Below are 72,089 nucleotides of genomic sequence, written 5' to 3'. Positions count from 1 at the left end.
ATCATGTTTGTTTGCCGCAGTTCCTCTAGCTTTCTCCCTGGAAAATAGGAATGTGCAGAGCTGGTGTCTCATGTGGAACCAATTAGTGTTTCCACGGTACAAAATTAAATGTTCCCTGATAAAAACATTCAAAACAATTAAATCCATCGATAATATCCAGAAAACACAAACACAGAGGCTGTAGCAATATCTGGGATATAGTAAGCCAAAACACAACCGGATATTTTTGGTTTCATCCAGTCGCATCTGCACCAAATGGGGTGGAATTCGAATGCAATGGACCCAGAAAATAACAATAAAAATGGTTTTAGATAAAAGCAAAGTCTTTTCTTTAGGCAAGTGCATAAAATGTCATCTATACAAACAGAAATATCATGTTTGTTTGCCGAAGTTCCTCTAGCTTTCTCCTGAGAAAATACGAATGTGTAGAGCTGGTGACTCCATGTGAAACCAATTAGTGTTTCTATTGTACAAAATTAAATGTTCGCTGATAAAAACATTGAAAACCATAAAATCCATCGAAAATATCCAGAAAACACAAACACAGAAACTGTAGCAATATCTGGGATGTAGTAAGCCAAAATACAACCGTATATTTCTGCTTGTATCCAGTCATATCCAGACAAAGTTGGGTGCAATTCGTATGCAATGCCCCAGAAAATCACAGTAAAAATGGTTTCAGTGTAAAGCAAAGTCTTTTCGTTAGGCAACTGCATAAAATGTCTTATGTACAAACAGAAATATCACGTTTGTTTGCCACAGTTCCTCTAGCGTTCTCCCTGGAAAATATGAATGTGTAGACTGGTGTCTCCATGTGGAACCAATTAGTGTTTCTACGGTACAAAATTAAATGTTCCCTGATAAAAACATTCAAAACAATAAAGTCCGTCGATAATATCCAGAAAACACAAACACAGAGGCTTTCACAATATCTGGGATTGAGTTAGGCAAGCACAATCGGATATTTCTGGTTTCATCCAGTCATAACCGGACAAAGTGGGGTGGAATTCGTATGCAATGGACTGGGAAAATCAGAGGAAAAATGGTTTTGAAGAAAAGCAGTCTTTTCCTTCGGCCAAGTGTAAAATGTCATGTATACAAACAGAAATATCATGTTTGTCTCCTGCAGTTCCTCTAGCTTTCTCCCGAGAACATACGAATGTGTAGACTGGTGTCTCCATTTGGAACCAATTAGTGTTTCTACGGTACAAAATTAAATGTTCCCTGATAAAAACATTCAAAACAATTAAATCCATTGATAATATCCAGAAAACACAAACACAGAAGCTGTAGCAATATCTGGGATATAGTAAGCCAAAACACAACCGGATATTTTTGGTTTCATCCAGTCGAATCCACACAAAATGCGGTGGAATTCAAATGCAATGGACCAAGAAAATCACAATAAAAATGGTTTTAGAGAAAAGCAAAGTCTTTTCTTTAGGCAAGTGCATAAAATGTCATCTATACAAACAGAAATATCATGTTTGTTTACCGCAGTTCCTCTAGCTTTCTCCCTAGAAAATACAAAAGTGTAGAGCTGGTGACTCCATGTGAAACCAATTAGGGTTTCTATTGTACAAAATTAAATGTTCGCTGATAAAAACATTGAATACCATAAAATCCATCGAAAATATCCAGCAAAACAAACACAGAAACTGTAGCAATATCTGGGATGTAGTAAGCCAAAATACAGCCGGATATTGCTGGTTGCATGCAGTCATCAGGAAAATGTGGGGTGAAATTCGTATGTAATGGACCCAGAAAATCACAGTAAAGATGGTTTTGGACAAAAGCAAAGTCTTTTCTTTAGGCAAGTGCATAAAATATCATCTATACAAACAGAAATGTCATGTTTGTTTGCCGCAGTTCCTCTAGCTTTCTCCCTAGAAAATACGAATGTGTAGAGCTGGTGTCTCCATGTGGAACCAATTAGTGTTTCCCAGCACAAAATTGAATATCCTCTGATAAAAACATTGAAAACAATAAAGTCCATTGATAATATCCAGAAAACACAAACACAGAGGCTCTAGCAATATCTGGAATTGAGTTAGCCAAAGCACAATGGATATTTCTGGTTTCATCCAGTCATATCCGGACAAAGTGGTGTGGAATTCATATGCAATCGACCGAGAAAATCACAGTAAAAATGGTTTTGGAGAAAAGCAAAGTCTTTTCATTGGGCAAGTGCATAAAATGTCATCTATACAAACAGAAATATCATGTTTGTTTGCCGCAGTTCCTCTAGCTTTCTCCCTAAAAAATAAGAATGTGTAGACAGGTGTCTCCATGTGGAACCAATTAGTGTTTCCCAGCACAAAATTAAATGTTCCCTGATAAAAACATTGAAAACAATAAAGTTCGTGGATAATATCAGAAATAAACAAACACAGACTGTAGCAATATCTGGGATTGAGTTACCCAAAACAAAACTGGATATTTCTATTTCCTTCAAGTCATATCCGGACAAAGTGGTATGGAATTTGTATGCAATGGACCAAGAAAATAACAGTAAAAATGGTTTTGGAGAAAAGCAAAGTCTTTTTGTTAGGCAAGTGCATAAAATGTCTTCTATTGAAACAGAAATATCATGCTTGTTTGCCGCAGTTCCTCTAGCTTTCTCCCTAGAAAATACGAATGTGTAGAGCTGTTGTCTTCTTGTGGAACCAATTAGTGTTTCCCAGCAGAAAATTAAATGTTCCCTGATAAAAAACATTCAAAACAATAAAGTGCATTCATAATATCCGTGGCCACTGCCTCGTCTCACTAGGCTAATCCTCGGCCTAGCGGCACTGGCACACGGGGTTCTAGTCCCGGTCGGGGCACCGATCTTGTCCCGGTTGCCCCTCTTCCAGGCCAGCTCTCTGCTGTGGCCAGGGAGTGCAGTGGAGGATGGCCCAAGTTAATGGGCCCTGCACCCCATGGGAGAACAGGGTAAGCACCTGGCTAGTGCCATCAGATCAGCGCGGTGAGCCGGCTGAAAAGCACTATGGCAGCGGCCATTGGAGGGTGAACCAATGGCAAAAGGAAGACCTTTTGCTCTGTTTATACTCACTGTTCACTCTGCCTGTCAAAAAAATAAAAAAATTTAAAAATTAAAAAAAAAGATAATATTTGGAAAACACAAACACAGAGGCTGTAGTAATAACTGGGATTGAGTTAGCCAAAACACTACCGGATATTTCTGTTTTCATCCAGGTATATCCGGATAACGTGGTATGGAACTGGTATGAAATGAACCGAGATAATCACAGGAAAAATGGTTTTGGAGGAAGGCAAAGTCTTTTCCTTCGGCCAGTGCATAAAATGTCATCTATAGAAACAGAAATATCATGTTTGTTTGCCGCAGTTCCTCTAGCTTTCTTCCTAGAAAATACGAATGTGTAGAGCTGGTGTCTCCATGTGGAGTGAATGAGTGTTTCCAAGCACAAAATTAAATGTTCCCTGATAAAAAATATTCAAAACAATAAAGTCCATTGATAATATCCAGAATACACAAACACACAGGCTGTAGCAATATCTGGAATTCAGTTAGCCAAAACACAACCAGATATTTCTGTTTTCATCCAGGTATATCCGGACAAAGTGGTGTGGAATTCATATGCAATGGACTAAGAAAATCTCTGTAAAAATGGTTTTGGAGAAAAGCAAAGTCTTTTCCTTCGGCCAGTGCATATAATGTCATCAATACAATGAGAAATGTCAGGTTTGTTTGCCGCAGTTCCTCTAGCTTTCTCCCTAGAAAATACAAAAGTGTAGAGCTGGTGTCTCCATGTACAACCAATTAGTGTAACCCAGCACAAAATTAAAAGTTCCCTGATAAAAAGCATTCAAAACAGTAAAGTCCGTTGATAATGTCCAGAAAACGCAAACACGGAGGCTCTAAAAATATCTGCACAAAATGTGTGGAATTCGTATGCAATGGACCGAGAAAATCACAGTTAAAATGGTTTTGGAGAAAAAAAAATCTATTCGTTAGGCAAGTTCATAAAATGTCATCTATACAAACAGAAATACCACGTTTGTTTGCCACAGTTCCTCCAGCTTTCTCCCTAGAAAATGTGAATGTGTATAGCTGGTGTCTCCATTTGGAACCAATTAGTGTTTCCCAGCACAAAATTAAATGTTCCCTGATGAAAAACATTCAAAACAATAAAGTCCACTGATAATATCCGGAAAACACAAACACAGAGCCTGTAGCAATATCTGGGGTTGAGTTAGCCAAAACACAACCGGATATTTCTGGTTTCCTCCAATCATATCCAGAATAAGTGGTATGGAATTAGTATGCAATGGACTGAGGAAATCACATTAAAAATTGTTCTGCAGAAAAGCATAATTTTTCGTTAGGCAAGTGCATAAAATGTCATGTATACAAACAGAAATATCATGTTTGTTTGCCGCATTTCCTCTAGCTTTCTCCCTAGAAAATACGAATGTGTAGAGCTGGTGTCTCCATGTGGAATCAATTAGTGTATCCAAGCACAACATTAAATGTTCCCTGGTAAAAAATATTCAAAACAATAAAGTCCGTTGATAATATCCGGAAATCACAAACACAGAGGCTGTAGCAATATCTGGGATTGAGTTAGCCAAAACACAACCGGATATTTCTGGTTTCAACCAGTTATTTCTAGGCAAATTGGGGTAGAATTCGTATGCAATGGACCAAAAAAATCACAGTAAAAATGGTTTTGTAGAAAAGCAAACTCTTTTTTTAGGCAAGTGTATAAATTGTCATCTATTCAAACAGTCATATCATGTTTGTTTGCCGCAGTTCCTCTTGCTTTCTCCCTAGAAAATACGAATGTATAGAGCTGCTGTCTCCATGTGGAGTCAACTAGTGTTTCCAGCAGAAAATTAAATGTTCCCTGAGAAAAAACATTCAAAACCATAAAGTCCGTTAATAATATCCAGAAAACACAAACACAGTGGCTGTAGCAATATCTGGGATTGAGTTAGCCAAAACACAACCGGATATTTCTGGTCGCATGCAGTCATATCCGGACAAAGTAGTGTGGAATTCGTATGCAATGGACCGAGAAAATCACAGTAAAAATGCTTTTGAAAAAAAGCAAAGACTTTTCGTTAGGCAAGTACATAAAATGTCATGTATACAAACAGTAATATCATGTTTCTTTGCCACAGTTCCTCTAGCTTTCTCCCTAGAAAATACGAAAGTGTAGAGCTTGTTTCTCCATGGTGAATTATTTAGTGTTTCAATGGAACAAAATTAAATGTTACCCAAAACACAACAAGATATTTCTGGTTTCATGCAGACATATCCGGACAAAGTGCTGTGGAATTCGTATGCAATGGACCGAAAAAATCACCGTGAAAATGGTTTTGCAGAAAAGCAAAGTCATTTCGTTAGGCAAGTGCATAAAATGTCATCTATTCAAACAGAAATATCATGTATGTTTGCCGCAGTTCCTCTAGCTTTATCCCTAGAAAATATGAATGTGTAGAGTCGTGTCTCCATGTGAAACCAATTAGTGTTTCTATGATACAAAATTCAGTATTCCCTGATAAAAACATTCAAAAACAATGAAGCCCGTTGATAATATACAGAAAACACAAACAAACAGGATGTAGCAATATTTGGGATTGAGTTAGCCAAAACACAACAAGATATTTGTGGTTTCATCCAGGCATATCCGGACAAAGTATGTGGAATTCGTATGAAATGGATCGAGAAAAACTCTGTAAAAACGGTTTTGGAAAAAAGCAAAGTCTTTTCCTTCGGCCAGAGAATAAAATGTCATCTATACAAACAGAAATATCATGTTTGTTTGCCGCAGTTCCTCTAGCTTTCTCCCTAGAAAATACGAATGTGTAGAGCTGGTGTCTTCTTGTGGAACCAATTAGTGTTTCTACGGGACAAAATTAAATGTTCCCTGATAAAAAATTTCAAAACAATAAATTCCATTGATAATATCCAGGAAACACAAACACAGAGGCTGTAGAAATATCTGGGATTGAGTTAGCCAAAACACAACCAGATATTTCTGGTTTCATCCAGGCATTTCCTGTCAAAGTGGTGTGGAATTCTTATGCAATGGAAGGAGAAAATCACAGTAAAAATGGTTTTGGAGAAAAGCAAAGTCTTTTCCTTAGGCAAGTGCATAAAATGTCATGTATACAAACAGAAATATCATGTTAGTTTGCCACAGTTAATCTAGCTTTCTCACTAGAAAATACGAATGTGTAGAGCTGGTCTCTCCATGTGGAACCTATTACTGCTTCCCAGAACAAAATTAAATGTTCCCTGATAAAAACATTCAAAACAATAAAGTCCATCGGTAATATCCAGGAAACAGAAACAGAGGCTTTCAAAATATTTCGGATTGAGTTAGCCAAAACACAACTTGGTATTTCTGTTTTCATCCAGTCATATTCGGAAAAGTGGTGTGGAATTCATATGCAATGGACCGATAAAATCACAGTAAAAATGGTTTTGGAGAAAAGCAAAGTCTTTTCTTTAGGCAAGTGCATAAAATGGCATATATAGAAACAGAAACATATTGTTTGTTTGCCGCGGTTCCTCTAGCTTTCTCCCTAGAAAATAGGAATGTGTATAGATGGTGTCCCCATGTGGAACTAATTAGTGTTTACACGGTACAAAATTAAATGTTCCCTGATAAAATCATTCAAAATAATAAAGTCCATCGATAATATCCAGAAAACACAAACACAGAGTTTGTAGCAATATCTGGAATTGAGTTAGCCTAAACACAACCGGATATTTCTGGTTCCATCCAGTCATATCCGGAAAAAGTGGTGTGGAATTTGTATGCAATGGACCAAGAAAATCAGAGAAAAAATTGTTTTCAAGAAAAGCAAAGTCTTTTCCTTAGGCAAGTGCATAAAAAGTCATCTATACAAACAGAAATATCAGGTTTGTTTGCCGCAGTAACTCTAACTTTCTGCCTAGAAAATACGAATGTGTAGAGCTGGTGTCTCCAGGTTGAACCAATTAGTGTGTCCCAGCACAAAATTAACTTTTCCTGGATAAAAACACTCAAAAGAATAAAGTCCATCGATAATATCCAGAAAACAGTAACACAGAGGCTTTCACAATATTACAGATTGATTTAGCCAAAAAAGAACTGGATATTGCTGGATTCATCCAGTCATATCCAGACAAAGTAGTGTGGAATTCGTATGGAATGGACCAAGAAAATCAAAGTAAAAATGGTTTTGGAGAAAAGCAAAGTCCTTTGTTTAGGCAAGTGCATAAAATGTTATCTATACGAACAGAAATATCATGTCTGTTTGCCACAGTTCGTCTAGCTTTCTCCCTATAAAATATGAATGTTTAGAGCTGGTGTTCCCATTAAGAAACAATTAGAGTTTCAAGGGTACAAAATTAAATGTTCCCTGAAAAAAGCATTGAAAACAGTAAGACCATCGATAATATCCAGAAAACACAACACAGAGGCTATAGCAATATTTCCCATTGAATTAGCCAGAACAGAACCGGTTATTTCTGCTTTAATCCAGTCATATCTGGACAAAGTGGTTTGTAATTCACATGTAGTGGACTGAGCCAATCAGAGTAAAAATGGTTTTGGAGAAAAGCAAAGTCTTTTCGTTAGGAAGGTGCATCAAACTTCTTCTATACAAACAGAAATATCATGTTTGTTTTCCGCCGGTCTTCTAGCTTTCTCCCTAGAAAATATGAATGTGTAGAGCTCGTGTCTCCATGTGAAACCAATGAGTGTTACCCAGCACTAAATTAAATGTTCCCTGAGAAGAACATTCAAAACAATAAATTCCATTGATAATATCCAGAAAACACAAACACTGAGGCTGTAGCCATATCTGGGATATAGTTAGCCAAAACAGAACTGGATATTTCTGTTTTCATCCAGGCATATCCGGACAAAGTGGTGTGGAATTCGGATGCAATGGTCCTAGAAAATCACAGTAAACATGGTTTTGGAGAAAAGCAAAGTCTTTTCATTAGCCAAGTGCATAAAATGTCATCTATATAAACAGAAATATCATGTTTGTTTGCTGCAGTTCCTTAGCAGTCTCCCCAGAAAATACGAATGTGTAGAGCTGGTGTCTCCATGTGGAACCAACTAGTGTTCCCCAGCAAAAAATTAAATGTTCCCTGATAAAAGACATGAAAAACCATAAAGTCCATTGATAATATCCGGAAAACACAAACACAGAGGCTGTAGCAATATCTGGCATTGAGTTAGCCAAAACACAACCGGATATTTCTGGTTTCATCCAGTCATATCCTGACAAAGTAGTGTGGAATTCGTATGTATGGACTGAGAAAATCACAGGAAAAATTGTTTTGCAAAAACAAAGTCTTTTCCTTAGGCAAGTGTATAAAATGTCATCTATACAAACAGAAATATCATGTTTGCCGCAGTTCCTGTAGCTTCCACCCTAGAAAATATGAATGTGTAGACTGATGTCTCCATGAGGAACCAATTATTATTTCTACTGTAGAAAATTAAATGTTCCATGATAAAAACATTCAAAAAAATAAAGTCCATCGATACTATCCAGAAAACACAAACACAGAGGCTGTAGCAATATCTGGGATTGAGTTAGCCAAAGCACAACTGGATATTTCTGATATCACCCAGTCATATCCGTACAAAGTAGTGTGGAATTCGTATGCAATGGACGGAGAAAATCACAGTAAAAATGGTATTGGAGAAAAGCAAAGTCTGTTCCTTTGGCCAGTGCATAAAATGTCATCTATAAAAACAGAAATATCATGTTTGTTTGCCGCAGTTCCTTTAGCTTTCTCCCTAGAACATACAAATGTGTAGACTGGTGTCTCCATGTGGAACCAAATAGTGTTTCTACGGTACAAAAGTAAATGCTCCCTGATAAAAACATTCAAAACAATAAAGTCCATCCATAATATCCAGAAAACACAAACACAGAGGCTGCAGCCATAGCTGGGATTGAGTTAGCCAAAACAAAACCGGATATTTCTGGTGTCATCCAGTCATATCCGGACAAAGTGGTGTGGAATTCGTATGCAATGGACCGAGAAAATCACAGTAAAATGGTTTGGAGAGAAGCGAAGTCTTTTCGTTAGGCAAGTGCATAAAATGTCATGTATACAAACAGAAATATCATGTTTGTTTGCCACAGTTCCTCCAGCTTTCTCCCTAGAATATACGATTGTTTAGACTGGTGTCTCCATGTTGAAACTATTAGTGTTACTATTGTACAAAATTAAATGTTCCCTGATAAAAACTTTCAAAACAATAAATTCCATCAATAATATCCAGAAATCACAAACACAGAGGCTTTCTCAATATTTTGGATTGAGATAGCCAAAACAAAACGGGATATTTCTGTTATCATCCAGGCATATCCGGACAAAGTGGTGTGGAATTCGTATGCAATAGACGAAGAAAATCAGAGTACAAATAGTTTTGGAGAAAAGCAAAGTCTTTTCGTTTGGGAATGTGCATAAAATGTCATCTATACAAACAAAAATATCATGTTTGTTTGCCGCAGTTCCTCTAGCTTTCTCCCTAGAAAATACGAATGTGTAGAGCTGGTGTCTCCATGTGGAACCAATTAGAGTTTCCCAGCAAAAAAATAAATGTTCCCTGATAAAAAACATGCAAAACCATAAAGTCCGTTGATAATATCTGAAAAAACAAACACAGAATTTGTAGCAACATCTGGGATTGAGTTAGCCAAAAAACAACCGGATATTTCAGGTTTCATCCTGTCATATCCGGACAACGTGGTGTGGTATTCGTATGCAATGGACCGAAAAAATCACATTAAAAATGGTTTTGGAAGAAAGCAAAGTCTTTTCATTAGGCAAGTGCCTAAAATGTCATCTTTTCAAACAAAAATATCATGTTTGTTTGCCGCAGTTCCTCTAGCTTTCTCCCTAGAAAATACAAAAGTGTAGAGCTGGTGTCTCCATGTGGAACCAATTAGTGTTTCCAAGTACAAAATTAAATGTTCCCTGACATAAACATTCAAAACAATAAAGTCCATCAATAATATCCAGAAAACACAAATACAGAGGCTGTAGCAATACCTGGGTTTGAGTTAGCCAAAACATTACCGGATATTTCTGGTTTAATACAGGCATATCCGGAGAGAGTGGTGCGGAATTCGTATGCAATGGACCGAGAAAATCACAGTAAAAATGGTTTTGGAGAAAAGCAAAGTCTTTTCCTTCGGCCAGTGCATAAAAAATCTATACAAACAGATATATCATGTTTGTTTGCCACAGTTCCTCCAGCTTTCTCCCTAGAAAATACGAATGTGTAGAGCTGGTGTCCCCATGTGGAACCAATTAGTGTTTCCCAGCACAAAATTAAATGTTCCCTGATAAAAAATATTCAAAACAATTAAATCCATTCTGAATATCCAATAAGCACAGACACTGAGGCTGTAGCAATATCTGGGATATAGTAAGTGAAAACACACCCGGATATTTCTGGTTTCATCCAGTCATATCCGGAGAAAGAGGTGTGGAATTCGTATGTAATGGACGGAGAATATCACAGGAAAAATGGTTTTGGAGAAAAGCAAAGTCTTTTCGTTAGACAAGTGCAAAAAATGTCATCTATACAAACAGAAATATCATGTTTGTTTGCCGCAGTTCCTCTAGCTTTCTCCCTAGAACATACGAATGTGTAGACTGGTGTCTCCATGTGGAACCAATTAGTGTTTCTACAGTACAAAATTAAATGTTCACTGATAAAAAACATTCAAAACAATAAAGTCCGTCCATAATATCCAGGAAACACAAACACAGAGGCTGTAGAAATACCTGGGATTGGGTTGGCCAAAACACAACCGGATATTTCTGGTTGCATGCAGTCATATCCGGACAATGTGGGGTGGAATTCGTATGTAATGGACGGAGAAAATCACAGGAAAAATGGTTTTGGAGAAAATCAAAAAGTCTTTTCCTTCGCAAGTGCATAAAATATCATCTATACAAACAGAAATCTCATATTGGATTGCCACAGTTCCTCTAGCTTGCTCACTAGAAAATACGAATGTGTAGAGCTGGTGTCTCCATGTGGAACCAATTAGTGTTTCCCAGCACAAAATTAAATGTTCCCTGATAAAAAACATTCAAAACCACAAAGTCCATGATATCCGGAAAACAGAAACACTGAGGCTGTAGCAATATCTGGGATTGAGTTAGCCAAAACACAACCGGATTTTTCTGGTTTCATCCATTCATATCCGGACAAAGTGGTGTGGAATTCGAATGCAATGGACCGAGAAAATCACAGTAAAAATAATTCTGGAGAAAAGCAAAGTCTTTTCCTTCAGCCAGTGCATAAAATGTCATATATACAAACAGAAATATCATGTTTGTTTGCAGCAGTTCTGCTAGATTTCTGCCTAGAACATAAGTATGTGTAGACTGGTGTCTCCATGTGGAACCAATTAGTGTTTCTACGGTACAAAATTAAATGTTCCCTGATAAAAACTTTCAAAACCATAAAGTCCGTTGATAATATCCAGAAAACACTAACACAGAGGCATTCACAATATCTGCGATTGAGTTAGCCAAAACAAAACCAGATATTTCTTGTTGCATGCAGTCATATCCGGACAAAGTTTGGTGGATTTGGATGCAATGGACCAAGAAAATCACAGTAAAAATGGTTTTAGAGAAAAGCAAAGTCTTTTCATTAGGCAAGTGCATAAAATGCAATCTATACAAATAGAAATCTCATATTGGTTTGCTGCAGTTCCTCTAGCTTTCTTCCTTGAAAATATGAATGTGTAGAGCTGGTGTCTCCATGTGGAACCAATTAGTGTTTCCCAGTACAAAATTAAATGTTCCCTCATAAAAACATTCAAAACCATAAATTCCGTTGATAATATCCAGAATACACAAACACAGAGGCTTCAGCATATCTGGGATTGAGTTAGCCAAAACACACCGGATATTTCTGGTTTCCTCCAGTCATATCCGGACAAATTGGGTTGGAAGTTGTATGCAATGGACCAAGAAAATCACAGTAATAATGATTTTATAGAAAAGCAAAGTCTTTTCCTTAGGCAAGTGCATAAAATGTCATCTATTCAAACAGAAATATCATGTTTGTTTGCCGCAGTTCCTCTAGCTTTCTCCCGAGAACATCCGCATGTGAAGAGTGGTGACTTCATGTGGAACCAATTAGTGTTTCTACGTTACAAAATTAAAGGTTTCCTGATAAAAACATTCAAAACAATAAAGTCTGTCCACAATATCCAGGAAACAGAAACACAGAGGCTGTACCAATAGCTGGGATTGAGTTAGCCAAAACACAACGGGATATTTCTGGTTGCATTCTGTCATAACCGGACAAATTGGGGTGGAATTCGTATGCAATGGACGGAGAAAATCACAGTAAATATGGTTTTGGAGAAAATCAAAAGGTCTTTTCCTTCGCAAGTGCATAAAATGTCATGTATAAAAACAGAAATATCATGTTTGTTTTCCACAGTTCCTCTAGCTTTCTCCCTAGAAAATACGAATGTGTAGACTGGTGTCTCCATGTGGAACCAATTAGTGTTTCCCAGCACAAAATTAAATGTTCCCTGATAAAATAACATCAAAAAAATAAAATAAATCGATCATATCCAGAAAACACAGACACTGAGGCTGTAGCAATATCTGGGATATAGTAAGTCAAAACACACCCGGATATTTCTGGTTTCATCCAGTCATATCCGGAGAAAGTTGTGTGGAATTCGTATGTAATGGACCGAGAAAATCACAGGAAAAATTGTTTTGGAGAAAAGCAAAGTCTTTTATTTAGAAAAGTGCATAAAATATCATCTATAGAAACAGAAATATCATGTTTGTTTGCCGCAGTTCCACTAGATTTCTCCCTAGAACATACGAATGTGTAATGGTGGTGTCTCCATGTGGAATCAAAGGGTTTCCCAGAACAAAATGAAATGTTCCCTGATAAAAAACATGCAAAAACATAAATCCCGTATATAATATCTGGAAAACACAAACACAGAGGCTTTCACAATATCTGGGATTGAGTTAGCCAAAACACAACCGGATATTTCTGGTTTCATCCAGTCATATCCGGAGAAAGAGGTGTGGAATTCGTATGTAATGGACCGAGAATATCACAGGAAAAATGGTTTTGGAGAAAAGCAAAGTCATTTTGTTAGACAAGTGCAAAAAATGTCATCTATACAAACAGAAATATCATGTTTGTTTGCCGCAGTTCCTCTAGCTTTCACCCTAGAACATACAAATGTGTAGAATGGTGTCTCCATGTGGAACCAATTAGTGTTTCTACAGTACAAAATTAAATGTTCCATGATAATAAACATGCAAAACCATAAAGTCCGTTGATAATATGCAGAAAACACAAACACAGAGGCCTTCACAATCTGGGATTGAGTTAGCCAAAACACAACCGGATATTTCTAGTTTCATCCAATCATATCAGGAAAATTGGGTTGGAATGCATATGCAATGGACCAAGAAAATCACAGTAAAAATGGTTTTGGAGAAAAACAAAGTCTTTTCCTTCGTCCAGTGCATAAAATGTCATCCATACAAAAAGAAATACCATGTTTGTTTGCCGCAGTTCCTCTAGCTTTCTCCCTAGAAGATACGAATGTGTAGAGCTGGTGTATCCATGTGGAACCAATTAGTGTTTCTATGGTACAAAATTAAAGGTTCCCTGATAAAAACATTCAAAACAATAAAGTCCGTCCATAATATCCAGGAAACACAAACACAGAGGCTGTAGAAATACCTGGGATTGGGTTGGCCAAATCACAACCGGATATTTCTGGTTGCATGCAGTCATAACCGGACAATGTGGGGTGGAATTCGTATGTAATGGACGGAGAAAATCACAGGAAAAAATGGTTTTGGAGAAAATCAAAAAGTCTTTTCCTTCGCAAGTGCATAAAATATCATCTATACAAACAGAAATCTCATATTTGATTGCCAGAGTTCCCTTAGCTTCCTCACTAGAAAATACGAATGTGTAGAGCTGGTGTCTCCATGTGGAACCAATTAGTGTTTCCCAGCACAAAATTAAATGTTCCCTGATAAAAAACATTCAAAACCATAAAGTCCATTGATGATATCCGGAAAACAGAAACACTGAGGCTGTAGCAATATCTGGGATTGAGTTAGCCAAAACACAACCGGATTTTTCTGGTTTCATCCAGTCATATCCGGACAAAGTGGTGTGGAATTCGTATGCAATGGACCGTGAAAATCACAGTAAAAATGGTTTTGGAGAAAAGCAAAGTCCATTCTGTAGGCAAGTTAATAAAATGTCATCTATACAAACCCAAATATCATGTTTGTTTGCCACAGTTACGCTAGATTTCTGCCTAGAACATAAGAATGTGTAGACTGGTGTCCCATGTGGCCAATTAGTGTTTCTACGGCACAAAATTAAATGTTCCCTGATAAAAAACATTCAAAACCATAAAGTCCATTGATAATATCCAGAAAACACTAACACAGAGGCATTCACAATATCTGGGATTGAGTTAGCCAAAACACAACCGGATATTTCTTGTTGCATGCAGTCATATCCGGACAAAGTTTGGTGGATTTGGATGCAATGGACCGAGAAAAGCACAGTAAAAATGGTTTTAGAGAAAAGCAAAGTCTTTTCGTTAGGCAAGCGCATAAAATGCCATCTATACAAACAGAAATCTCATATTGGTTTGCTGCAGTTCCTCTATCTTTCTCCCTAGAAAATACGAATGTGTAGACTAGTGTCTCCATGTGGAACCAATTGGTGTTTCTACGGTACAAATGTAAATGCTCCCTGATAAAAACATTCAAAACAATAAAGTACGTCCATAATATCCAGGAAACACAAACACAGAAGCTGTAGCAATAGCTGGGATTGGGTTAGCCTAAACACAACCGGATATTTCTGGTGTCATCCAGTCCTATCTGGACAAAGTGGTGTGGAATTCGTATGCAATGGACCGAGAAAATCACAGTACAATTGGTTTTGGAGAAAAACAAAGTCTTTTCTTTAGGCAAGTGCATAAAATGTCATCTATTCAAACAGAAATATCATGTTTGTTTACCGCAGTTCCTCCAGCTTTCTCCCTAGAAAATACGAATGTGTAGACTGGTGTCTCCATGTGGAGCCAATTAGTTTTTCCTAGCACAAAATTAAATATTCCCTGATAAAAACATTCAAAACAATAAAGTCCATCGATAATATCCAGAAAACACAAACACAGAGGCTTTAACCATATCTGGGATATAGTTAGCCAAAATAGAACCGGATATTTCTGTTTTCATCCTGGCATATCCGGACAAAATGGTGTGGAATTCAGATTCAATGGACCGAGAAAATCACACTAAAAATGGTTTTGGAGAAAAGCAAAGTCTTTTCCTTCGACCAGTGCATAAAATGTTATCTATACGAATAGAAATATCATGTTTGTTTGCCACAGTTCCTCTAGCTTTCTCCCTAGAAAATACAAAAGTGTAGAGCTGGTGTCTCCATGTGGAACCAATTAGTGTTTCCCAGTACAAAATTAAATGTTCCCTCATAAAAACATTCAAAACCATAAATTCCGTTGATAATATCCAGAATACACAAACACAGAGTCTTCAGCATATCTGGGATTGAGTTAGCCAAAACACAACCGGATATTTCTGGTTTCATCCAGTCATATCCGGACAAATTGGGTTGGAAGTTGTATGCAATGGACCAAGAAAATCACAGTAATAATGATTTTATAGAAAAGCAAAGTCTTTTCCTTAGGCAAGTGCATAAAATGTCATCTATTCAAACAGAAATATCATGTTTGTTTGCCGCAGTTCCTCTAGCTTTCTCCCGAGAACATCCGCATGTGAAGAGTGGTGACTTCATGTGGAACCAATTAGTGTTTCTACGTTACAAAATTAAAGGTTTCCTGATAAAAACATTCAAAACAATAAAGTCTGTCCACAATATCCAGGAAACAGAAACACAGAGGCTGTACCAATAGCTGGGATTGAGTTAGCCAAAACACAACGGGATATTTCTGGTTGCATTCTGTCATAACCGGACAAATTGGGGTGGAATTCGTATGCAATGGACGGAGAAAATCACAGTAAATATGGTTTTGGAGAAAATCAAAAGGTCTTTTCCTTCGCAAGTGCATAAAATGTCATGTATAAAAACAGAAATATCATGTTTGTTTTCCACAGTTCCTCTAGCTTTCTCCCTAGAAAATACGAATGTGTAGACTGGTGTCTCCATGTGGAACCAATTAGTGTTTCCCAGCACAAAATTAAATGTTCCCTGATAAAATAACATTCAAAAAAATAAAATAAATTGAAAATATCCAGAAAACACAGACACGGAGGCTGTAGTAATATCTGGGATATAGTAAGCCAAAACATAACAGGATATTTCTTGTTTCATCCAGTCATATCCGGAGAAAGTTGTGTGGAATTCGTATGTAATGGACCGAGAAAATCACAGGAAAAATTGTTTTGGAGAAAAGCAAAGTCTTTTATTTAGAAAAGTGCATAAAATATCATCTATAGAAACAGAAATATCATGTTTGTTTGCCGCAGTTCCACTAGATTTCTCCCTAGAACATACGAATGTGTAATGGTGGTGTCTCCATGTGGAACCAAAGGGTTTCCCAGCACAAAATGAAATGTTCCCTGATAAAAAACATACAAAACAATACAGTCGGTTGATAATATCCTGAAAAAACAAACACAGAGGCTTTCACAATATCTGGGATTGAGTTAGCCAAAACACAACCGGATATTTCAGGTTTCATCCAGGCATATCCGAACAAAGTGGGGTGGAATTCATATGCAATGGACCGAGGAAATCACAGTAAAAATGGTTTTCGAGAAAAGCAAAGTCTTTTCCTTCGTCCAGTGCATAAAATGTCATGTATACGAACAGAAATATCATGTTTGTTTGCCGCAGTTCCTCTAGCTTTCTCCCTAGAACATACGAATGTGTAAACTGATGTCTCCATGTTGAAACTATTAGTGTTTCTATGGTACAAAATGAAATGTTCCCTGATAAAAACAATCAAAACAATAAAGTCCGTTGATAATGTCCAGGAAACACAAACTCAGAGGCTGTAGAAATACCTGGGATTGGGTTAGCCAAAACACAACCGGATATTTCTGGTTGCATGCAGTCTTAACCGGACAATGTGGGGAGGAATTCGTATGTAATGGATGGAGAAAATACAGGAATATTGTTTTGGAGAAAATCAAAAAGTCTTTTCCTTCGCAAGTGCATAAAATATCATCTATACAAACAGAAATCTCATATTGGTTTGCCGCAGTTTCTCTAGCTTTCTCCCTAGAAAATATGAATGTGTAGAGCTGGTGTATCCATGTGGAACCAATTAGTGTTTCCCAGCAGAAAATTAAATATTCCCTGATAAAAAACATGCAAAACAATAAAGACCGTTGATAATATCTGGAAAACACAAACACAGAGGCTTTCACAATATAATGGGATTGAGTTAGCCAAAACACAACCGGATATTTCTGGATTCATCCAATCATATGCAGACAAAGTTTGGTTGAATTCGTATGCAATGGAAAGAGAAAATCACAGTAAAAATGGTTTGGAGGAAAGCAAAGTTTTTCGTTAGGCATGTGCATAAAATGCCACATATACAAACAGAAATATCATGTTTGTGTGCCGTAGTTCCTCTAGCTTTCTCCCTTGAAAACACAAATGTGTAGAGCTGGTGTCTCCATGTGGAACCAATTAGTGTTTCACAAAACAAAATTAAAAGTTCCCAGCTAAAGAAACTTCAAAACAATAAAGTCCATCAATAATATCCAGAAACACAAACACAAGGGTTTCACAATATCTGGTATTGAGTAGCCAAAACACAACCGGATATTTCTGGTTTCATTCAGTCATATCCGGACAAAGTGGTGTGGAATTCATATGCAATGGACTGAGAAATCACAGTAAAAATGGTTTTGGAGAGAAGCAAAGTCTTTTCGTTAGGGAAATGCATAAAATGCCATGTATACAAACAGAAATATCATGTTTGTTTGCCGCAGTTACTCTATCTTTCTCCCTAAAAAATACGAATGTGTAGAGCTGTTGTCTCCATGTTGAACCAATTAGTGTTTCTACAGTACAAAATTAAATGTTCCCTGATAAAAACATTCAAAACAATAAAGTCCATAGGAAATTTCCAGAAAACACAAACACAGAGGTTTTCTCAAAGTTTCGGATTGAGTTAGCAAAAACACAACAGATATTTCTGTTTTCATCCAGGCATAACCGGTCAAAATGGAGTAGAATTCGTATGCAATGGACCGAGAAAATCACAGAAAAATGGTTTTGGAGAAAAGCAAAGTCATTTCCTTCGGCAAGTGCATAAAATGTCATCTATACAAACGAAAATACCATGTTTATTTGCCGCAGTTCCTCTAGCTTTCTGCCTTGAAAATACGAATGTGTAGAGCTGGTGTTTCCATGCGGAACCAATTAGTGATTCCCAGAACAAAATTAAATGTTCCCTGATAAAAAACATTCAAAACAATAAAGTCCATTGATAATATCCAAAAAGACAAACAGATATGCTGTAGCAATATCTGGGATTGAGTTAACCAAAACACAACTGGATATTTCTGGTTTCATCCAGCTTTCTCCCTAGAAAATAGGAATGTGTAGAGCTGCTGTCTCTATGTTGAACCAATTAGTGTTTCTATGGTACAAAATTAAATATTCCCTGATAAAAACATTGAAAACAATAAAGTCCATTGATAATATCCATCAAACACAAACACAGAGTCTTTCACAATATTTCCCATTGAGTTAGCCAAAACACAACAGGATATTTCTGGTTTCATCGAGTCATATCCGGACAAAGTGGTGTGGAATTCATATGCAATTTACTGAGAAAATCATAGTAAAAATGGTTTTGGAGAGAAGCAAAGTCTTTTCGTTAGGGAAGTGCATAAAATGTCATGTATACAAACAGAAATATCATGTTTCTTTGCCGCAGTTCCTCTAGCTTTTCCGTAGAAAATACGAATGTTTAGAGCTGTTGTCTCCATGTTGAACCAATTAGTGTTTCTACGGTACAAAATTAAATGTTCCCTGATAAAAACTTTCAAAACAATAAAGTCCATATATAATATCCAGAAAACAAAAACACCGAGGCTTTCACAATATTTCGGATTGAGTTAGCCAAATTACAACAGGATAATTGTGTTTTCATGCAGGCATATCCGGTCAAAGTGGTGTGGAATTCGTATGCAATGGATCGAGAAAATCACAGTAAAAATGGTTTTGTAGAAAAGCAAAGACTTTTCGTTATGCAAGTGCATAAAATGTCATCTATACAAACAGAAATATGTTTGTTTGCCGAAGTTCCTCTAGCTTTCTCCCTAGAATATACGAATGTGTAGAGCTGGTGTCTTCATGTGGAACCAATTAGTGATTCCCAGAACAAAATTAAATGTTCCCTGATAAAAAACGTTCAAACCAATAAAGTCCATTGATAATATCCACAAAACACAAACAGAGATGCTGTTGCAATATCTGGTATTGAGTTAGCCAAACACAACCGGATATTTCTGGTTTCATCCAGTCATATACGGACAAAGTGGTGTGGAATTTGTATGCAATGCACTGAGAAAATCACAGTAAAAATGGTTTTGCAGAAAAGCAAAGTCTTTTCGTTAGGAAAGTGCATAAAATGGCATGTATACAAACAGAAATATCATGATAGTGTGCCGCAGTTCCTGTATCTATCTCCCTAGAAAATACAAATGTGTAGAGCTGTTGTCTCCACGTGGAACCAATTAGTGTTTCTATGGTATTAAATTAAATGTTCCCTGATAAAAACATTCAAAACAATAAAGTCCATTGGTAATATCCAGAAAACACAAACTTAGAGGCTTTCACAATATTTCGGATTGAGTTACTGAAAACACAACGGGATATTTCTGGTTTCATCCAGGCATATCCGGACAGAATTTGGTGGAATTCGTATGCAATGGACTGAGAAAATCGCAGTAAAAATGGTTTTGAGAAAAGCAAAGTCCTTTCCTTCAGCAAGAGAATAAAATGTCATCTATACAAACAGAAATATCATGTTTGTTTTCCGCAGTTCCTCTAGCTTTCTCCCTAAAAAATACAAATGCGTAGAGCTTGTGTCTCCATTTTGAACCAATTAGTGTTTGTACGGTACAAAATTAAATGTTCCCTGATAAAAACATTCAGAACAATAAAGTCCATCGATAATATCTGGAAAACACAACACAGAGGCTGTAGCAATATCTGGGATTTAGTCACCAAAACACAACCATATATTTCTAGTATCATCCCGTCATATGCGAACAAAGTGGTGTGGAAATCGTATGCCATGGACCGAAAACATCAGAGTAAAAATGGTTTTGGAGAAAAGCAAAGTCTTTTCGTTAGGCAAGTGCATAATATGTCATCTAAACAAACAGAAATATCATGTTTGTTTGCCGTAGTTCCTCTAGCTTTCTCCCTTGAAAACACAAATGTGTAGAGCTGGTGTTTACATGTGGAACCATTTAGTGTTTCCCAGCACAAAATTAAATGTTTCCAGCTAAAGAACATTGAAAACAATAAAGTCCCTCAATAATATCCAGAAAACAAAAACACAAAAGCAGTAGCAATATCTGGGATTGAGTTACTGAAAATACAACCGGATATTTGTGGTTTCATCCAGTCATATCCAGATAAAGTGGTATTGAATTGGTATGCAATGGGCCGAGAAAATCTCAGTAAAAATGCTTTTGGAGAAAAGCAAAGTCTTTTCCTTCGGCAATTGCATAAAATATCATCTATACAAACAGAAACATCATGTTTGTTTGCTGTAGTTCCTCAAGCTTCCTCCCTAGAACATAGGATTGTTTACACTGGTGTCTCCATGTGCAACGAATTAGTTTTTCTACGGTACAAAATTAAATGTTCCTTGGTAAAAAATTTCAAAACAATAAAGTCCATCGATAATATCCAAAAAACACAAACACAGAGGTTTTCACAATGTTTTGGATTGAGTTAGCAAAAACAAAACAGATATTTCTGTTTTCATCCAGGCATATCCGGTCAAAGTGGTGTGGAATTCGTGTGCAATGGACCGAGAAAATCACAGCAAAAATGGTTTTGGAGAAAAGCAAAGTCTTTTCATTAGGCAAGTGCATAAAATGTCATCTATACAAACAGAAATGGCACATTTGTTTGCTGCAGTTCCTCTAGATTTCACCCTACAAAATACAGGTCTGTAGTACTGGTGTCTCCATGTAGAATCAACTAGTGTTTCCTAGCACAGAGTTAAATGCTCCTTGATAAAAAAACATTCAAAACAATAAAGTCCATTGATAATATCCAGAAAACACAAACTCTGAGGCTGTAGCCATATCTGGGATATAGTTTGCCAAAACAGAACCGGATATTTGTGTTTTCATCCAGGCATATCCGGACAAAATGGTGTGGAATTCGGATACATTGGACTGAGAAAATCACAATAAGAATTGTTTTGGAGAAAAGTTATGTCATTTCCTTCGGCCAGTGCATAAAATGTCATGTATACAAATAGAAATATCAACTTTGTTTGCCGCAGTTCCTCTAGCTTTCTCACTAGAAAATAGGAATGTGTAGAGCTGGTGTCTCCATGTGAACAAATTAGTGTTTCTATGGTACAAAATTAAATGTTCCATGATAAAAAAATTCAAAACAATAAAGTCTGTTGATAATATCCAGAAAACACAAACCCTGACACTGTAGCCATATCTGGTATATAGTTAGCCAAAACAGAACCGGATATTTCTGGTTTCATCCAGGCATATACGGACAAAGTGGTGTGGAATTCGGATGCAATGGACTGAGAAAATCACAGTAAAAATGGTTTTGGAGAAAAACAAAGTATTTTCATTAGGCAAGTGCATAAAATGTATTCTATACAAACAGAAATATCATGCTGTTTGCCACACTTCCTCTAGCTTTCTCCCTAGAAAATACGAATGTGTAGAGCTGGTGTCTCCATGTGAACCAATTAGTGTTTCTACGGTACAAAATTAAATGTTCCCTGATAAAAACATTCAAAAAAATAAAGTCCATGGGTAAAATCCGGAAAACACAAACACAGATGCTTTCACAATATTTTTGATTGAGTTAGCCAAAACACAACCGCATATTTCTGTTTTCAGCCAGACATATCCGGACAAATTGGTGTGGAATTCGCATGCCATGGACTGAGAAATTCACAGTAAGAATGGATTTGGAGAAAAGCAAATCTTTTCGTTAGGCAAGTGCATAAAATGTCATCTATACAAACAGAAATGTCAGGTTTGTTTGCTGCAGTTCCTCTAGCTTTCTTCCTAGAAAATATGAATGTGTAGAGCTGGTGTCTCCATGTGGAGTCAACGAGTGTTTCCAAGCACAAAATTAGATGTTCCCTGATAAAAAACATTCAAAACAATAAAGTCCATCGATAATATCCAGAATACACAAACACACATGCTGTAGCAATATCTGGAATTGAGTTAGCCAAAACACAACCAGATATTTCTGTTTTCATCCAGGTATATCCGGACAAAGTGGTGTGGAATTCATATGCAATGGACTAAGAAAATCTCAGTAAAAATGATTTTGGAGAAACGTAAAGTTTTTTCTTCGGCCAGTGCATATAATGTCATCTATACAATGAGAAATATCAGGTTTGTTTGCCACAGTTCCTCAAGCTTTCTCCCTAGAAAATACGAATATGTAGAGCTGGTGTCTCCATGTACAACCAATTAGTGTTAACCAGCACAAAATTAAATGTTCCCTGATAAAAAGCATTGAAATCAGTAAAGTCCATTGATAATGTCCAGAAAACACAAACACGGAGGCTCTCACAATATTTGGGATTGAGTTAGCCAAAACACAACCGGATATTTCTGGTTTCATCTTGTCATATCCAGACAAAGTGGGGTGGAATTCTTATGCAATGGACCAAAAAAATTACAGTAAAAATGGTTTTGGAGAAAAGCAAAGTAATTTCATTAGGCAAGTGCATGAAATGTCATCTATACAAACAGAAATATCATGTTCATGTTTGTATGCCACAGTTCCTCTAGCTTTCTCCCTAGAAAATACGAATGTGTAGAGCTGGTGTCTCCATGTTGAACCAATTAGTGTTTCTATGGTACAAAATTAAATGTTTCCTGATAAAAAAATTCACAACAATAAAGTCTGTCGATAATATCCTGAAAACACAAACACAGAGGCTGTAGCAATATCTGGGATTGAGTTAGCCAAAACACAACCAGATATTTCTGGTATCATCCAGTCATATCCGCACAAAATGGGCTGGAATTCGTATGCAATGGACTGAGAAAATCACAGTAAAAATGTTTTTCGAGAAATGCAAAGTCTTTTAATTAGGCAAGTGCATAAAATGTCATCTATACATACAGAAATATCGTGTTTGCTGCAGTTTCTCTAGCTTTCTTCCTAGAATATACGAATGTGTAGAGCTGGTGTCTCCATTTTCAACTAATTAGTGTTTCTACGGTACAAAATTAAATGTTGCCTGGTAAAAAACTTCAAAACAACAAAGTCCATCGATAATAACCAGAAAACACAAACACATAGGAATTCACAATGTTTCGGATTGAGTTAGCCAAAACACAACCGGATATTTCTGGTTTCATCCAGGCTTATCCAGACACAGTGGTGTGGAATGCATATGCAATGGACCGAGAAAATCAAAGTAAAATGGTTTTCGAGAAAAGCTTAGTCTTTTCGTTACGCAAGTGCATAAAATGTCATCTATAGAAGCAGAAACATCATGTTTGTTTTCCGCAGTTCCTCTAGCTTTCTCCCTAGAAAATAGGAATGTGTAGAGCTGATGTCTCCATGTTGAAATAATTAGGGTTTCTAAGGTAAAAAATTAAATGTTCTCTGGTGAAATGTTTCAAAACAATAAAGTCCATCGATAATATCCAGAAAACACAAACACAGAGGTTTTCACAATGTTTCAGATTGAGTTAGCCAAAACACAACAGGATATTTCTGGTTTCATCCAGGCATATCCGGGCAAAGTGGTCTGGAATGCGTATGCAATGGACCGAGAGAATCACAGTAAAAATGGTTTTTGAGAAAAGTAAAGTCTTTTGTCAGTGAAGTGCATAAAATGCAATGTATAGAAACAGAAATATCATGCACAAACATGCCGCAGTTCCTCTAGCTTTCTCCCTAGAAAATACGATAGTGTAGAGTCGGTGTCTCCATGTGGAACCAATTAGTGTTACTCTGGAAATATTAAATATTCCCTGATAAAAAAACATTGAAAACCATAAGGCAAGTTGATAATATCCGGAAAACACGAACACAAGGGTGTAGCAATATCTAGGATTGAGTTTGCCAAAACAAAACCGGATATTTCTGATTTCATCCAGTCATATCCGGACCAAGTGTCATGGAATTCGTATGCAATGGACTAAGAAAATCACAAAAAATGGTTTTGGAGAAAAGCAAAGTCTTTTCTTTAGGCAAGTACATAAAATGTCATCTGTCCAAACATAAATGCCACATTTGTTTGCCGCAGTTCCTCTAGCTTTCTCCCTAGAAAATACGAATGTGTAGAGCTGGTGTCTCCATGTTGAAATAATTAGGGTTTCTATGGTAAAAAATTAAATGTTCTCTGGTGAAATGTTTCAAAACAATAAAGTCCATCGATAATATTCAGAAAACACAAACACAGAGGTTTTCACAATATTTCAGATTGAGTTAGCCAAAACACAACCGGATATTTCTGGTTTCATCCAGAAATATCCGGGCAAAGTAGTCTGGAATGCGTATGCAATGGACCGAAAAAATCACAGTAAAAATGGTTTTGGAGAAACGCAAAGTCTTTTCTCAGGCAAGTGCATAAGATGCAATGTATAGAAACAGAAATATCATGCTTGTTTGCCGCAGTTCCTCTAGCTTTCTCCCTAGAAAATACGAAAATGTAGAGTCGGTGTCTCCATGTGGAACCAATTAGTGTTACCCAGGAAAAAATTAAAAATTACCTGATGAATAAACATTCAAAACCATAAAGCAAGTTGATAATATCCGGAAAACATGAACACAGAGGCTGTAGCAATATCTGGGATTGAGTTAGCCAAAACACAACCGGATATTTCTGGTTTCATCCAGTCATATCTGGACAAAGTGAGGTGGAATTTGTATGCAATGGACCGAGAAAATCACAAAAAATGGTTTTGGAGAAAACCAAAGTCTTTTCATTCGGAAAGTGCATAAAATGTCATCTATAGAAGCAGAAACATCATGTTTGTTTGCCGCAGTTCCTCTAGCTTTCTCCCTAGAATATACGAATGTGTAGAGCTGGTGTCTCCATGTGGAACCAAATAGTGTTTCCCAGCACAAAATTAAATGTTCCCTGATAAAAACACTCAAAACAATAAAGTGTGTCGATAATATACGGAAAACAGAAACAGAGAGCCTGTAGCAATATCTGGGATTGAGTTAGAGAAAACACAACCGGATATTTGTGGTTCCATCCAGGCATATTCCGACATAGTCTTGTGGAATGGGTATGCTATGGACCTAGAAAATCACAGTCAAAATGGTTTTAGAGAAAAGCAAAGTCTTTTTGTTACGCAAGTGCCTAAAATGTCCTGTATTCAAACAGAAATATCAAGTTTGTTTGCCCTATTTCTTTAGATTTCTCCCTAGAAAATATGAATGTGTAGACCAGGTGTCTCCAGGTGGAGTTAACTAGTGTTTCCAGCACAAAATTAAATATTCCCTGATAAAAAACATTCAAAACAATAAAGTCTGTCAATAATATCCGGAAAACACAAACACACAGGCTTTCTCAATATTTCAGATTGATTTAGCCAAAACACAACTGGATATTTTTGGTTTCATCCAGTCATATCTGGACAAAGTGAGGTGGAATTCGTATGCAATGAACCAAGAAAATCACAGTAAAAATGGTTTTGGAGAAAAGCAATGTCTTTTCATTAGGCAAGTGCATAATATGTCATCTATACAAACAAAAATATCATGTTTGTTTGCCGCAGTTCCTCTAGCTTCCTCCCTAGAAAATATAAATGTGCAGAGCTGGTATACCCATGTGGAGTCAACTAGTGTTTCTCTGCACAAAATTAAATGTTCCCTGATAAAAAAAAAACATTCAAAAGAAAAAGTCCGTTGCTAATATCCGGAAAACACAAACACACAGGCTTTCACAATATTTCGCATTGAGTTAGCCAAAACACAACCGGATATTTCTGGTTTCATCCAGTCATATCCGGACAAAGTGGTGTGGAATTCGTATGCAATGGACCAAGAAAATCACAGTAAAAATGGTTTTGGAGAAAAGCAAAGTCTTTTCGTTAGGCAAGTGCATAAAATGTCATCTATTGAAACAGAAATATCATGTGTGTTTGCCTTAGTTCCTCTAGCGTTCTCCCTAGAAAATACGAATGTGTAGAGCTGGTGTCTCCATGTGGAGTCAACTAGTATTTCCAGCACAAAATTAAATGTTCCCTGATAAAAAATATTCAAAACAATAAGGTCTGTAGATAATATCCGGAAAACACAAACACAGAGGCTGTAGCAATATCTGGGATTGAGTCAGCCAAAACACAACCGGATATTTCTGGTTTCATCCAGTCATATACGGACAAAGTGCTGTGGAATTCGCATGAAATGGACCGAGAAAATCACAGTAAAAATGGTTTTGGAGAAATGCAAATTCTTTTCGTTAGGCAAGTGCATAAAATGTCATGAATACAAACAGAAATATCATGTTTGTTTGCCGCAGTTCCTCTAGCTTCCTCCCTAGAAAATGTAAATGTGCAGAGCTGGTGTCTCCATGTGGAACCAATTACTGTTTCTATGGTACAAAATTAAATGTTCCCTGATAAAAACATTCAAAACAATAAAGTCCATTGATAATATCCAGGAAACACAAACACAGAGGCTGTAGCAATATCTGGGATTGAGTTAGCCAAAACACAACCGGATATTTCTGGTTTCATCCAGTCATAGCTGGACAAATTGGGGTGTAATTTGTATGCAATGAACCAAAAAATATCAGTATAAATGATTTGGGGGAAAAGCAAAGTCTTTTCATTAGGCAAGTGCATAAAATGTCACCTATTCAAACAGAAATATCATGTTTGTTTGCCAAACTCCCTCTAGCTTTCTCCCTAGAATATACGAATGTGTAGAGCTGGTGTCTCCATGTGGAACCAAATAGTGTTTCCCAGCACAAAATTAAATGTTCCCTGATAAAAACACTCAAAACAATAAAGTGTGTCGATAACATACGGAAAACAGAAACAGAGAGCCTGTAGCAATATCTGGGATTGAGTTAGAGAAAACACAAGCGGATATTTGTGGTTCCATCCAGGCATATTCGGACATAGTCTTGTGGAATGGGTATGCTATGGACCGAGAAAATCACAGTCAAAATGGTTTTAGAGAAAAGCAAAGTCTTTTCGTTACGCAAGTGCCTAAAACGTCCTGTATTCAAACAGAAATATCAAGTTTGTTTGCCCTATTCCTTTAGCTTTCTCCCTAGAAAATATGAATGTGTAGACCAGGTGTCTCCAGGTGGAGTTAACTAGTGTTTCCAGCACAAAATTAAATGTTCCCTGATAAAAAACATTCAAAACAATAAGGTCTGTAGATAATATCCGGAAAACACACACACAGAGGCTGTAGCAATATCTGGGATTGAGTCAGCCCAAACACAACCGGATATTTCTGGTTTAATCCAGTCATATACGGACAAAGTGGTGTGGAATTCGCATGAAATGGACCGAGAAAAACACAGTAAAAACGGTTTTGGAGAAACGCAAAGTCTTTTCCTTCGTCAAGTGCATAAAATGTCATGAATACAAACAGAAATATCATGTTTCTTTGCCGCAGTTCCTCTAGCTTTCTCCCTAGAATATACAAAATTGTAGAGCTGGTGTCTCCATGTGGAACCAATTAGTGTTTCCAAGTACAAAATTAAATGTTCCCTGATAAAAACATTCAAAACAATAAAGTCCATTCATATTATCCGGAAAACACAAACACAGTGGCTGTAGCAAAATCTGGGATTGAGTTAGCCAAAACACAACCGGATATTTCTTGTTGCATGCAGTCATATCGGGACAAAGTTTGGTGGATTTGGATGCAATGGACCGAGAAAATCACAGTAAAAATGGTTTTAGAGAAAAGCAAAGTCTTTTCATTAGACAAGTGCATAAAATGTCATGTATACAAACAGAAATATCATGTTTGTTTGCCGCAGTTCCTCTAGCTTCCTCCCTAGAAAATGTAAATGTTCAGAGCTGGTGTCTCCATGTGGAACCAATTAGTGTATCTATGGTACAAAATTAAAGGTTCCATGATAAAAAACATTCAAAACCATAAAGTCCGTTGATAATATCCGGAAAACACGAACACAGAGGCTTTCACAACATCTGGGATTGTGTTAGCCAAAACACAACCGGATATTTCTGGTTTGATCCAGTCATAGCTGGACAACTTCAGGTGGAATTCATATGCAATGAACCGAAAACATAACAGTATGAATGGTTTTGGGGAAAAGCAAAGTCTTTTCATTAGGCAAGTGCATAAAATGTCACCTATTCAAACAGAAATACCATGTTTGTTTGCCAAAGTCCCTCTAGCTTTCTCCCTAGAAAATACGAATGTGTAGAGCTGTTGTCTCCATGTGAAACCAATCAGTGTTTCTACCGGACAAAATTAAATGTTCCCAGATAAAAACATTGAAAACAATAAAGTCCATTGAGAATATCCAGAAAACACAAACACAGAGGCTGTAGCAATATCTGGGATTGAGTTAGCCAAAACACAACCGGATATTTCTGGTATCATCCAGTCATATCCGGACATAGTTTGGTGGAATTCATATGAAATGGACCAAGTAAATCAGAGTTAAAATGGTTTTGGAGAAAAGCAAAGTCTTTTCGTTAGGCAAGTGCATAAAATGTCATCTACACAAACAGAAATATCATGTTTGTGTGCCGCAGTTCCTCTAGCTTTCTCCCTAGAAAATACGATTGTTAGAACTGGTGTCTCCATGTGAAACCAATTAGTGTTTCTATGGTACAAAATTAAAGGTTTCCTGATAAAAACATTCAAAAAAATAAAGTCCGTTGATAATATCCAGAAAACACAAACACAGAGGCTTTCATAATATTTCGGATTGAGTTAGCCAAAACACAACCGGATATTTCTGGTTCATCCAGGCATATCCGGACAAAGTGGTGTGGAATTCGTATGCAATGGACCGAGAAAATCACAGTAAAAATGGTTGTGGAGAAAAGCAAGTCTTTTCGTTAGGCAAGTGCATAAAATGTCACCTATACAAACAGAAGTATCATGTTTGTTGCCACAGTTCCTCTAGCTTTTTGGGTAGAAAATACGAATGTGCAGAGCTGGTGTCTCCTTGTGGGGTGAACTATTTTTTTCCCAGCACAAAATTAAATGTTCCCTGATAAAAAAACATTCAAAAGAAAAATTCCAATGGTAATATCTGGAAAAAACAAACATCAGGCTTTCAAAATATTTCGGATTAAGTTATCCAAAACAAAACTGAATATTTCTGGTTTCATCCAGTCATATCCAGAGAAAGTGTTGTGGAATTCGTACGCAATGGACCGAGAAAATCACAGTAAAAACGGTTTTGGAGAAAAGCAAAGTCTTTTCGTTAGGCAAGTGCATAAAATGTCATCTATTGAAACAGAAATATCATGTGTGTTTGCCGCAGTTCCTCTAGCATTCTCCCTAGAAAATACGAATGTGTAGAGCTGGTGTCTCAATGAGGAGTCAACTAGTATTTCCAGCACAAAATTAAATGTTCCCTGATAAAAAACATTCAAAACAATAAGGTCTGTAGATAATATCCGGAAAACACATACACAGAGGCTGTAGCAATATCTGGGATTGAGTCAGCCAAAACACAACTGGATATTTCTGGTTTCATCCAGTCATATACGGACAAAGTGGTGTGGAATTCGCATGAAATGGACCGAGAAAAACACAGTAAAAATGGTTTGGGAGAAACGCAAATTCTTTTCCTTCATCAAGTGCATAAAATGTCATGAATACAAACAGAAATATCATGTTTGTTTGCCGCAGTGCCTCTAGCTTTCTCCCTAGAAAATACAAAAGTGTAGAGCTGGTGTCTCCATGTGGAACCATTAAGTGATTCCAAGTACAAAATTAAATGTTCCCTGATAAAAACATTCAAAACAGTAAAGTCCATTCATAATATCCGGAAAACCCAAACACAGCGGCTGTAGCAATATCTGGGATTGAGTTAGCCAAAACACAACCGGATATTTCTTGTTGCATGCAGTCATATCCGGACAAAGTGGTGTGGAATATGGATGCAATGGACTGAGAATATCACAGTAAAAATGGTTTTAGAGAAAAGCAAAGTCTTTTCATCAGGCAAGTGCATAAAATGTCATCTATTCAAACAGAAATACCATGTTTGTTTGCCGCAGTTCCTCTAGGTTTCTCCCTAGAATATACGAATTTGTAGAGCTGGTGTCTCCATGTGGAACCAATTAGTGTTTCTACCGTACAAAATTAAAGGTTCCCTGATAAAAAAAAATTCAAAACAATAAAGTCCGTTTATAATATCCAGAAAACACAAACACAGAGGCTTTCACAATATTTTGGATTGATTTAGCCAAAACACAACCGGATATTTCTGGTTTCATCCAGTCATATCAGCACAAAGTTTGGTGGAAATCATATGCAATGGACCGAGAAAATCTCAGTAAACATGGTATTGGGGAAAAGCAAATTCTTTTTTTAGGCAAGTGCATTAAATGTCATCTACACAAACAGAAATATCATGTTTGTTTGCCGCAGTTCCTCTAGCTTTCTCCCTAGAAAATGCGAATTTGTAGACCTGGTGTCTCCATGTGGAACCAATTAATGTTTCTACGGTAGAAAACTCAAGGTTTCCTGATAAAAACATTCAAAACAATAAAGTCCAATGGTAATATCCAGGAAACACAAACACAGAGGCTGTAGCAAATTCTGGGATTGAGTTAGCCAAAACACAACCAGATATTTCTGTTTTCATCCAGGCATATCCGGACAAAGTGGTGTGGAATTCGTATGCAAGGACCGAGAAAATCACAGTAAAAATGGTTGTGGAGAAAAGCAAGTCTTTTCGTTAGGCAAGTGCATAAAATGTCACCTATACAAACAGAAGTATCATGTTTGTTGCCGCAGTTCCTCTAGCTTTTTCAGTAGAAAATATGAATGTGCAGAGCTGGTGTCTCCAAGTGTGGTGAAATAGTTTTTCCCAGCACAAAATTTAATGTTCCCTGATAAAAAAACATTCAAAAGAAAAAGTCCAATGATAATATCCGGAAAAAACAAACACACAGGCTTTCAAAATATTTCGGATTAAGTCAGCCAAAACAAAACTGAATATTTCTGGTTTCATCCAGTCATATCCAGAGAAAGTGTTGTGGAATTCGTATGCAATGGACCGAGAAAATCACAGTAAAAACGGTATTGGAGAAAAGCAAAGTCTTTTCGTTAGGCAAATGCATAAAATGTCATCTATTGAAAAAGAAATATCATGTGTGTTTGCCGCAGTTCCTCTAGCGTTCTCCCTAGAAAATACGAATGTGTAGAGCTGGTGTCTCCATGTGGAGTCAACTAGTATTTCCAGCACAAAATTAAATGTTCCCTGATAAAAAAACATTCAAAACAATAAGGTCTGTAGATAATATCCGGAAAACACAAACACAGAGGCTGTAGCAATATCTGGGTTGTAGTAATCCAAAACACAACCGGCTATTTCTGGTTTCATCCAGTCATATACAGACAAAGTGGTGTGGAATTCACATGAAATGGACCGAGAAATACACAGTAAAAACGGTTTTGGAGAAACGCAAAGTCTTTTCCTTCGTCAAGTGCATAAAATGTCATGAATACAAACAGAAATATCATGTTTGTTTGTCGCAGTTCCTCTAGCTTTCTCCCTAGAAAATACAAAAGTGTAGAGCTGGTGTCTCCATGTGGAACCAATTAGTGTTTCCAAGTACAAAATTAAATGTTCCCTGATAAAAACATTCAAAACAGTAAAGTCCATTCATAATATCCGGAAAACCCAAACACAGCGGCTGTAGCAATATCTGGGATTGAGTTAGCCAAAACACAACCGGATATTTCTTGTTGCATGCAGTCATATCCGGACAAAGTGGTGTGGAATATGGATGCAATGGACTGAGAAAATCACAGTAAAAATGGTTTTAGAGAAAAGCAAAGTCTTTTCATTAGGCAAGTGCATAAACTGTCATCTATTCAAACAGAAATACCATGTTTGTTTGCCGCAGTTCCTCTAGTTTTCTCCCTAGAATATACGAATGTGTAGAGCTGGTGTCTCCATGTGGAACCACTAGTGTTCACCAGGACAAATTTAAATGTTCCCTGATAAAAATCATGAAAAACCGTAAAGTCCATTGATAATATCCAGAAAACACAAACACAGAGGCTTTCACAATATCTGGGATTGAGTTAGCCAAAACACAACTGGATATTTCTGGTTTCATCCAGTCATATCCGGACAAAGTTTGGTGGAAATCATATGCAATGGACCGAAAAAATCACAGTAAAAATGGTTTTAGAGAAAAGCAAAGTCTTTTCATTGGGCAAGTGCATAAAATGTCATGTATACAAAGAGAAATATCATGTTTGTTTGCCGCAGTTCCTCTAGCTTTCTCCCTAGAAAATACAAAAGTGTAGATCTGGTGTCTCCATGTGGAACCAATTAGTGTTTCCAAGTACAAAATTAAATGTTCCCTGATAAAAACATTCAAAACAATAAAGTCCATTCATAATATCCGGAAAACACAAACACAATGGCTGTAGCAATGTCTGGGATTGAGTTAGCCAAAACACAACCGGATATTTCTTGTTGCATGCAGTCATATCGGGACAAAGTTTGGTGGATTTGGATGCAATGGACCGAGAAAATCACAGTAAAAATGGTTTTAGAGAAAAGCAATGTCTTTTCATTAGACAAGTGCATAAAATGTCATGTATACAAACAGAAATATCATGTTTGTTTGCCGCAGTTCCTCTAGCTTCCTCCCTAGAAAATGTAAATGTTCAGAGCTGGTGTCTCCATGTGGAACCAATTAGTGTATCTATGGTACAAAATTAAAGGTTCCATGATAAAAAACATTCAAAACCATAAAGTCCGTTGATAATATCCGGAAAACACGAACACAGAGGCTTTCACAACATCTGGGATTGTGTTAGCCAAAACACAACCGGATATTTCTGGTTTCATCCAGTCATATCTGGACAAAGTGGTGTGGAATTCGTATGCAATGGACCGAGAAAATCACAGTAAAAATGGTTTTGGAGGAAAGCAAAGTCTTTTCCTTAGGCAAGTGCATAAAATGTCAACTATACAAACAGAAATATCATGTTTGTTTCCCACAGTTCCTCTAGCTTTCTCCCTAGGAAATATGAATGTGTAGAGCTGGTGTCTCCATGTGGAACCAATTAGTGCTTCCCAGCACAAAAATAAATGTTCCCTGATAAAAAACATTCAAAACCATAAAGTCCATTGTTAATATCCGGAAATCACATACACAGAGGCTGTAGCAATAGCTGGAATTGAGTTAGCCAAAACACAACCCGATCCTTCTGGTTTCATCCAGTCATATCCAGACAAAGTGGGGTGGAATTCGCATGTAATGGACTGAGAAAATCACAGTAAAAATGGTTTTGAAAAAAGCAATGTCTTTCCGTTTGCAAAGTGCATGAAATGTCATCTATACAAACAGAAATATCATGTTTGTTGCTTCAGTTCCCATAAATTTTTCCCTAGAAAATATGAATGTGTAGAGCTGGTGTTTCCATGTGGAACCAATTAGTGCTTCTACGGTACAAAATTAAAGGTTCCCTGATAAAAACATTTAAAACACTAAGTCCATTGAGAATATCCTGGAAATACAAACACTGAGCCAGTAGCAATATCTGGGATTGAGTTAACCAAAACACAACCGGATATTTCTGGTTTCATCCAGTCATATCCGGACAAACTGGGTGGAATTCGTATGCATTGGACCCAGAAAGTCACAGTTAAAATGGTTTTGGAGAAAAGCAAAGTCTTTTCATTAGGCAAGTGCATAAAATGTCATCTATAAAACAGAAATGTCATGTTTGCTGGCCGCATTTCCTCTAGCTTTCTACCTGGAAAATACGAATGTGTAGAGTGGTGTCTGCATGTGGAACCAACATGTGTTTCCACGGTACAAAATTAAATGTATCCTGATAAAAAACATTCAAAATCATACAGTCCATTGATGATATCCGGAAAACAGAAACACAGAGGATGTTGCAATATCTGGGATGTAGTAAGCCAAAGCACAACCGGATATTTCTGGTTTCATCCAGTCACATCAGGACAAATTGGTGTGGAATTCTTATGCAATGGATGGAGAAAATGGCAGTAAAAATGATTTTGGAGAAAAGCAAAGTCTTTTCCTTCAGCCAGTGCATAAAATGTCATATATAGAAAAAGAAATATCATGTTTGTGTGCCGCAGTTCCTCTAGCTTTCTCCCTAGAAAATACGAATGTGTAGAGCTTCTCTCTCCATGTGGAACCAATTAGTGTGTCCCAGCACAGTATTAAATGTTCCCCGATAAAAACATGCAAAACCATAAAGTCCATTGATAATATAAAGTAAAAACAAACACTGAGGCAGTAGTAATACCAGGGAATGAGTTAGCCAAAACACAACCGGATATTTCTGGGTTCATCCAGTCATATTCGGACAAACTGGGGTGGAATTCGTATGCAATGGACAGAGAAAATCACAATAAAAATGGTTTTGGAGAAAAGCAAAGTCTTTTCGTTAGGCAAGTGTAAAAATGTCATCTATACAAACAGAAATATCATGTTTGTTTGCCGCTGTTCCTCTAGCTTTCTCCCTAGAAAATACGAATGTGTAGAGCTGGTGTCTCCATGTGGAACCAATTAGTGTTTCCCAGCAAAAATTAAATGTTCCCTGATAAAAAACATTCAAAATCATAAAGTCCATTGATGATATCTAGAAAACACAAACACAGAGGCTGTAGCAATATCTGGGATGTAGTAAGCCAAAAAACAAAGGGATATTTCTGATTACATCCAGTCATATCTGTACGAAGTGGGGTGGAATTCGTATGCTATGGACTGAGGAAATGTCAGTAAAAATTATTTTGGAGAAAAGCAAAGTCTTTTTTTTAAGCAAGTGCATAAAATGTCACCTATACAAACAGAAATAACATGTTTGTTTGCCGCATTTTCTCTAGCTTCCTCTGTAGAATATATGAAAGTGTACTGGTTGTGTCTCCATGTGGAACCAATTAGTGTGTCCCAGCAAAATATTAAATGTTGCATGATAAAAAACATTCAAAACCATAAAGTCCATTGCTAATATCCAGGAAAAACAAACACAGAGGCTGTAGAAATATCTGGAATTGAGTTAGCCAAAACACAACTGGATATTTCTGGTTTCATCCAGTCATACCCGACAAAGTGGGTGGAATTCGTATACAGTGTAACGAGAAAATCACAGTAAAATGGTTTTGGAGAAAAGTAAAATAATTTCCTTCGGCAAGTGCATAAAAAGTCATGTATACAAAAAGAAATATCATGTTTGTTTGCGGCAGTTCCTCTAGCTTTCTCCCTGGAAAATAGGAATGTGTAGAGCTGGTGTCTCATGTGGAACCAATTAGTGTTTCCACTGTACAAAATTAAATGTTCCCTGAAAAAAAATTCAAAACAATAAAGTCCTTTGATGATATCCAGAAAACAAAACACACAGGGTGTAGCAATATCTGGAATTGAGTTAGCCAAATCACAACAGGATATTTCTCCTTTCATCCAGTCATATCTGGACAAAATGGGGTGGAATTCATATGCAATGGTCACAGAAAATTACAGGAAAAATGCTTTAGGGGAAAGGCAAAGTCTTTTCGTTAGGCAAGTGCATAAAATGTCATCTATACAAACAGAAATATCATGCTTGTTTGCCGCAGTTCCTCTAGGTTTCTCACTAGAAAATACGAATGTGTAGAGCTGGTGTACCCATGTAGAACCAATTAGTGTTTCCCAGCACAAAATTAAATATTCTCTGATAAAAAACATTCAAAATCATAAAGCCCATTGATAATATCCGGAAAACACAAACACAGAGGCTGTAACAATATCTGGCATTGAGTTAGCCAAAACACGACCGAATATTTCTCGTTTCATCCAGTTGCATCTGCACCAAATGGGGTGGAATTCGAATGCAATGGACCCAGAAAATCACAATAAAAATGGTTTTAGAGAAAAGCAAAGTCTTTTCTTTAGGGAAGTGCATAAAATATCATCTATACAAACAGAAATATCATGTCTGTTTACCGCAGTTCCTCTAGCTTTCTCCCGAGAAAATACGAATGTGTAGAGCTGGTGACTCCATGTGAAACCAAATAGTGTTTCTATTGTACAAAATTAAATGTTCGCTGTTAAAAACATTGAAAACCATAAAATCCATCGAAAATATCCAGAAAACACAAACACAGAAACTGTAGCAATATCTGGGATGTAGTAAGCCAAAATACAACCGTATATTTCTGCTTGCATCCATTCATATCCAGACAAAGTTGGGTGCAATTCGTATGCAATGGACCCAGAAAATCACAGTAAAAATGGTTTCAGTGAAAAGCAAAGTCTTTTCATTAGGCAAGTGCATAAAATGTCTTATGTACAAACAGAAATATCACGTTTGTTTGCCGCAGTTCCTCTAGCATTCTCCCTGGAAAATATGAATGTGTAGACTGGTGTTTCCATGTGGAACCAATTAGTGTTTCTTCGGTACAAAATTAAATATTCCCTGATAAAAACATTCAAAACAATAAAGTCCGTCGATAATATCCAGAAAACACAAACACAGAGGCTTTCACAATATCTGGGATTGAGTTAGCCAAAACCCAACTGGATATTTCTGGTTTCATCCAGTCATAACCGGACAAAGTGGGGTGGAATTTGTATGCAATGGACTGGGAAAATCACAGTAAAAATGGTTTTGAAGAAAAGCAGTCTTTTCCTTCAGCCAAGTGTAAAATGTCATGTATACAAACAGAAATTCTATCATGTTTGTTTGCTGCAGTTCCTCTAGCTTTCTCCCGAGAACACACGAATGTGTAGACTGGTGTCTCCATGTGGAACCAATTAGTGTTTCTACGGTACAAAATTAAATGTTCCCTGATAAAAACATTCAAAACAATTAAATCCATCGATAATATCCAGAAAACGCAAACACAGAGGCTGTAGCAATATCTGGGATATAGTAAGCCAAAACACAACCGGATATTTTTGGTTTCATCCAGTCGAATCCGCACAAAATGGGGTGGAATTCGAATGCAATGGACCGAGACAATCACAATAAAATGGTTTCAGAGAAAAACAAAGTCTTTTCGTTAGGGAAGTGAATAAAATGTCATTTATAGAAACAGAAATATCATGTTTGTTTACCACAGTTCCTCTAGCTTTCTCCCGAGAAAATACGAATGCGTAGAGCTGGTGACTCCATGTGAAACCAATTAGTGTTTCTATTGTACAAAATTAAATGTTCGCTGATAAAAACATTGAAAACCATAAAATCCATCGAAAATATCCAGAAAACACAAACACAGAAACTGTAGCAATATCTGGGATGTAGTAAGCCAAAATACAGCCGGATATTGCTGGTTGCATGCAGTCATCAAGAAAATGTGGGGTGAAATTCGTATGTAATGGACCCAGAAAATCACAGTAAAGATGGTTTTGGAGAAAAGCAAAGTCTTTTCTTTAGGCAAGTGCATAAAATTTCATCTATACAAACAGAAATGTCATGTTTGTTTGCTGCAGTTCCTCTAGCTTTCTCCCTAGAAAATATGGATGTGTAGAGTTGGTGTCTTCATGTGGAACCAATTAGTGTTTCCCAGCACAAAATTAAATGTTCCCTGATAAAAAACATTCAAAACAATAAAATCCATCGATAATATTCACAAAGCACAGACACTGAGGATGTAGCAATATCTGGGATATAGTAAGCCAAAACTCAACCGGATATTTCTGGTTGCATGTAGTCATATCCGGAAAAAGTGGGGTGGAATTCGTATGTAATGGACTGAGAAAATCACAGTACAAATGGTTTTGGAGAAAAGCAAAGTCTTTTCCTTCGGCCAGTGCATAAAATGTCATCTATAGAAACAGAAATATCATGTTTGTTTGCCGCAGTTCCTCTAGCTTTGTTCCTAGAAAATACGAATGTGTAGAGCTGGTGTCTCCATGTGGAGTGAACAAGTGTTTCCAAGAACCAAATTAAATGTTCCCTGATAAAAAACATTCAAAACAATACAGTCCATTGATAATATCCAGAATACACAAACACACAGGCTGTAGCAATATCTGGAATTCAGTTAGCCAAAACACAACCAGATATTTCTGTTTTCATCCAGGTATATCCGGACAAAGTGGTGTGGAATTCATATGCAATGGACTAAGAAAATCTCAGTAAAAATGGTTTTGGAGAAAAGCAAAGTCTTTTCTTTCGGCCAGTGCATATAATGTCATCAATACAATGAGAAATGTCAGGTTTGTTTGCCGCAGTTCCTCTAGCTCTCTCCCTAGAAAATACGAATGTGTAGAGCTGGTGTCTCCATGTACAACCAATTAGTGTAACCCAGCACAAAATTAAAAGTTCCCTGATAAAAAGCATTCAAAACAGTAAAGTCCGTTGATAATGTCCAGAGAACGCAAACACGGAGGCTCTAAAAATATCTGCACAAAATGTGTGGAATTCGTATGCAATGGACCGAGAAAATCACAGTTAAAATGGTTTTGGAGAAAAAAAAAATCTATTCGTTAGGCAAGTTCATAAAATGTCATCTATACAAACAGAAATACCACGTTTGTTTGCCACAGTTCCTCCAGCTTTCTCCCTAGAAAATGTGAATGTGTATAGCTGGTGTCTCCATTTGGAACCAATTAGTGTTTCCCAACACAAAATTAAATGTTCCCTGATGAAAAACATTCAAAACAATAAAGTCCACTGATAATATCCGGAAAACACAAACACAGAGCCTGTAGCAATATCTGGGGTTGAGTTAGCCAAAACACAACCGGATATTTCTGGTTTCCTCCAATCATATCCAGAATAAGTGGTATGGAATTAGTATGCAATGGACCGAGGAAATCACATTAAAAATTGTTCTGCAGAAAAGCATAATTTTTCGTTAGGCAAGTGCATAAAATGTCATGTATACAAACAGACATAGCATGTTTGTTTGCCGCATTTCCTCTAGCTTTCTCCCTAGAAAATACGAATGTGTAGATCTGGTGTCTCCATGTAGAGTCAACTAGTGTTTCCAGCAGAAAATTAAATGTGCCCTGAGAAAAAACATTCAAAACCATAAAGTCCGTTAATAATATCCAGAAAACACAAGCACAGTGGCTGTAGCAATATCTGGGATTGAGTTAGCCAAAACACAACCGGATATTTCTGGTCGCATGCAGTCATATCCGGACAAAGTAGTGTGGAATTCGTATGCAATGGACCAAGAAAATCACAGTAAAAATGCTTTTGAAAAAAAGCAAAGTCTTTTCGTTAGGCAAGTACATAAAATGTCATGTATACAAACAGTAATATCATGTTTCTTTGCCGCAGTTCCTCTAGCTTTCTCCCTAGAAAATACGAAAATGTAGAGCTTGTTTCTCCATGGTGAATTATTTAGTGTTTCAACGGAACAAAATTAAATGTTACCCAAAACACAACAAGATATTTCTGGTTTCATGCAGTCATATCCGGACAAAGTGCTGTGGAATTCGTATGCAATGGACCGAAAAAATCACCGTGAAAATGGTTTTGCAGAAAAGCAAAGTCATTTAATTAGGCAAGTGGATAAATTGTCATCTATTCAAACAGAAATATCATGTATGTTTGCCGCAGTTCCTCTAGCTTTATCCCTAAAAAATATGAATGTGTAGAGTCGTGTCTCCATGTGAAACCAATTAGTGTTTTTATGATACAAAATTAAATGTTCCCTGATAAAAACATTCAAAACAATGAAGACCGTTGATAATATACAGAAAACACAAACAAACAGGATGTAGCAATATCTGGGATTGAGTTAGCCAAAACACAACCGGATATTCCTGGTTTCATCCAGTCATATCCAGACAAAGTGGTGTGGAATTCGTATGCAATGGACCGAGAAAATCACAGTAAAAATGGTTTTGCAGGAAAGCAAAGTCTTTTCGTTAGGTAAGTGCATAAAATGTCATGTATACAAACAGAAAAAATATGTTTGTTTGCCGCACGTCCTCTAGCTTTCTCCCTAGAAAATACGAATGTGTAGAGCTGGTGTCTCCATGTGCAACCAATTAGTGTTTCCTAGCACAAAATTAAATGTTCCCTGATTAAAAACATTCAAAAGAAAAAGTCCGTTGATAATATCCGGAAAACACAAACACAGAGGCTTTCACAATATTTCGGATTGGATATTTCTCCTTTCATTAAGTCATATCCGGACAAAGTGGTGTGGAATTCGTATGCAATGGACCGAGAAAATCGCAGTAAAAATAGTTTTGGAGAAAAGCAAAGTCTTTTCTTTAGGCAAGTGCATAAAACGTCATCTATAGAAATAGAAATATCATGTTTGTTTGCCACAGTTCTTCTAGGTTTGTGGCTAGAAAATATGAATGTGTAGAGCTGGTGTCTCCATGTGGAACCAATTAGTGTTTCCCAGCACAAAATTAAATATTCTCTGATAAAAAAACATTCAAAATCATAAAGCCTGTTGATAATATCCAGAAAGCACAAACACCGAGGCTGTAGCAATATTTGGGATGGAGTTAGCCAAAACAAGACCGGATATTTCTGGTTTCATCCAGTCATATCCGGACAGTGGTTTGGAATTTGTATGCAACAGACTGAGAAAATCACAATAAAAATGGTTTTGAAGAAAAGCAAAGTCTTTTCATTAGGCAAGTGCATAAAATGTCAAGTATACAAACAGAAATATCATGTTTGTTTGCCACAGTTCCTCTAGCTTTCTCCCTAGAAAATACGAATGTGTAGAGGGGGTTTCTCCATGGTGTATTAATTTTTGTTTCTATGGTGGAAAATTAAATGTTACCTGATAAAAATATTCAAAACAATAAAGAACATCGATAATATCCAGAAATCACAAACACAGAGCCTGAAGCAATTTCTGGGATTGAGTTAGCCAAAACACAACCGGATATTTCTGGTTTCATCCAGTCATATACAGACAAAGTTGTGTGGAATTCGTATTCAATGGACCGAGAAAATCAGAGTAAAAAGGGTTCTGGAGAAAAGCAAAGTCTTTTCGTTAGGCAAATTGCATAAAATGTCTTCTATTGAAACAGAAATATCATGCTTGTTTGCCCCAGTTCCTCTAGGTATCTACCTAGATAATACGATTGTGTAGAGCTGGTGCCTCCATGTGGAACCAATTAGTGTTTCCCATCACAAAATTGAATATTCTCTGATAAAAAACATCCAAAACCATAAAGCCCATTGATAATATCCAGAAAACACAAACACAGAGGCTGTAGCAATATCTGGCATTGAGTTAGCCAAAACACAACCGAATATTTCTGGTTTCATCCAGTCATATCTGGACAAAGTGGTGTGGAATTCGTATGCAATGGACCGAGAAAATCACAGTAAAAATTGTTTTGGAGAAAAGAAAAGTTGTTTCGTTAGGCAAGTGCATAAAATGTCATGCATACAAACAGAAATATCATGTTTTTTTGCCGCAGTTCCTCTAGCTTTCTCCCTAGAAAACACGAATGTGTAGAGCTGGTGTCTCCATGTGGAACCAACTAGTGTTTCCCAGCACAAAATTAAATGTTACCTGATAAAAACATTCAAAACAATAAAGTCCATCTATAATATCCAGAAATCACAAACACAGAGTCTTTCTCAATATTTCAGATTGAGTTGGCCAAAACACAACAGGATATTTCTGGTTTCATCCAGTCATATCTGGACAAAGTGGTGTGGAATTTGTATACAATGGACCAAGAAAATCACAGTAAAAATTGTTTTGGAGAAAAGCAAAGTCTTTTTGTTAGGCAAGTGCATAAAAGATCATCTACACAAACAGAAATATCTTGTTTGTTTGCCGCAATTCCTCTAGCTTCCTCCTTGGGTAATACCAATGTGCAGTGTGATGTTTCTAAGTGGAGTCAACTAGTGTTTCCCAGCACAAAATTAAATGTTCCATGATAAAAAATATTGAAAAAGAAAAAGTCCATTAATAATATCTGGAAAACACAAACACACAGGCTTTCACAATATTTCGGATTGAGTTAGCCAAAACACAACTGGATATTTCTGGTTTCAACCAGTCATATCTGGACAAAGTGGTGTGGAATTCGTATGCAATGGACCAAGAAAATAACAGTAAATATGGTTTTGGAGAAAAGCAAAGTCTTTTCGTTAGGGAAGCATATAAAATGTCATCTATTCAAACAGAAATATCATGTTTGTTTGCCGCAGTTCCTCTAGCTTTCTCCCTAGAAAATACGAATGTGTAGAGCTGGTTTCTCATGGTGAATTAATTAGTGTTTCTACGGTACAAATTTAAATGTTCCCTGATAAAAACATTCAAAACAATAAAGTCCATCGATAATATCCAGAAATCACAAACACAGAGTCTTTCTCAATATTTCGGATTGAGTTAGCCAAACACAACCGGATATTTCTGTTTTCATCCAGGCATATCTGGAAAAAGTGGTGTGGAGTTCATATGCAATGGAGGAAGAAAATCACAGTAAAAATAGTTTTGGAGAAAAGCATAGTCATTTCGTTAGGCTAGTGCATAAAATGTCATGTATACAAACAGAAATATCATGTTTGTTTGCCGCAGTTCCTGTAGCTTTCTGCCTAGAAAATACGAATGTGTATAACTGCTTTCTCGATGGTGAATTAATTACTGTATCTACGGTACAAAATTAAATGTTGCCTGATAAAAACATTCAAAACAATAAAGTCCATCGATAATATCCAGAAATCACAAACACAGAGTCTTTCTCAATATTTCGGATTGAGTTAGCCAAAACAGAACCGGATATTTCTGGTTTCATCTAGGCATATCCGGAAAAAGTGGTGTGGAATTCATATGCAATGGAGGAAGAAAATTTTTACAGTAAAAATGGTTTTGGGGAAAAGCAAAATCTTTTTGTTAGGCAAGTGTATAAAATGTCATGTATACACATAGAAATATCATGTTTGTTTGCCGCAGTTCCTCAGGGTTTCTCCCTAGAAAATACGAATGTGTAGAGCTGGTGTCTCCATGTGGAACCATTTAGTGTTTCCCAGCACAAAATTAAATATTCTCTCATAAAAACATTCAAAACCGTAAAGTCCGTTGATAATATCCGGAAAACTCAAACAAAGAGGCTGTAGCAATATCTGGGATTCAGTTAGCCAAAACACAACCGAATATTTCTAGTTTCATCCAGTCATATCCGGACAAAGTGGTGTGGAATTCGTATGCAATGGACTGAGAAAATCAAAGTGAAAATGGTTCTGGAGAAAAGCAAATTCTTTTTTTAGGCAAGTGCATAAAATGTCATGTATACAAACAGAAATAGCATGTTTGTTTGCCGCAGTTCCTCTAGCTTTCTCCCTAGAAAATACGAATGTGTAGAGCTGGTGTCTCCATGAGGAACCAGCTAGTGTTTCCCAGCACAAAATTAAATGTTCCCTGATAAAAAAAACACAGAAACATGGTCACCAATATGAAAGAAGGTAAAGGAAGGAAACCTCACAGCAAAAGATCACAGGAAGCTCAATTTCTCTTTGACATAGAGTTAAACTCTGATGCTCTGTTAAAGCAATGTGTTAAAGTAATCTATTATGTTCTCTTGATGTCTGTTCAATTCTAATTGTTCAAAAACTGCTGAATTTTTATTAAGAGCTATGGGTTATTTAAATATGTGCTTATTTTCAAAGATTTGAAGAATCACCTTGTAACAATGATCAAATTTGGTCTATGTTATGTCATGATTTTAAGGAATCTTATTTCAACCAGATATTTTGGATTTTGAACCTTCTTGGCATTCTTGACAGGCATTCACAAAATCAAAGTTTCAAACAATCTGGTCTCTAAAATTTACAGTAAATCCTGGACTTTGGTTTTTCGAGTTTGGGCCCAACTGAAAATATCGAAGGACCTATGTCTCTCATCTTATAGAGACACCAACTAATCAGTCTCTTTGGATTATATTAGAAGGACTGTCAAGATGTGATGTGGTACCAGACTTTAAGTTTCTATAATGGAAAATGCTATTAATACAAATGTTTGAGAATTAAAAAATCTAATGATCTTATGTTACTAGACATGATAGTTATCTTAATGAGAAAGCCCCAGAGGCCTAAAGGGTTAAATGCTTGTAAAATCCTACAGGTGCTGTCAAAAATACTGTGAAGTAAGCAAGTGCCTCTTGTTGGTGGATGAGTTTATAATTTTAAACCTGGCGACTTAAAGTCTTTTGTCATCCATAGTTATATATGATGTGCTGCTCATAAAAATAAAGCGTTGTAGGTTCAGTGTTTAGCTGTCCTCCTATAGGTTCCTATGGATGTTTTCCAGCCACTTTTATTGTATTCAGTACTTTGGGATGGCTCTGTAAACAGATGAAGCCAATAATGTATTAACAGTACCAACTGAGAGAAAGTATGGTTAACTGAAGTTACTAAAAACAAAAAGCAATTCAAATCTATTGGCAACCTACAAAAAGAGTTAAAGATTTTAAAAGCTATTGCTATATTGGTCTATTATGCTATGTTATATGTGTGTACATATTGTATGTCCACATGGGGAAATTTTATTAAGAGTTTTATTTTAAATGGCTTATAGATAAGATTGTCCATAAATTTAAGCTGCTAAAATCAATCAAAGACACATTTTAATTTGTGTGACCTGAATCTGTGTATCATATGTTTTAAACATGTTGGTAGAAAGAAACTAAAGACATTTTAGATGGTTGAGCTTAAGTTTACTGGCTAAACAAACTACACCATGTTAGATACTTAAGAGGTGTTTTCAAATACATGATTCTTAAAATTTATAGAAGGCATTGGACCCTCTGGTAAATGTTTCCTTAGTTGTTATCTAATGGTTGAAACGGTATGCTAAGTATTCATGTAATATTGCTATTGTCAGCAAGCGATCTAGGACTTGCTCCCTCATTTCTCTATTCTAAGCCCAACTTGTTCTTTCATTTCTCTATTCTCTTCAAGGTAGGAAACTAATTCTATTATAAAGGAATCTGTAGGACCCACAATTTAATCTTTAGACCTTATAAAAGAGATGGCTAACATTTTTCTGTAATAGCATAGCCAAAATAAGAACTTAAATAATAATCTCATAGCTAGATTCACTTCGCCATCAGCGAAGTATACAGTAAGTAGAAAAAAAACCTCCCTTTCAGACCAAAGGGAAAGAAAGTTTTAAAGTGAGAATACAATTTTCCCCATGGGCATTGTCTGCCTTAGAAAAACTACTACAGAACACGCCTGTGACTATAGACTTGTAGTTCAGGCCACCGAAGATTAGAGATGGGACTTGGGCACGCCCTTGACTTGCATCCTCTGGTCTGCTTTAACACAAACCAGGAGGAAAAGAAAGCTAGGCATGAGAAGCAATGGGTGGCAGGCCTATTAATGGCTGATCTGTACAGTGATCTGCCCTCAAGGAGACCCAACAGGCCAGTCCAATGCAGTGGCTTTCAAGGTGGTAAGCCTGGGCTTCAGCAGAAGTCAGCTTGTGAAGAGCCCTGGCAGCTCTGCCAAGAGTTGGATCACCGGAAATGGACCTGCCCTGGAGTTGAAGGATGCCCAGGTCAGAGCCACAGATGTTATTGGCTCTAAGCTGAAAAGCCCTTCACTCAGCCCAACTTCCAAAATGACCACTGCAGCTGAGGGGATGGTCAAGTAGGGTCAGCAACATTGCAGGCAGAACTGTAAATTTCTAGTTAGAGATGCCCCCTGCCTTTACCTGGCCAGCTCTCCTCCCAGGCCAGCCAAGTAATGAAAGTCAACAGAGTGCCTTCCCCTAAGAGGTTCACACCTCCCTTAGGATATACCCCATGTGAAGAGATAGATAGGTTTGGGCCTCTGAATTTACAAGGCCTAAAGCCCACCAGATTATTATCAAGCCCCTTCTATCAGGTTCTATTTGCCTCTCAATCAGAAAAATTACTTGTAGCTTAGACAGCACCTTTCTTAGCTCCTCTAATAATGACTCTGTCCCTTGTTCTAGGCCCTGTCTAGTGCACTTGGGCCTCATTCCTTTGTAATCATAACCTCTACTCTACCACCAATGGCTCTACTCCCAACCTGTGTGTACTGATGGTCCTCTTCCCCACTTAATGCTGTATAATTGTTCAAACCTGGTAAATGCCACTCTTAGGATCCTTGGTTACTATCCTCACCCTGTCTTTTATGGCCTTATCTAAATATGATCAGAGTCGGCAAACTTGGAAGGCTTCCATAGCCTTGGCAACTCATGACGAGAGGCTAGGGTGGTCACTGGCACCATAAACTAGAGTGTCAATTTGTTGGGTCAACAACAGGAGCCACTGTGCACTTGCTCCTCATGTGGGATCTCTGTCCTTAATGTGCTGTCCATTGTGATTTAATGCTATAACTAGTACTCAAACAGTATGTTTCACTTTGTGTTTCTATGTGGGTGCAAGGTGTTGAAATCTTTATTTCATATATACTAAATTGATCTTCTGTATATAAAGAGAATTGAAAATGAATCTTGATGCAAATGAAAGGGGAGAGGGAGCAGAAGAGGGGAGGGTTGCGGGTGGGAGGGAAGATATGTGAGGGGGAAGCCATTGTAATCCATAAACTGTACACTGGAAATTTATATTCATTAAATAAAAGCAAAAAAAAGAAAAAAAATAATGTCCGTTGATAGTATCCAGAAAACATAAACACAGAGGCTTTCACAATATTTTGGATTGAGTTAGCCAAAACACAACCATATATTAATGGTTTCCTCCAGTCATATTCGGACAAAGTGGTGTGGAATTCGTATGCAATGGACCGAGAAAATCACAGTACAAATGGTTTTGGAGAAAAGCATAGTCTTTTCGTTAGGGAAGTGCATAAATTGTCATCTATACAAACAGAAATATCATGTTTGTTTGTTGCAGTTCCTCTAGCTTTCCATCTAGAAAATACGAATGTGTAGAGTCGTGTCTCCATGAGGAACCAATTAGTGATTCCAAGCACAAAATTAAATGTTCCCTGATAAAAAACATTCAAAACAATAAAGTCTGTGGATAATATCAGGAATACACAAACACAGAGGCTGTAGCAATATCTGGGATTGAGTTTGGCAAAACAAAACCGGACATTTCCGGTTTCATCCAGTCATATCCGGACAAACTGGTGTGGAATTCATATGAAGTGTCCGGAGAAAATCACAGAAAAATGGTTTTGGAGAAAAGCAAAGTCTTTTCGTTAGGCAAGTGCATAAAATGTCATCTATACAAACAGAAATATCATGTTTGTTTCTCACAGTTCCTCTGGCTTTCTCCCTAGAAAATATGAATGTGTAGAGCTGGTGTCTCCATGTGGAACCAATTAGTGATTCCAAGCACAAAATTAAATGTTCCCTGATAAAACACATTCAAAAGAATAAAGTCCATGGATAATATCAGGAATACAGAAACACAGAGCTGTAGCAATACCTGGGATTGAGTTAGCCAATATAAAACCGGATATTACCGGGTTCATCCAGTCATATCTGGTAAACTGGTGAGGAATTCATAAGCCATGCACCAAGATATTCACAGTAAATATGGTTTTGGAGAAAAGCAAAGACTTTTCGTTAGGCAAGTTTATAAAAAGTCATCAATACAAACAGAAATATCATGTTTGTTTGCCGCAGTTCGTCTAGCTTTCTCTCTAGAACATATGAATGTGTAGAGCTGGTGTTCCCATGCTGAACCAATTAGTGTTTCTATGGTACAAAATTAAATGTTCCATTATAAAAACATTCAAAACAATAAAGTCCATGGATAATATCCAGAAAACACAAACACAGAGGCTGTAGCAATATTTCCGATTGAGTTAGCCAAAACACAACCGTATATTTCTGGTTTCATCCAGTCATATCCGGACAAAGTGGTTTGGAATTCGCATGTAATGGACTGAGTCAATCAGAGTAAAAATGGTTTTGGAGAAAAGCAAAGTCTTTTCGTTAGGCAAGTGCATAAAAGTCATCTATACAAACAGAAATATCATACTTGTTTGCTGCAGTTCCTCTAGCATTCTCCCTAGAAAATACGAATGTGTAGAGCTGGTATCGCCATTATGAACCAATTAGTGTTTCTACGGTACTAAAATAAATGTTCCCTGATAAAAATATTCACAACAATAAAGTCCATCGATAATATGCAGAATACACAAACACAGACACTTTCGAAATATTTCGGATTCAGTTAGCCAAAACACAACCGGATATTTCTGGTTTCATCCAGTCATATCCTGACAAAGTGGTTTGGAATTCGCATGTAATGGACCGAGTCAATCACAGTAAAAATGGATTTGGAGAAAAGCAAAGTTTTTTCGTTAGGGAGGTGCATTAAAGTCATCTATACAAACAGAAATATCATGTTTGTTTGCCACAGTTCCTCTAGCTTTCTCCCTAGAAAATACGAATATGTAGAGCTGGTGTCTCCATGTGGAACCAATTACTGTATCGAAGCTCAAAATAAAATGTTGCACGATAAAAAACATTCAAAACAATAAAGTCCACTGTAATATCCAGAAAACACAAACACAGAGGCTGTAGCAATATCTAGGATTGAGTTAGCCAAAGCACAACCGGATATTTCCGGTTTCATCCAGTCATATCCGGACAAAGTGGGGTAGAATTCGTATGCAATGGACCGACAAAATCACAGTAAAAATGGTTTTGGAGAAAAGAAAAGATTTTTCGTTAGGCAAGTGCATAAAATGTCATCTATACAAACAGAAATATCTTGTTTGTTTGCTGCAGTTCCTCTAGCTTTCTCCCTAGAAAATACGAATGTGTAGAGCTGGTGTCTCCAGGTGGAACCAATTAGTGTTTCCAAGCACAAAATAAAATGTTCCCTGATGAAAACATTCAAAACAATAAAGTCCGTAGATAATATCAGGAATACACAAACATAGAGGCTGTAGCAATATCTGGGATAGTGTTACCCAAAATGAAATCGGATATTTCCGGTTTCATCCAGTCATACCGGACAAACTGGTGTGGAACTCGTATTCAATGGACTGAGAAAATAACAGTAAAAATGGTTTTGGAGAAAAGCAAAGTCTTTTCTTCAGGTAAGAGCATAAAATATCATCTATACAAACAGAAATATCATGTTTGTTTGCCGCAGTTCCTCTAGCTTTCTCCCTAGAAAATACGAATTTGTACAGCTGATGTCTCCATGTGGAACCAATTAGTGTTTCCAAGCACAAAATTAAATGTTCCGTGATAAAAATATTGAAAACAATAAAGTCCATTGATAATATCAAGAAAACACAAACACAGAGGCTGTAGCAATATTTCGGATTGAGTTAGCCAAAACAAAACCGGATATTTCTGGTTTCATCCATCATATCCGGACAAAGTGGTGTGGAATTCGTATGCAATGGACCGATAAAATCACAGTACAAATGGTTTTGGAGAAAAGCAAAGTCTTTTCGTTAGGCAAGTGCATAAAATGTCAATAATAGAAACAGAAATATCATATTTTTTTGTCGAAATTCCTCTAGCTTTCTCCCTAGAAAATACAAATGTGTAGAGCTGGTGTTCCCACTATGAAACAATTAGTGTTTCAAGGGTACAAAATTAAATGTTCCCTGAAAAAAACATTGAAAACAGTAAGACCATCGATAATATCCAGAAAACACAACACAGAGGCTATAGCAATATTTCCCATTGAATTAGCCAAAACAGAACCGGATATTTCTGGTTTCATCCAGTCATATCTGGACAAAGTGGTTTGGAATTCACATGTAATGGACCGAGACAATCAGAGTAAAAAAGGTTTTGGAGAAAAGCAAAGTCTTTTCGTTAGGAAGGTGCATCAAACGTCATCTATACAAACAGAAATATCATGTTTGTTTGCCGCAGTTCCTCTAGCTTTCTCCCTCCAAAACACAAATATGTAGGGTTGGCGTCTCCATGTGGAACCAATTAGTGTTTCAAAGCCCAAAATTAAATGTTCCCTGAAAAAAAAACATTCAAAACAATAAAGTCCATGGATAATATCCAGAAAACACAAAAACAGAGGCTGGAACAATATCTGGGATTGAGTTAGCCAAAACACAACCAGATATTTCCGGTTTCAACCAGTCATATCCGGATAAATTGGTGTGGAATTCGTATTCAATGGACCAAGAAAATCACAGTAAAAATGGTTTTGGAGAAAAGCAAAGTCTTTTCTTTAGGTAAGTGCCTAAAATGTCATCTATACAAACACAAATATCATGTTTGTTTTGCGGCAGAATTCTAGCTTTCTCCCCAGAAAATATGAATGTGTAGAGCTCGTGTCCACATGATGTACCAATTAGTGTCTAAGCTACATAAATAAATGTTCCCTAAAAAAAAAAAAACATTCAAAAAAAAATAAAGTCTGTGGATAACATCAGGAATAGACAAACAGAGAGGCTGTAGCAATATCTGGGTTGAGTTAGCCAAAACACAACCGGATATTTCCGGTTTCATCCAGTCATATCCGGACAAACTGGTGTGGAATTCGTATGCAATGGACCGAGAAAATCACAGTATACATGGTTTTGGAGAAAAGCAAAGTCTTTTCGTTAGGCAAGTGCATAAAATGTCATCTATACAAACAGAAATATCATGTTTCTTTGCCACAGTTCCTCTAGCTTTCTCCCTAGAAAATACGAATGTGTAGAGCTGGTGTTTCCATCTGGAACCAATTAGTGTTTCCAAGCAAAAAATTAAATGTTCCCTGATAAAAAAAATGCAAAACAATAAAGTCCATCGATAATATCCAGAAAACACAAACACAGAGGCTTTCACAATATTTTGGATTGAGTTAGACAAAACACAACTGGATATTTCTGGTTTCATCCAGTCGTATCCTGACAAACTGGTGTGGAATTCATATGCAATGGACTGAGAAAATCACAGTAGAAATGATTTTGGAGAAAAGCAAAGTCTTTTCGTTAGGCAAGTGCATAAAATGTCACCTATTCAAACAGAAATATCATGTTTGTTTGCCAAAGTCCCTCTAGCTTTCTCCCTAGAAAATACGAATGTGTAGAGCTGGTGTATCCATGTGGAACCAACTAGTGTTTCCAAGAACAAAATTAAATGTTTCCTGATAAAAAAAATTCAAAACAATAAAGTCCATCGATAATATCCAGAAAACACAAACACAGAGGCTTTTACAATATTTTGGATTGAGTTCGCCAAAACACAACCGGATATTTCTGGTTTCATCCAGTCATATCCTGACAAACTGGTGTGGAATTCGTATGCAATGGACCAAGAAAATCACAGTATAAATGGTTTTGGAGAAAAGAAAAGTCTTTTCATTAGGCAAGTGCATAAAATGTCATCTATACAAACAGAAATATCATGTTTGTTTGTCACAGTTTCTCTAGCTTTCTCCCTAGAAAATAGGAATGTGTAGAGCTGGTGTCTCCATGTGGAACCAATTTCTGTATCCAATCTCAAAATAAAATGTTCCCCGATATAAAACATTCAAAACAATAAAGTCCGTTGATAATATCCAGAAAACACAAACACAGGGGCTGTAGCAATATCTGGGATTGAGTTAGCCAAAACAAAACCGGATATTTCCTGTTTCATCCAGTCATATCCGGACAAAATGTTGTGGAATTCATATGCAATGGACCGAGAAAATCAGAGTAAAAATGGTTTTGGAGAAAAGTAAAGTCTTTACGTTAGGCAATTGCATAAAATGTCATCTACACAAACAGAAATATCAGGTTTGTTTGCCACAGTTCCTCTAGCGTTCTCCCTAGAAAATTCGAATATGTAGAGCTGGTGTTTCCATGTGCAACCAATTACTGTATCCAAGCTGAAAATAAAATGTTCCCTGATGAAAACATTCAAAACAATAAAGTCTGTTGATAATATCCAGAAAACAAACACACAGGCTCTAGCAATATTTCTGATTGTGTTAGCCAAAACCCAACCAGATATTTCTTGTTTCATCCATTCATATCCGGACAAACTGGTGTGGAATTTGTATGCAATGCACCGAGAAAATCACAGTACAAATGGTTTTGGAGAAACCATTTCATTAGGCAAGTGCATAAAATGTCATCTATACAAACTGAAATATCATATTTGTTTTTCGCAGTTCCTCTAGCATTCTCCCTAGAAAATACGAATGTGTAGAGCTGGTGTCTCCATGTGGAAATAATTAGTGTTTCCAAGCACAAAATAAAATGTTCTCTTAAGAAAATATTCACAAAAATAAAGTCCGTGGATAATATCAGGAATACACAAACATAGATGCTGTAGCAATATTTCGAATTGAGTAAGCCAAAACACAACTGGATATTTCTGGTTTCATCCAGTTATATCCGGACAAACTGGTGTGGAATTCGTATGCAATGGACCAAGAAAATCACAGTATAAATGGTTTTGTAGAAAAGCAAAGTCTTTTCATTAGGCAAGGCGATAAAATATCATCGATACTAACAGAAATATCATGTTTGTTTGCTGCAGTTCCTCTGGCATTCTCCCTAGAAAATACGAATATGTAGAGCTGGTGTCTTCATGTGAACTAATTACTGTATCCAAGCTCAAACTACAATGTTCCCTGATAAAAAACATTCAAAACAATAAAGTCCGTTGATAATATCCAGAAACACAAACACAGAGTCTGTAGCAATATCTGGGATTCAGTTATCCAAAACTTAACCGAATATTTCCGGTTTCATCCAGTCATATCCTGATAAACTGGTGTGGAATTCGTATGCAGTGGACCGAGAAAATCACAGTAAAAATGGTTTTGGAGAAAAGCAAAGCCTTTACATTAGGCAATTGCATAAAATGTCATCTACACAAACAGAAATATCATGTTTGTTTGCTGCAGTTCCTCTAGCTTTTTCCCTAGAATATACGAATATGTTAAGCTGGTGTCTCCATGTGGAACCAATTACTGTATCCAAGCTCAAAATTAAATGTTCCCCGATATAAAACATTCAAAACAATAAAGTCCGTTGATAATATCGAGAAAACACAAACACAGGGGCTGTAGCAATATCTGGGTTGAGTTAGCCAAAACAAAGCCGGATATTTCCGGTTTCATTGAGTCATATCCGGAAAAACTGCTCTGGAATTCGTATGCAATGGACCGAGAAAGTCTGAGTAAAAATGGTTTTGGAGAAAAGCAAAGTCTTTACGTTTGCAAGTGTATAAAATGTCATCTACACAAACAGAAATATCATGTTTGTTTGCCACAGTTCCTCTAGCATTGTCCCTAGAAAATACGAATGTGTAGAGCTGGTGTCTCTGTGATGAACCAATTAGTGTTTCTACGGTTAAAAATAAATATTCCCTGAAAAACAACATTCAAAAAAATAGAGTCCATTGATAATATCCAGAAAACACAAACACCAAGGCTGTAGCAATATTTTGGATTGAGTTAGCCAAAAAAAAAAAAAAAACCAGTTATTTCTGGTTTCATCCAGTCATATCCAGTGAAACTGGTGTGGAATTCGTTTGCAATGGACCGAGAAAATCACAGTAAAAATTGTGTTTGAGAAAAGTAAAGTCTTCTCGTTAGGCAACTGTATGAAATGTCATCTATAGAAACAGAAATATCATGTTTGTTTGCCACAATTCCTCTAGCTTTCTCCCTAGAAAATACAAATGTGTAGAGCTGGTGTTCCCATTATGAAACAATTAGTGTTTCAAGAGTACAGATAAATGTTCCCTGAAAAAAACATTCAAAACAATGAGTCCATCGAAAATATCCAGAAAACAAAAACACAGATGCTGTAGCAATATTTCGGATTGAATTAGCCAAAACACAACCGGATATTCCTGGTTTCATCCAGTAGTATCCGGACACAGTGGTGTGGAATTCGTATGCAACGGACCAAGAATATCACAGTAAAAATGGTTTTGGAAAAAAGCAAAGTCTTTTCGTTAGGCAATGCATAAAATGTCATCTATACAAACAGAAATATCATGTTTGTTTCCCGCAGTTCCTCTGGCTTTCTCCCTAGAAAATATGAATATGTAGAGCTGGTGTCTCCATGTGGAAGCAATTAGCGTTTCAATGGTACAAAATTAAATGTTCCCTGATAAAAAAAATTCAAAACAATAAAGTCTGTGGATAATAAAAGGAATGCACTATCACAGAGGACTTAGCAATATCTGGGATTGAGTTAGCCAAAACACAACCAGATATTTTTTGCTTCATCCAGTCATATCCGGACAAACTGGTGTGGAATTCGTATGCAATGGACCGAGAAAATCAGAGTAAAAATGGTTTTGGAGAAAAGCAAAGTCTGTTTGTTTATGCAAGTGCATAAAATGTCATCTATACAAACAGAAATAACATGCATTTTTGCGCAGGTCTTCTAGGTTTCTCCCTACAAAATACAAATGTGTAGAGCTGGTGTCCCCATGATGAACCAATTAGTGTTTCTATGGTACAAAAATAAATGTTCCCTGAAAAAAAACATTCAAATTAATAAAGTCCGTGGATAATATCAGGAATACACAAACACAGAGGCTGTAGCAATATTTGGGATTGAGTTAGCCAAAACAAAACCGGATATTTCCGGTTTCATCCAGTCATATCCGGACAAACTGGTGTGGAATTCCTATGCAATGGACTGAGAAAATAACAGTAAAAATGGTTTTGGAGAAAAGCAAAGTCTTTTCGTTAGGCAAGTGCATAAAATGTCATCGATACAAACAGAAATATCATGTCTGTTTGCCGCAGTTCCTCTAGCTTTCTCCCTAGAATATAAGAATGTGTAGAGCTGGAGTCCCCATGATGAACCAATTAGTGTTTCAATGGTACAAAATTAAATGTTCCCTGAAAAAAAACATTCAAAAATTAAAGTCCGTAGATAATATCAGGAATACACATACACTGAGGCTGTAGCAATATCTGGGATTGAGTTAGCGAAAATCCAACCAGATATTTCTGGTTTCATGTAGTCATATCCCGACAAAGTGGTGAGGAAATCATATGCAATAGACCGAGAAAAGCACAGTACAATTGGTTTTGGAGAAAATCAAAGTCTTTTCTTCAGGTAAGTGCATAAAATGTCATCTATACAAACACAAATATCATGTTTGTTTGCCGCAGTTCCTCTAGCTTTCTCCCTAGAAAATAGGAATGTGTAGAGCTGGTGTCTCCATGTGGAACCAATTAGTGTTTCCATGCACAAAATTAAATTTTCCCTGAAAAAAACACTGAAAAAATAAAGTCAGTGGATAATATCAGGAATACACCAACACAGAGGCTGTAGCAATATTTCGGATTGAGTTAGCCAAAACAAAACCGGATATTTCTGGTTTCATCCGTCATATCCGGTCAAGGTGGTGTTGAATTCATATGCAATGGACCGAGGAAATCACAGTAAAAATGGTTTTGGAGAAAAGCAAAGTCTTTTCATTAGGCAAGTGCATAAAATGTCATCTATAGAAACAGAAATATCATGTTTGTTTGCCGCAATTCCTCTAGCTTTCTCCCTAGAAAATACAAATGTGTAGAGCTTGTGTTCCCAATCAGAAACAATTAGTGTTTCAAGGGTACAAAATTAAAAGTTCACTGAAAAAAACATTCAAACCAGTAAGTCCATCGATAATGTCTAGAAAACACAACACAGAGGCTATAGCAATATTTCGGATTGAGTTAGCCAAAAAACAACTGATATTTCTGGTTTCATCCAGTCATATCTGGACAAAGTGGTTTGTAATTCACATGTAATGGACCGAGACAATCAGAGTAAAAATGGTTTTGAAGAAAAGCAAAGTATTTTCGTTAGGAAGGTGCATCAAATGTCATCTACACAAACAGAAATATCATGTTTGCCGCAGTTCCTCTAGCTTTCTCCCTAGAAATACGAATGTGTAGAGCTGGTGTCTCCATGTGGAACCAATTAGTGTTTCTACGGTCCAAGTTAAATGTTCCCTGATAAAAACATTCAAAACAAAGGAATCCATGGATAATATCCAGAAAACACCAACACAGAGGCTGTAGCAATATCTGGGATTGAGTTATAGAAAAACACAACCGGATATTTCTTGTTTCATCTAGTCATATCCGGCCAAAGTGGTGTAGAATTCATATGCAATGAACGGAGAAAGTCACAGGAAAAATGGTTTTAGAGAAAAGCAAAATCTTTACGTTAGGTAAGTGCATAAAATGTCAGGTATACAAACAGAAATATCATGTTTCTTTGGTGCTGTTCCTCTAGCTTTCTTCCTGGAAAATACGACTGTATAGAGATTGTGTCTCCATGTGGAATCAATTAGTGTTTCTGCGGCACAAAAAAATAAATGTTCCCTGATAAAAACATTGAAAGCAATAAAATCCATGGAAAATATCCAGAAAACACAAACACAGAGGCTGTAGAATTATCTGGGATTGAGTTAGCCAAAACACAACCAAATATTTCTGGTTTCATCCACTCATATCCAGACAAAGTGGGGTGGAATTCGTATGCAATGGACCAAGAAAATCACAATAAAAATGGTTTTGGAGAAAAGCAAAGTCTTTTTGTTAGGAAGGTGAATAAAATGTCATCTATACAAACAGAAATATCATGTTTCTTTATCGCAGTTCTTCTAGCTTTCTCCCTAGCAAATACGAATATGTAGAGCTGGTGTCTCCATGTGAAACCAATTGGTGTTTCTAGGGTACAAAATTAAATGTTCCCTGATAAAAACATTGAAAGCAATAAAATCCATCAATAATACCTAGAAAACACAAACACTGAGGCTGTAGCAATATCTGGGATATAGTAAGCAAAAACACAACCAGATATTTCTGGTTTCATCAAGTCATATCCAAAGTGGGGTGGAGTTCATATGCCATGGACCGAGAAAATCACAGTAAAAATGGTTTTCGAGAAAAGCAAAATCTTTTCATTAGGCAAGTGCATATAATGTCATCTATACAAACAGAAATATGACGTTTGTTTGCCGCAGTTCTTCTAGCTTTCTCCCTAGAAAATACGAATATGTAGAGCTGGTATCTCCATGTGGAACCAATTAGTGTTTCTATGGTACAAAATTAAATGTTCCGTGATAAAAAACATTCAAAACAATAAAGTCTGTTGATATTATCCAGAAAACACAAACACTGAAGCTGTAGCCATATCTGGGATATAGTTAGCCAAAACAGAACCGGATATTTCTGTTTTCATCCAGGCATATCAGGACAAAGTGGTGTGGAATTCAGATGCAATGGACTGAGAAAATAACAGTAAAAATGGTTTTGGATAAAAGCAAATTCTTTTTTTAGGCAAGTGCATAAAATCTCCTCTTTACAAACAGAAATACCATGTTTGTTTGCCGCAGTTCCTCTAGCTTTCTCCCCAGAAAATACGAATGTATAGATCTGGTGTCTCCATGTGGAACCAACTAGTGTCCTCCAGCATAAAATTAAATGTTCCCTGATAAAAGACACGAAAAACCATAAAGTCCTTTGATAATATCCGGAAAACACAAACACAGAGGCTGTTGTAATATCTGGGATATAGTTAGCGAAAATAGACCCGGATATTTCTGTTTTCATCCAGGCATAACCGGACAAACTGGTGTGGAATTCGGATGCAATGGACCGAGAAAAACACAGTAAAAACGGTTTTGGAGAAACGCAAAGTCTTTTCCTTCGTCAAGTGCATAAAATGTCATGAATACAAACAGAAATATCATGTTTGCTTGCCGCAGTTCCTCTAGCTTTCTCCCCAGAAAATACGAATGTGTAGACCTGGTGTCTCGATGTGGAACCAACGAGTGTTCCCCAGCATAAAATTAAATGTTCTGATAAAAGACATGAAAAAGCATAAAGTCCATTGATAATATCCGGAAAACACAAACACAGAGGCTGTTGCAATATCTGGGATTGAGTTAGCCAAAACACAACCGGATATTTCTGCTTTCATCCAGTCATTTCGGGACAAAGTTTGGTGGAATTCGTATGCAATGGACAGAAAAAAATCACAGTAAAAATGGTTTTGGAGAAAAGCAAGTCTTTTCATTAGGCAAGTGCATAAAATGTCATCTATTCAAACAGAAATATCATCTTTGTTTGCCGCAGTTCCTCTAGCTTTCTCCCTGGAAAATGCGAATGTGTAGAGTCATGTCTCCATGTGAAACCAATTAGTGCTTCTATAGTACAAAATTAAATGTTCCCTGTTAAAAACATTCAAAACAATAAAGTCTGTTGATAATATCCAGAAAGCACAAACACAGAGGCTGTAGCCATATCTGGGATATAGTTAGCCAAAACATAACTGGATATTTCTGTTTTCATCCAGGCATATCCGGACAAAGAGGTGTGGAATTCCGATGCAATGGACTGAGAAAATCACAGTAAAAATGGTTTTGGAGAAAAGCAAAGTCTTTTCGTTAGGCAAGTGCATAAAATGTCATCTATACAAACAGAAATACCATGTTTGTTTGCCACAGTTCCTCTAGCTTTCTCCCCAGAAAACACGAATGTGCAGAGTTATTGTATCCATGTGGAACCAACTACTGTTCCCCATCATAAAATTAGATGTTCCCTGAATAAAAAAAGGAAAAACCATAAGGTCCGTTGATAATATCCAGAAAACAGAAACACTGAGGCTGTAGCAATATCGGGGATTGAGTTAGCCAAAACACAACCGGATATTTCTGATTTCATCCAGTCATATCCGCACAAAATGGGGTGGAATTCATGTGCCATGGATCGAGAAAATCAGAGTAAATATGGTTTTGGAGAAAAGCAAAGTCTTTTCGTTATGCAAGTGCATAAAATGTCATCTATACAAACAGAAATATCATGTTTGTTTGCCGCAGTTCCTCTAGCTTTCTCCATAGAACAAACGAATGTGTAGACTGGTGTCTCCATGTGGAACCAATTAGTGTTTCCCAGCACAAATTTAAGTGTTCCCTGATAAAAACATTCAAAACAATAAAATCCATCGAAAATATATAGGGAACAGAAACACTGAGGCTTTAGCAATATTTGGGTTATAGCAAGCCAAAACACAACCGGATATTTCTGTTTTCATCCAGGCATATCCAGACAAAGTGGTGTAGAATTCGTATGTAATGGACCGAGAAAATCACAATGAAAATGGTTTTGGAGAAAAGCAAATTCTATTTTTAGGCAAGTGCATAAAATGTCATGTATACAAACAGAAATATCATGTTTGTTTGCCGCAGTTCCTCTAGCCTTCTCCCTAGAAAATACGAATGTGTAGACTTTTGTCTCCATGTGGAACCAATTAGTGTTTCTAGGGTACAAAATTAAATGTTCCCTGATAAAAACATTCAAAAAAAATAAAGTCCTTCGATAATATCCAGAAAACGCAAACGCAGAGGCTGTAGCAATATCTGGGATTGAGTTATAGAAAAACACAAACGGCTATTTCTTGTTTCATCCAGACATATCCAGCCAAAGTTGTGTGGAATTCATATGCAATGGGCAGAGAAAGTCACAGGAAAAATGGTTTAAGAGAAAAGCAAAATCTTTACGTTAGGCAAGTGCATAAAATACCATGTATACAAACAGAAATATCATGTTTGTTTGCCGCATTTCCTCCACCTTTCTCCCTAAAATACGAATATGTAGAGATTGTGTCTCCATGTGGAACCAATTAGTGTTTCTACGGCACAAAAAATAAATGTTCCCTGATAAAAACATTCAAAGCAATAAATTCCATTAATAATACCCAGAAAAATCAAACACTGAGGCTGTAGCAATATCTGGGATATAGTAAGCAAAAACACAACCAGATATTTCTGGTTTCATCAAGTCATATCCAAAGTGGGGTGGAGTTCATATGCCATGGACCGAGAAAATCACAGTAAAATTTGTTTTAGTGAAAAGAAAAGTATTTTCATTAGGCAAGTGCATAATATATCATCTACACAAACAGAAATATCATGTTTATTTGCCGCAGTTCCTCTGGTTTTCTCCTAGAAAATACGAATGTGTAGACTGGTGTCTCCATGGGGAACTAATTAGTGTTTCTACAGTACATAATTAAATGTTCCCTGATAAAAACATTAAAAACAATAAAGCACATCGATAATATCCAGAAAACACAAACACAGAGGCTGTAGCAATATCTGGGATTGAGTTAGCCTAAACACGTCCGGATATTTCTGGTTTCATCCAGTCATATCTGGACAAAGTGGTTTGGAATTCGTATGCAATGGACCGAGAAAATCATAGTAAAAATGGTTTTAATGAAATCAATGTATTTTCGTTAGGCAAGTGCATAAAATGTCATCTATACAAACGGAAATATCATGTTTGTTTGCCGCAGTTCCTCTAGCTTTCTCTCTAGAAAATACGAATGTGTAGTCTGGTGTCTCCATGTGGAAATAATTAGTGTTTCTCCGGTACAAAATTAAATGTTCCCTGATAAAAACTTTCAAAACAATAAAGTCCTTTGATAATATCAAGAAAACACAAACACAGAGGCTGTAGCACTATCTAGGATTGAGTTAGCCAAAACAGAACAGCATATTTCTGGATTCATCCAGTTATATACGGACAAATTTGTGTGGAAATTGTATACAAAGGACCGAGAAAATCACAGTAAAAATGGTTTTGGAGAAAAGAAAAGTCCTTTCGTTAGGCAAGTGCATAAAATGTCATCTATAGAAACAGAAATATCATGTTTGTTTGCCTCAGTTCTTCTAGCTTTCTCCCTAGAACATACGAATGTGTAGAGCTAGTGTCTCCATGTGGAGTCAACTAGTGTTTCCCAGCATAAAATTAAATGTTCCCTCATAAAAAATACTGAAAACAATAAAGTCCATTGATATTATCCAGAAAACACAAACACAGAGGATTTCAAAATATTTCGGATTGAGTTAGCCAATTGAGAACCGGATATTTCTTGTTTCATCCAGGCATATCTGGACAAAGTGGTGTGGAATTTGTATAAAATGGACCGAGAAAATCACAGTAAAAATAGTTTTGGAGAAAAGCAAAGTATTTTCGTCAGGCAAGTGCATAAAATGTCATCTATACAAACAGAAATATCATGTTTGTTTGCTGCAGTTCCTCTAGCTTTCTGCCTAGAAAATATGAATGTGTAGAGCTGGTGCCTCCATGTGGAACCAATTAGTGTTTACCAGCACAAAATTAAATGTTCCCTGATAAAAAACATACAAAACAATACAGTCGGTTGATAATATCCTGAAAACACAAACACAGAGGCTGTAGCAATATCTGGCATTGAGTTAGCCAAAACACAACCGGATATTTCTGGTTTCATCCAGACTTATACGGACAAATTGGTGTGGAATTTGTATACAAAGGACCGAGAAAATCACAGTAAAAATGGTTTTGGAGAAAAGAAAAGTATTTTTTAGGAAAGTGCATAAAATGTCATGTATGCAAACAGAAATATCATGTTTGTTTGCCTCAGTTCTTCTAGCTTTCTCCCTAGAACAAACGAATGTGTAGAGCTAGTGTCTCCATGTGGAATCAACTAGTGTTTCCCAGCATAAAATTAAATGTTCCCTGATAAAAGACATGAAAAACCATAAAGTCCGTTGATAATATCCGGAAAACACAAATACAGAGGCTGTAGCAATATCTGGGATTGAGTTAGCCAAAACACAACCGGATATTTCTGGTTTCATCCAGTCATATCCGGACAAAGTTTCGTGGAATTCGGATGCAACGGACCGTGAAAATCACAGTAAAAATGCTTTTAGAGAAAAGCAAAGATTTTTCATTAGGCAAGTGCTTAAAATGTCATCTATTCAAACAGAAATATCATGTTTGTTTGTCGCAGTTCCTCTCTCTATCTCCCTAGAAAATACAAATGTGTGGAGCTTGAGTCTCCATGTGGATCCAATTAGTGTTTCCCAGCACAATATTAAATGTACCCTGATAAAAACATTCAAAACCATAAAGTCCATTGCTAATATTCAGGAAAAACAAACATTGAGGAAGTAGCCATATCTGGGATATAGTTAGCCAAAACACAACCGGATATTTCTGGTTAAATCCAGTCATATCCGGACAAAGTGGGTGGAATTCGTATGCAGTGGACCGAGAAAATAACAGTAAAAATGGTTTTGGAGGAAAGCAAAGTCTTTTCATTACGCAACTACATAAAATGTCATGTATACAAACAGAAATATCATGTTTGTTTGCCGCAGTTCCTCTAGATTTCTCCCTAGAAAATACGAATGTGTAGAGCTTGTGTCTCCATGTGGAACCGATTAGTGTGTCCCAGCACAATATTAAATGTACCCTGATAAAAAACATTCAAAACCATAAAGTCCATTGCTAATATCCAAGAATAACAAACACTGAGGAAATAGCAATATCTGGGATTCTGTTAGCCAAAACACAACCGAATAATTCTGGTTTCATCCAGTCACATTCGGACAAAATGGGTGGAATTCGTATGCAATGGATCCAGAAAGTCACAGTAAAAATTGTTTTGGAGAAATGCAAAGTCTTTTCGTTAGGCAAGTGCATAAAATGTCATCTATACAAACAGAAATAATATGTTTGTTTGCCTCAGTTCCTGTAGATTTCTCCCTAGAAAATACGTATGTGTTGAGCTGGTGTCTCCATGTGAAACCAATTAGTGTTTCCAAGAACAAAATTAAATATTCCCCGAAAAAAACATTCAAAACAATAAAGTCCGACGATAATATCCGGAAAACACAAACACAGAGCTGTAGCAATATATGGGATTGAGTTAGCCAAAACACAACAGAATTTTTCTGGTTTCATCCATTCATATCCGGACTAATTGGGTCGGAATTCGTATGCAACGGACCCAGAAAATTACAGTAAAAATGGTTTTGGAGAAAAGCAAAGTCTTTTCGTTAGGCAAGTGCATAAAATGTCATCTATTCAAACAGAAATATCATGTTTGTTTACCGCAGTTCCTCCAGCTTTCTCCCTAGAAAATACGAATGTGTAGACTGGTGTATGCATGTGGAGCCAATTAGTGTTTCCCAGCACAAAATTAAATATTCCCTGATAAAAATATTCAAAACAATAAAGTCCATCGATAATATCCAGAAAACACAAACACAGAGGCTTTAACCATATCTGGGATATAGTTAGCCAAAACAGAACCGGATATTTCTGTTTTCATCCTGGCATATCCGGACAAAATGGTGTGGAATTCGGATTCAATGGACCGAGAAAATCACACTAAAAATGGTTTTGGAGAAAAGCAAAGTCTTTTCCTTCGGCCAGTGTATAAAATGTTATCTATACAAATAGAAATATCATGTTTGTTTGCCACAGTTCCTCTAGCTTTCTCTCTAGAAAATATGAATGTGTAGAGCTGGTGTCTCCATGTGGAACCAATTACTGTTTCTATGGTACAAAATTAAATGTTCCCTGAAAAAACACTCAGAACAATAAAGTGTGTTGAAAATATCCAGAAAACACAAACACTGAGGCTATAGCAATATCGGGAATAAAGTCCATTGATAATATCCAGGAATCACTAACACAGAGGCTTTCTGAATAATTCAGATTCAGTTAGCCAAAACACAACCGGATATTTCTGGTTTCATCCAGTCATATCCGGACAAAGTGTTGTTGAATTCGTATGCAATGGACTGAGAAATTCACAGTAAAAATGGTTTTGGAGAAAAGCAAAGTCTTTCGTTAGGCAAGTGCATAAAATGTCATGTATAGAAACAGAAATATCATGTTTGTTTGCCGCAGTTCCTCTAGCTTTCTCCCTAGAAAATACGAATGTGCAGAGCTGATGTCTCCATGAGGAACCAGCTAGTGTTTCCCAGCACAAAATTAAATGTTCCCTGATAAAAAAACACAGAAACATGGTCACCAATATGTTGGTGGATGAGTTTATAATTTTAAACATGGCGGCATAAAGTCTTTTGTCATCCATAGTTATATATGATGTGCTGCTCATAAAACTAAAGCGTTGTAGGTTCTGTGTTTAGCTGTCCTCCTATAGGTTCCTATGGACTTTTTCCAGCCACTTTTATTGTATTCAGTACTTTGGGATGGCTCTGTAAACAGATGAAGCCAATAATGTATTAACAGTACCAACTGAGAGAAAGTATGGTTAACTGAAGTTACTAAAAACAAAAAGCAATTCAAATCAATTGGCAACCTACAAAAAGAGTTAAAGATTTTAAAAGCTATTATTATAATTGCTATATTGGTCTATTATGCTATGTTATATGTGTGTACATATTGTATGTCCACATGGGGAAATTTTATTAAGAGTTTTATTTTAAATGGCTTATAGATAAGATTGTCCATAAATGTAAGCTGCTAAAATCAATCAAAGACACATTTTAATTTGTGTGACCTGAATCTGTGTATCATATATTTTAAACGTGTTGGTAGAAAGAAACTAAAAACATTTTAGATGGTTGTGCTTAAGTTTACTGGCTAAACAAACTACACCATGTTAGATATTTAAGAGGTGTTTTCAAATACATGATTCTTAAAATTTATAGAAGGCATTGGACCTTCTGGTAAATGTTTTCTTAAGTTGTTATCTAATGGTTGAAACGGTTTGCTAAGTATTCATGTAATATTCCTATTTTCAGCAAGCGATCTAGGACTTGCTCCCTCATTTCTCTATTCTACGCCCAACTTGTTCTTTCATTTCTCTATTCTCTTCAAGGTAGGAATCTAATTCTATTATAAAGGTACCTGTAGGACCCACAATTTAATCTTTAGACCTTATAAAAGAGATGGCTAACATTTTTCTGTAATAGCATAGCCAAAATAAGAACTTAAATAATAATCTCATAGCTAGATTCACTTCGCCATCAGCGAAGTATACAGTAAGTAGGAAAAAACCTCCCTTTCAGACCAAAGGGAAAGAAAGTTTTAAAGTGAGAATATCATTTTCCCCATGGGCATTGTCTACCTTAGAAAAACTACTACAGAACATGCCTGTGACTATAGACTTGTAGTTCAGGCCACCGAAGATTAGAGATGGGACTTGGGCACTCCCTTGACTTGCATCCTCTGGTCTGCTTTAACACAAACCAGGAGGTAAAGAAAGCTAGGCATCAGAAGCAATGGGTGGCAGGCCTATTAATGGCTGATCTGTACAGTGATCTGCCCTCAAGCAGACCAAACAGGCCAGTCCAATGCAGTGGCTTTCAATTTGGTAAGCCTGGGCTTCAGCAGAAGTCAGCTTGTGAAGAGCCCTGGCAGCTCTGCCAAGAGTTGGATCACCGGAAATGGACCTGCCCTGGAGTCGAAGGATGCCCAGGTCAGAGCCACAGATGTTATTGGCTCTAAGCTGAAAAGCCCTTCACTCAGCCCAACTTCCAAAATGACCACTGCAGCTGAGGGGATGGTCAAGTAGGGTCAGCAACATTGCAGGCAGAACTGTCAATTTCTAGTTAGAGATGCCCCCTGCCTTTACCTGGCCAGCTCTCCTCCCAGGCCAGCCAAGTAATGAAAGTCAACAGAGTGCCTTCCCCTAGGAGGTTCACACCTCCCTTAGGATGTACCCCATGTGAAGAGATAGATAGGTCTGGGCCTCTTAACTTACAAGGCCTAAAGCCCACCAGATTATTACCAAGCCCCTTCTACCAGGTTCTATTTGCCTCTCACTCAGAAAAATTACTTGTAGCTTAGACAGCACCTTTCTTAGCTCCTCTAATAATGACTCTGTCCTTTGTTCTAGGCCCTGTCTAGCGCACTTGGGCCTCATTCCTTTGTAATCATTTCCTCTACTCTACCACCAATGGCTCAACTCCCAACCTGTGTGTACTGGTGGTCCTCTTCCCCACTTAATGCTGTACAATTGTTCAAACCTGGTAAATGCCACTCTTAGGATCATTGGTTACTATCCTCACCCTGTCTTTTATGGCCTTGTCTAAATATGATCAGAGTCAGCAAACTTGGAAGGCTTCCATAGCCTTGGCAACTCATGATGACAGCCTAGGATGGTCACTGGCGCCATAAACTAGAGTGTCAATTTGTTGGGTCAACAACAGGAGCCACTGTGCACTTGCTCCTCATGTGGGATCTCTGTCCTTAATGTGCTGTCCATTTTGATTTAATGCTATAACTAGTACTCAAACAGTATGTTTCACTTTGTGTTTCTATGTGGGTGCAAACTGTTGAAATCTTTATACTAAATTGATCTTCTGTATATAAAGAGAATTGAAAATGAATCTTGATGCAAATGGAAGGGGAGAGGGAGCGGGAGAGGGGAGGGTTGTGGGTGGGAGGGAAGTTATGGGAGGGGGAAGACATTGTAATCCATAAGATGTACACTGGAAATTTATATTATTTAAAAAAAAGTTAAAAAAAAAAACAGAAATATCATGCTTCTTTGCCGCAGTTCCTCTAGCTTCCTCCCTAGAAAATGTAAATGGGCAGAGATGGTATATCCATGTGGAGTCAACTAGTGTTTCTCAGCACAAAATTAAATGTTCCCTGATAAAAAAAAACATTCCAAACAAAAAGTCTGTTGTTAATATCTGGAAAACAAACACACAGGCTTTCAAAATATTTCACATTGAGTTAGCCAAAACACAACCGGATGTTTCTGGTTTCATCCAGTCACACCCGGACAAAGTTGTGTGGAATTCGTATGCAGTGGACCGAGAAAATCACAGTAAAAATGGTTTTGGAGAATAGCAAATTCTTTTCGTTAGAGAAGTGCATAATATGTCACGTATACAAACAGAAATATCATGCTTGTTTGCCGCAGTTCCTCTAGCTTTCTCCCTAGAAAATAAGAATGTGTAGATCTGGTTTCTCCATGGTGAATTAATTAGTGTTTCTATGGTACAAAATTAAATGTTCCCTGATAAAAATATTCAAAACAATAAAGTCCATCGATAATATCAAGAAATCACAAACATAGAGGCTTTCACAATATTTTGGATTGAGTTAGCTAAAACACAACCGGATAATTCTGTTTTCCTCCAGGCATATCCAGACAAAGTGGTGTGGAATTCATATGCAATGGACCGTGAAAATCACAGTAAAAATGGTTTTGGAGAAAAGCAATTCTGTTCGTTAGGCAAGTGCATACAATGTCACCTATACAAACAGAAATATCATGTTTGTTTGCCACAGTTCCTCTAGCTTCCTCCTTAGAAAATACAAATAGCAGAGCTGGTGTCTCCAAGTGGGGTCAAGTAGTTTTTCCCAGCACAAAATTAAATGTTCCCTGATAAAAAAACATTCAAAAGAATAAGTCCATTGATAATATCCGGAAAAAACAAACACACAGGCTTTCAAAATATTTGGGATACATTTAACCAAAACAAAACTGAATATTTCTGGTTTCATCCAGTCATATCCCGAAAAAGGGCTGTGGAATTTGTATGCAATGGACCAAGAAAATCACAGTAAAATGGTTTTGTAGATAAGCAAAGTCTTTTCATTCGGGCAGTGCATGAAATGCCATGTATACAAACAGAAATATCATGTTTGTTTGCAGCAATTCCTCTAAGTTTCTCCCTAGAAAATACGAATGTGTAGAGCTGGTGTCTCCATGTTGAACCAATTAGTGTTTCCCAGCACAAAATTAAATGTTCCCTGATAAAAAAACATTCAAAACAATAAAGCGCATTGATATTATCTAGAAAACACAAACACTGAGGCTGTAGCAATATCTGGGATTTAGTTAGCCAAAACACAACTGGATATTTCTGATTTCATCCAGTCATATCACGATAAATGGTGTGGCGTTCGTATGCAATGGACCGAGAAAATCACAGTACAATGGTTTTGGAGAAAAGCTAAGACTTTTTTGTTAGGCAACTGCATAAAATGTCATCTATTCAAACAGAAATATCATGTTTGTTTGCCGCAGTTCCTCTAGCTTTCTCCCTAGATAATAGGAATGTGTAGACTGGTGTCTCCATGTGGAACCAACGGGTGTTCCCCAGCACAAAATTAAATGTTCCCTGATAAAAAACATGCAACACCATAAAGTCCGTTGATAATATCTGGAGAACACAAACACAGAGGCTGTAGCAATATCTGGCATTGAGTTAGCCAAAACACAACCGGATATTTCTGGTTTCATCCAGTCCTATCCGGACAAAGTGTGTGGAATTCGTATGCAATGGACCGAACAAATCACAGTAAAAGTGGTTCTGCAGAAAAGCAAAGTCTTTTTGTTAGGCAAGTCCATAAAATATCTTCTATTGAAACAGAAATATCATGCTTGTTTGCCGCTGTTCTACTAGGTTTCTCCCTAGAAAATACGAATGTGTAGAGCTGGTGTCTCCATGTGGAACCAATTAGTGTTTCCCAGCACATAATTAAATATTCTCTGATAAGAAACATGCAAAACTATAAAGCCCATTGATAATATCCGGAAAACACAAACACAGAGGCTGTAGCCATATCTGGGATTGAGTTAGCCAAAACACAACCGGATATTTCTGTTTTCATCCAGGCATATCTGGACAAAGTGGTGTGGAATTCGTATGAAATGGACCGAGAGAAACACAGCAAAAATAGGTTTGGAGAAAAGCAAAGTTTTTTTCTTAAGCCAGTGCATAAAATGTCATATATAGAAACAGAAATATCATGTTTCTTTGCCACAGTTCCTCTAGCTTTCTCCATAGAAAACAAGAATGTGTAGAGCTGGTTTCTCCATGGTGAAATAATTAGTGTTTCTACGGTACTAAATTAAATGTTCCCTCATAAAAAATTTCAAAACAATAAAGTCCGTTGATGATATCCAGAAACACAAACACAGAGGCTGTGGCAATAGCCGGGATTGAGTTAGCCAAAACACAACCAGATATTTCTGGTTTCATCCAGTCATATCAGGAAAAAGTTTGGTTTAATTTGTATGAAATGGACTGAGAAAAACACAGTTAAAACAGTTTTTAGAAAAGCAAAGTTTTTCCTTCCGCCAGTGCATAAAATGTCATCTATACAAACAGAAATATCATGTTTGTTTGCCGCAGTTCCTCTAGCTTTCTCCCTCGAAAATAGGAAATTGTAGAGCTGGTGTCTCCATGTGGAACCAACTAGTGTTCTCCAGCACAAAATTAAATATTCCCTGATAAAAAACATGAAACACCATAAAGTCCATTGATATTATCCGGAAAACACAAACACAGAAGCTTTCACAATATCTGGGATTGAGTTAACCAAAACACAAGAGGATATTTGTGGTTTCATCCAGTCATATCCGAACAAACTGGGGTGTATTCGTATGCAATGGACCAAAAAAATCATAGTAAAAATGGTTTTGGAGAAAATCAAAATCTTTCGTTAGGCAAGTGCATAAAATGTCCTCTATTCAAACAGAAATATCATGTTTGTTTGCCACAGTTCCTCTAGCTTGCTCCCTAGAAAATTCGAATGTTTAGAGTCGTGTCTCCATGTGAAACCAATTAATGTTTCTACTGTACAAAATTAAATATTTCCTCATAAAAAACATTCAAAACAATAAACTCCGTTGAATATATCCAGAAAACACAAACACAGAGGCTCTAGCAATAAATGGGATTGAGTTAGCCAAACACAACCATATATTTCTGGTTTCATCCAGGCATTTCCGGTCAAAGTGGTGTGGAATTCTTATGCAATGCAACGAGAAAATCACAGTAAAAATGGTTTTGGAGAAAAGCAAAGTCTTTTCCTTCAGCCAGTGTATAAAATGTCATCTATTCAAACAGAAATATCATGTGTGTTTGCAGCAGTTCCTCTAGCTTTCTCCCTAGAAAATACGAATGTGTAGAGCTGGTGTCTCCATATGGAACCAGTTAGTATTTCCCAGCACAAAATTAAATGTTCCCTGATAAAAAACCCTCAAAACCATAAAGCCCGTTCATAGTATCTGGAAAACACAAACACAGAGGCTGTAGCAATATCTGGGGTTGAGTTAGCAAAAACACAGCTGGTTATTTCTGGTTTCATCCAGTCATAACCGAACAGTCGTGTGGAATTCGTATGCAATGGACCAAGAAAATCACAGTAAAAATGGTTTTGGAGAAAAGCAAAGTCTTTTTGTTAGGCAAGTGCATAAAATGTCATCTATACAAACAGAAATATCATGTTTGTTTGCCGCAGTTCCTCTATCTCTCTCCCTAGAAAAGAGGAATGTGTAGAACTTGTGTCTCCATGTGGATTCAACTAGTGTTTTCCAGCACAAAATTAAATGATCCTTGATGAAACACATTCAAAACCATAAAGTTTGTTGATAAAATCAGGAAAACACAAACACAGGGGCTGTAGAAATATCTGGGATTGAGTTAGCCAAAACAAAACCGGGTATTTCTGCCTTCATCCAGTCATCCGGACAAAGTGGGTGGAATTCGTATGCAATGAACCGAAAAAATCTCAGTAAAAATGGTTTTGGAGAAAAGCAAAGTCTTTTCGTTAGGCAAGTGCATAAAATGTCATCTATACAAACTGAAATATCATGTTTGTTTGCTGCAGTTCCTCTATCTCTCTCCCTAGAAAAGAGGAATGTGTAGAACTTGTGTCTCCATGTGGATTCAACTAGTGTTTTCCAGCACAAAATTAAATGATCCTTGATGAAACACATTCAAAACCATAAAGTTTGTTGATAAAATCAGGAAAACACAAACACAGGGGCTGTAGAAATATCTGGGATTGAGTTAGCCAAAACAAAACCGGGTATTTCTGCCTTCATCCAGTCATCCGGACAAAGTGGGTGGAATTCGTATGCAATGAACCGAAAAAATCTCAGTAAAAATGGTTTTGGAGAAAAGCAAAGTCTTTTCGTTAGGCAAGTGCATAAAATGTCATCTATACAAACTGAAATATCATGTTTGTTTGCTGCAGTTCCTCTAGATTTCTCCCTCTAATAAACAAAAGTGTAGAGTTAGTGTCTCAATGTGGAATCAACTAGTGTTTCCAGCACAAAATTAAATGTTCCCTGCTAAAATATTCAAAACAATAAAGTCTGTCGATAATATCCGGAAAACTCAAACACAGAGGCTGTAGCAATATCTGGGATTGAGTTAGCCAAAAGACAACCGGATATTTCTGGTTTCATCCAGTCATATTCGGACAAAGTGGCATGGAATTCATATGCAATGGACCTAGAAAATCAGAGTAAAAATTGTTTTGAATAAAAGCAAAGTCCTTTGTTTAGGCAAGTGCATAAAATGTCATGTATACAAACTGAAATATTATGTTTTTGCCGCAGTTCCTCTAGGTACCTCCCTAGAAAATATGAATGTGTAGAGCTGGTGCCTCTATGTGGAACCAGTTAGTGTTTCCCAGGACAGAATTAAATGTTCCCTGATAAGAAACATTCAAAACCATAAAGCCCGTTGATAATATCCGAAAAACACAACCACAGATGCTGTAGCCATATCTGGGATTGAGTTAGCCAAAACACAACCGGATATTTCTGCTTTCATGCAGTCATATCCGGACAAAGTGGTGTAGAATTCGTATGCAAAGGACCGAGAAAATCACAGTAAAAGTGGTTTGGAGAAAAGCAAAGTTTTTTCGTAAGGCAAGTGCATAAAATGTCATCTATTCAAACAGAAATATCATCTTTGTTTCCCGCAGTTCCTCTAGGTTTCTCCCAGAAAATAAGAATGTGTACATCTCGTTTCTCCATGTTGAATTATTTAGTGTTTATACGGTCAAAATTTAATGTTCCCAGATAAAAATATTCAAAACAATAAAATCCTTCGATAATATCCGGAAATCACAAACATAGAGGCTTTCACAATATTTGGGATTGAGTTAGGCAAAACACAACCGGATATTTCTGTTTTCATCTTGGAATATCCGGACAAAGTGGTGTGGAATTCGTATGCAATGGACCAGGAAAATCACAGTAAAAATGCTTTTGGAGAAAACCAAAGTCTTTTCCTTA

The sequence above is a fragment of the Lepus europaeus genome, chromosome 19, assembly GCF_033115175.1.
Source record: "Lepus europaeus isolate LE1 chromosome 19, mLepTim1.pri, whole genome shotgun sequence".
NCBI lineage: Eukaryota > Metazoa > Chordata > Mammalia > Lagomorpha > Leporidae > Lepus > Lepus europaeus.
This window is presented reverse-complemented; position numbering follows the sequence as displayed.